Source organism: Oncorhynchus nerka, linkage group LG7 (assembly GCF_034236695.1).
Source record: "Oncorhynchus nerka isolate Pitt River linkage group LG7, Oner_Uvic_2.0, whole genome shotgun sequence".
In the NCBI taxonomy this organism is placed as follows: Eukaryota; Metazoa; Chordata; class Actinopteri; order Salmoniformes; family Salmonidae; genus Oncorhynchus; species Oncorhynchus nerka.
In genome coordinates, this window is record NC_088402.1 from 84659638 (window position 1) to 84731726 (window position 72089).

General features: G+C 41.5%; 2 protein-coding genes across 2 annotated transcripts; one reads left to right on the top strand and one right to left on the bottom strand.

Moving 5' to 3' along the window:
- Positions 1–3097: 3097 nt before the first annotated feature.
- Positions 3098–42730, top strand: LOC115132526 (mitogen-activated protein kinase 14A-like). Its single transcript, XM_065020907.1, has 12 exons — positions 3098–3367; positions 29365–29494; positions 29914–29972; positions 35348–35459; positions 35568–35597; positions 35699–35746; positions 35983–36097; positions 36252–36323; positions 37643–37722; positions 37854–37932; positions 38412–38585; positions 38779–42730. The coding sequence occupies exons 1-12, from the start codon at positions 3249–3251 to the stop codon at positions 38838–38840; spliced, it is 1080 nt and encodes a 359-aa protein (XP_064876979.1). The 5' UTR covers positions 3098–3248; the 3' UTR covers positions 38841–42730.
- Positions 42731–44366: 1636 nt separating this feature from the next.
- LOC115132525 (keratin, type II cytoskeletal cochleal-like) lies at positions 44367–50101 on the bottom strand. The gene is made up of 8 exons (XM_029665262.2): positions 49350–50101; positions 47088–47296; positions 46846–47002; positions 46581–46745; positions 46196–46321; positions 45854–46074; positions 45605–45684; positions 44367–45487 (listed from the first exon to the last, which is right to left on the bottom strand). The coding sequence occupies exons 1-8, from the start codon at positions 49977–49979 to the stop codon at positions 45213–45215; spliced, it is 1863 nt and encodes a 620-aa protein (XP_029521122.2). The 5' UTR covers positions 49980–50101; the 3' UTR covers positions 44367–45212.
- Positions 50102–72089: the final 21988 nt, after the last annotated feature.

Consider the following 72089-nt stretch of genomic DNA (forward strand, 5'->3'; position numbering starts at 1 on the left):
ATTCAGTCTGAACATTCAGATGAGAAAATCTGGGCTGGCTTTGAATCAATAACTTGTTCTATTTGTTTTGCTGCCAGGAGTGTCCATAGGATGCCCATATTCCACAAATGTTCATGTTAGAAGTCCCATAGTAAATCATTTAATGAGCTCAGACAAATGTCTTACAATAGCAATAAAGGCCTGAAGGGGTGTGGTATATGGCCAATATACCACGGCTAAGGGCTGTTATTTAAGCGCGACACACCACAGAGTGCCTGAACACAGCCCTTAGTCGTGGTATATTGGCGATATACCACAAATCCTGTGAAGCCTTATTGCTATTATAAACTGGTTACCAACATAATTAGAGCAGTAAAAATAACAGTTTTACCATACCCATGGTATACTGTCTGATATGGAGCAGCAGGTAGCCTAGTGGTTAGAGCGTTTGACTACTAACTGAAAGGTTACAAGAGCAAATCCCTGTGCTGACAAGGTAAGAATCTGTTGTTCTAAACAAGGCATTTAACCCACTGTTCCTAAGCTGTCAATGAAAATAAGAATTTGTTCTTAATTAACTGACTTGCCTAGTTAAAGAAAGGAAGAAAAAAATATGGCTTTCAGCCAATCAGTATTCAGGGCTTGAACTGTACAGTATGGATTTTACAGTAGCCTTTGAGTTGCAATACTCAATACATACTTGTAATGTCATTAGCTTTCTGTACAACCGACCATGGACCAATCAAAAAACTGTAACTGTCATCTGTGTGGATCTGTGTGACCTTAATAAGTGTGCAATCTGTGCATGACAGAGCTTTTACCAGGTACAAGAAGCATTCATACTTGATCTCACACACAAACACAAACCTTTTTCTTACACATCTGATTGAACAGAAGAGCAAGAGGAATTTGGCAGCCTTTGGTAGCATTTAGACTGATGCTACAAAAAGAGAGGAACATGAATAACTTCTTATGGCTGGGGGCAGTATTGAGTAGCTTGGATGAATAAGGTGCCCAGAGGTGCCCAGAGAAAACTGCCTGCTACTCAGTCCCAGTTGCTAATATATGCATATTATTACATTATATTTGGATATTATATTTGGGTAGGAAACACTCAGAAGTTTCTAAAACTGTTTGAATGATGTCTGTGAGTATAACAGAACTCATATGGCATGCAAAAACCTGAGAAAAAATCCAAGCAGGAAGTGGAAAATTTGAGGTTGGTCATTTTTCAACTCATTCCCTATTGACGATAGAGTGGGATACTGGTCATGTTGCACTTCCTAAGGCTTCCACTAGATGTCAACAGTCTTTAGAACCTTGTTTGATGCTTCTACTGTAAAGGAGGGGCTCATAAGGGCTCTTTGAGTCAGTGGTCTGGCAGATTGCCACAAGCTCGTGACGCTCGTTCACGTGAGAGGTAGCTCGCGTTCCATTGCATTTCTGAAGACAAAGGAATTCTCCGGTTGGAACATTACTGAAGATGTATGTTAAAAACATCCTAAAGATTAATTCTATACATCGTTTGACATGTTTCTACAGACTGTAACGGAACTTTTTGACATTTCGTCTGCTCCTAGTGAACGCGCTAGGAGTTTCGTGAGTTTGGATTTGTTTACAAAACGCGCTAACAAAAGTATCTATTTGGACATAAATGATGGACATTATTGAACAAAACAAACATTTATTGTGGAACGGGGATTCCTGGGAGTGCATTCTGATGAAGATCATCAAAGGTAAGTGAATATTTATAATGTTATTTCTGACTGCACAATATGGTGGATATCTTTTTGGCTTGTTTGTTCTTGTTTGGTCTCTGAGCGCCGTACTCAGAATATTGCATGGTGTGCTTTTTCCGTAAAGCTTTTTTGAAATCTGACACAGCGGTTGCATTAAGGGGAAGTGTATCTAAAGTTCCATGCATAACACTTGTATTTTCATCAACATTTATCATGAGTATTTCTGTAAATTGATGTGGCTCTCTGCAAAATCACCGGATGTTTTTGGAACTACTGAACATAACGCGCCAATGTATACTGAGATTTTTTTATATAAATATGAACTTTATCGAACAAAACATACATGTATTGTGTAACATGAAGTCCTATGAGTGTCATCTGATGACGATCATCAAAGGTTAGTGATTAATTTTATCTCTATTTCTGATTTTTGTGGAAAAAAAATGGCTGTGTTTTTCTGTGACTTGGCTCTGACCGAACATAATCGTTTGTGGTGCTTTCGCTGTAAAGCCTATTTGAAATCGGACACTGTGTTGGGATATACAAGAAGTATATCTTTAAAATGGTGTGAATTAATTCTATGTTTGAGGAATCTTAATTATGGGATTTCTGTTGTTTTGAATTTGGCGCCCTGCACTTTCACTGGCTGCTGTCATATCGATCCCAGCCATAAGAAGTTTTAAAGCCTATAGATGTGATGTTTGTGAGTATCATGAATGAGCACTGTTGAAATGCTTAAAAGAGATTCCTCCATTGTCCCCCCCCCCCCCCCAATTGTTTTACTTAGTGTTGCTTTAAAAGTATGGGTAATCAGAGATTAGTTAATGTTGATGATTCAAGGCGGTAGGAGGTATACAGAGCCTCTGACAGGTGACTGTTTACACATTGCAGTACAGCGGAAAGGACAAGATGTGGTGTGTTTATAAATTCAATCTGGAGTGCCAGAGTGTGCTCAGATTGCGCTCTGGGCATTCATAAATTCAGAGCATTGTCAGATTGTCTGTTCCTAAATTCAAAGCATTGCGTTCTCGAAGTGTTCAGAGCGCACATTGGACGCTCTGGCCTAGGAGTAGGGTTGATCAGAGCGTTCTGACCTTACAATGGCAGTCAAGCAACCAAGCTAAAAGGCTAACTTGGCTAGCATGCTAACTACTTCCAGACACAAATAAGAAAACACCTTACTTTGATCATTTTACTCCCCCTAGCAGAGATGATTAGGCTGGTTTCATGTTATCCAGCCTGTTGGTGACTGTAACTGTGCTGCTGGCAATAATTGAATTACGCTTTTTTGCCTACATTTACTGACACCGGCCATATTCATAAAGTCAGAAGTTATTCTGCACTCTGGCACAAACAGAGGAGAGCTCTGAAATCGTAGTAGATAACCAGAGTGAAATTACGAACGCACCCTCAGGGTGGGCGTCTCCCAGCTACCTTTGCTTACCTGTCATTTCCAAATCTTAAAGCGATTACAGATTTCCAATAGGTACCTCACTGGTTTGAACTAAAGGGACATTTTGTATTGACAAAATGGAATCGCCCGTGAAGAAAGGTTTCCTTAGACTGGAAATACAGAAAACAACATGGGAGGTTCCGGAGCAATATACCGCACTGAAAGCTGTTGGCTCAGGTGCTTACGGGACAGTATGGTGAGTTGACTTTGTGAACGGTCAGTGCATTCTGGGATTCTTGGAACATCACTACCCTAAACCCTAAACCCTAACCCTAACCTTAACCCTTACCCTAACCTTTACCCCTACCCTTACCCTAACCTTAACCATATCCCTTACCAAACCATATTCTTAACCCTTTCCTTCTCCATGTAAAATGTAAACTTCAATGGGGGTAGGGATATCCCAAGGATAGCACAAACCCTTTGGGTGAACGGGTAATTATTGGGAGGCCTTGCAGGAATAACTTTATGCCAAACCAGCATGTGTTTGTATTCTTTAGAATATACCTCTGTATAAATACAGTTGTTCTCAATCTCAGTCATGTCTCAAATATGTAGAAAATAAAAAATAATGGAAGGAACAACTTTCCCTTAGCCTATTATTGTTTATTTATTTTCAATAAAATCCAAAACTCTACATTATTGGATTTTGACCGTTTTTTTGTTGCATTTGTTCGATACTGAATAGACTGGTCATTGCTAACAGAGGCACTATTGTATTTCCTCAAGCAAATAAGCAAGTTGAAGCAGGTTTCGAGATAAGACAAGAATTTTGCTCTCCCAACCTGGAGCAAGCCCTGTAATATTGAAACCCAGTTATACCTCTGCCAGATATAGGTCATATGGAATGTCTGAAATCAAATGTTATTTGTAGGACTTCAGATGATAATTTGTCAAACTCTGACATAAAAGTCAATCAAAGATTTTGCAGTCTTTGATGACTTGGTATTGAGAGTAAACCACAGGAGGTTGGTGACACCTTAATTGGGGAGGATGGGCTCGTGGTAATGGCGGTAATGGCGGAATTAGTGGCATGGTATAAAATACATCAAACACATGCCATTCCATTTGCTCCGTTCCAGCCATTATTATTAGCCGTCCTCCCCTCAGCAGCCTCCACTGGAGTAAACCATTCTATCTATATCCCCCACAGTCTGTTGCTATTGAGAGTAAACCATTCTAACTATATCCCCCACAGTCTGTTGCTATTGAGAGTAAACCATTCTATCTATATCCCCCACAGTCTGTTGCTATTGAGAGTAAAGCATTCTATCTATATCCCCCACAGTCTGTTGCTATTGAGAGTGAACCATTCTATCTATATCCCCCACAGTCTGTTGCTATTGAGAGTGAACCATTCTATCTATATCCCCCACAGTCTGTTGCTATTGAGAGTGAACCATTCTATCTATATCCCCCACAGTATGTTGCTATTGAGAGTAAACCATTCTATCTATATCCCCCACAGTCTGTTGCTATTGAGAGTGAACCATTCTATCTACATCCTCCACAGTCTGTTTCTATTGAGAGTAAACCATTCTAACTATATCCCCCACAGTCTGTTGCTATTGAGAGTGAACCATTCTATCTATATCCCCCACAGTCTGTTTCAATTGAGAGTAAACCTATTCTATCTATATCCCCTATATCCCCCACAGTCTGTTGCTATTGAGAGTAAACCATTCTATCTATATCCCCACAGTCTGTTGCTATTGAGAGTAAACCATTCTATCTATATCCCCCACAGTCTGTTGCTATTGAGAGTGAACCATTCTATCTATATCTGTTGCTATTGAGGTGAACCATTCTATCTATATCCCCACAGTCTGTTGCTATTGAGAGTGAACCATTCTATCTATATCCCCACAGTCTGTTGCTATTGAGAGTAAACCATTCTATCTATATCCCCCACAGTCTGTTGCTATTGAGAGTAAACCATTCTATCTATATCCCCACAGTCTGTTGCTATTGAGAGTAAACCATTCTATCTATATCCCCCACAGTCTGTTGCTATTGAGAGTAAACCATTCTATCTATATCCCCACAGTCTGTTGCTATTGAGAGTAAACCATTCTATCTATATCCCCCACAGTCTGTTGCTATTGAGAGTAAACCATTCTATCTATATCCCCCACAGTCTGTTGCTATTGAGAGTAAACCATTCTATCTATATCCCCCACAGTCTGTTGCTATTGAGAGTAAACCATTCTATCTATATCCCCCACAGTCTGTTGCTAATTGAGAGTAAACCATTCTATCTATATCCCCCACAGTCTGTTGCTATTGAGAGTAAACCATTCTATCTATATCCCCCACAGTCTGTTGCTATTGAGAGTAAACCATTCTATCTATATCCCCCACAGTCTGTTGCTATTGAGAGTAAACCATTCTATCTATATCCCCCACAGTCTGTTGCTATTGAGAGTAAACCATTCTATCTATATCCCCACAGTCTGTTTCTATTGAGAGTAAACCATTCTATCTATATCCCCCACAGTCTGTTGCTATTGAGAAACCATTCTATCTATATCCCCACAGTCTGTTGCCATTCTATCTATATCCCCCACAGTCTGTTGCTATTGAGAGTAAACCATTCTATCTATATCCCCCACAGTCTGTTGCTATTGAGAGTAAACCATTCTATCTATATCCCCCACAGTCTGTTGCTATTGAGAGTAAACCATTCTATCTATATCCCCCACAGTCTGTTGCTATTGAGAGTAAACCATTCTATCTATATCCCCACAGTCTGTTGCTATTGAGAGTAAACCATTCTATCTATATCCCCCACAGTCTGTTGCTATTGAGAGTAAACCATTCTATCTATATCCCCCACAGTCTGTTGCTATTGAGAGTAAACCATTCTATCTATATCCCCCACAGTCTGTTGCTATTGAGAGTAAACCATTCTATCTATATCCCCACAGTCTGTTGCTATTGAGAGTAAACCATTCTATCTATATCCCCCACAGTCTGTTGCTATTGAGAGTAAACCATTCTATCTATATCCCCACAGTCTGTTGCTATTGAGAGTGAACCATTCTATCTATATCCCCCACAGTCTGTTGCTGTTGAGAGTGCTATTGATATCCCCCACAGTCTGTTGCTATTGTAAACCATTCTATCTATATCCCCCACAGTCTGTTGCTATTGAGAGTAAACCATTCTATCTATCCCCACAGTCTGTTGCTATTGAGTGAACCATTCTATCTATATCCCCACAGTCTGTTGCTATTGAGAGTGAACCATTCTATCTATATCCCCACAGTCTGTTGCTATTGAGAGTGAACCATTCTATCTATATCCCCCACAGTCTGTTTCTATTGAGAGTAAACCATTCTATCTATATCCCCCACAGTCTGTTTCTATTGAGAGTAAACCATTCTATCTATATCCCCCACAGTCTGTTGCTATTGAGAGTAAACCATTCTATCTATATCCCCCACAGTCTGTTGCTAATTGAGAGTAAACCATTCTATCTATATCCCCACAGTCTGTTGCTATTGAGAGTAAACCATTCTATCTATATCCCCCACAGTCTGTTGCTATTGAGAGTAAACCATTCTATCTATATCCCCCACAGTCTGTTGCTATTGAGAGTAAACCATTCTATCTATATCCCCCACAGTCTGTTGCTATTGAGAGTAAACCATTCTATCTATATCCCCCACAGTCTGTTGCTATTGAGAGTAAACCATTCTATCTATATCCCCCCACAGTCTGTTGCTATTGAGAGTAAACCATTCTATCTATATCCCCCACAGTCTGTTGCTATTGAGAGTAAACCATTCTATCTATATCCCCCACAGTCTGTTGCTATTGAGAGTAAACCATTCTATCTATATCCCCCACAGTCTGTTGCTATTGAGAGTAAACCATTCTATCTATATCCCCCACAGTCTGTTGCTATTGAGAGTGAACCATTCTATCTATATCCCCCACAGTCTGTTGCTATTGAGAGTAAACCATTCTATCTATATCCCCACAGTCTGTTTCTATTGAGAGTAAACCATTCTATCTATATCCCCACAGTCTGTTGCTATTGAGAGTAAACCATTCTATCTATATCCCCCACAGTCTGTTGCTATTGAGAGTAAACCATTCTATCTATATCCCCCACAGTCTGTTGCTTTGAGCTATTGAGAGTAAACCATTCTATCTATATCCCCACAGTCTGTTGCTATTGAGAGTAAACCATTCTATCTATATCCCCCACAGTCTGTTGCTATTGAGAGTAAACCATTCTATCTATATCCCCACAGTCTGTTGCTATTGAGAGTGAACCATTCTATCTATATCCCCACAGTCTGTTGCTATTGAGAGTGAACCATTCTATCTATATCCCCACAGTCTGTTGCTATTGAGAGTAAACCATTCTATCTATATCCCCACAGTCTGTTGCTATTGAGAGTAAACCATTCTATCTATATCCCCCACAGTCTGTTGCTATTGAGAGTAAACCATTCTATCTATATCCCCCACAGTCTGTTGCTATTGAGAGTAAACCATTCTATCTATATCCCCCCCCACAGTCTGTTGCTATTGAGAGTAAACCATTCTATCTATATCCCCACAGTCTGTTGCTATTGAGAGTAAACCATTCTATCTATATCCCCCACAGTCTGTTTCTATTGAGAGTAAACCATTCTATCTATATCCCCCACAGTCTGTTGCTATTGAGAGTAAACCATTCTATCTATATCCCCCACAGTCTGTTGCTATTGAGAGTAAACCATTCTATCTATATCCCCCACAGTCTGTTGCTAATTGAGAGTAAACCATCTGTTTCTAGAGTCTATTCTATCCCCCACAGTCTGTTGCTATTGAGAGTAAACCATTCTATCTATATCCCCCCCACAGTCTGTTGCTATTGAGAGTAAACCATTCTATCTATATCCCCACAGTCTGTTGCTATTGAGAGTAAACCATTCTATCTATATCCCCCACAGTCTGTTGCTATTGAGAGTAAACCATTCTATCTATATCAGTCTGTTGCTATTGAGAGTAAACCATTCTATCTATATCCCCACAGTCTGTTGCTATTGAGAGTAAACCATTCTATCTATATCCCCCACAGTCTGTTGCTATTGAGAGTAAACCATTCTATCTATATCCCCACAGTCTGTTGCTATTGAGAGTAAACCATTCTATCTATATCCCCACAGTCTGTTGCTATTGAGAGTAAACCATTCTATCTATATCCCCACAGTCTGTTTCTATTGAGAGTAAACCATTCTATCTATATCCCCACAGTCTGTTGCTATTGAGAGTAAACCATTCTATCTATATCCCCCACAGTCTGTTGCTATTGAGAGTAAACCATTCTATCTATATCCCCACAGTCTGTTGCTATTGAGAGTAAACCATTCTATCTATATCCCCCACAGTCTGTTGCTATTGAGAGTAAACCATTCTATCTATATCCCCCACAGTCTGTTGCTATTGAGAGTAAACCATTCTATCTATATCCCCACAGTCTGTTGCTAGAGTAAACCATTCTATCTATATCCCCACAGTCTGTTGCTATTGAGAGTAAACCATTCTATCTATATCCCCACAGTCTGTTGCTATTGAGAGTAAAAACATTCTATCTATATCCCCCACAGTCTGTTGCTATTGAGAGTAAACCATTCTATCTATATCCCCACAGTCTGTTTCTATTGAGAGTAAACCATTCTATCTATATCCCCACAGTCTGTTGCTATTGAGAGTAAACCATTCTATCTATATCCCCCACAGTCTGTTGCTATTGAGAGTAAACCATTCTATCTATATCCCCCACAGTCTGTTGCTATTGAGAGTAAACCATTCTATCTATATCCCCCACAGTCTGTTGCTATTGAGAGTAAACCATTCTAACTATATCCCCCACAGTCTGTTGCTATTGAGAGTAAACCATTCTATCTATATCCCCCACAGTCTGTTGCTATTGAGAGTAAACCATTCTATCTATATCCCCCACAGTCTGTTGCTATTGAGAGTGAACCATTCTATCTATATCCCCACAGTCTGTTGCTATTGAGAGTAAACCATTCTATCTATATCCCCCACAGTCTGTTGCTATTGAGAGTAAACCATTCTATCTATATCCCCCACAGTCTGTTGCTATTGAGAGTGAACCATTCTATCTATATCCCCCACAGTCTGTTGCTATTGAGAGTAAACCATTCTATCTATATCCCCACAGTCTGTTGCTATTGAGAGTGAACCATTCTATCTATATCCCCCACAGTCTGTTGCTATTGAGAGTAAACCATTCTATCTATATCCCCCACAGTCTGTTGCTATTGAGAGTAAACCATTCTATCTATATCCCCACAGTCTGTTGCTATTGAGAGTAAACCATTCTATCTATATCCCCCACAGTCTGTTGCTATTGAGAGTAAACCATTCTATCTATATCCCCACAGTCTGTTGCTATTGAGAGTAAACCATTCTATCTATATCCCCACAGTCTGTTGCTATTGAGAGTGAACCATTCTATCTATATCCCCCACAGTCTGTTGCTATTGAGAGTAAACCATTCTATCTATATCCCCACAGTCTGTTGCTATTGAGAGTAAACCATTCTATCTATATCCCCCACAGTCTGTTGCTATTGAGAGTGAACCATTCTATCTATATCCCCACAGTCTGTTGCTATTGAGAGTGAACCATTCTATCTATATCCCCACAGTCTGTTGCTATGAGAGTAAACCATTCTATCTATATCCCCACAGTCTGTTGCTATTGAGAGTAAACCATTCTATCTATATCCCCCACAGTCTGTTGCTATTGAGAGTAAACCATTCTATCTATATCCCTATATCCCCCACAGTCTGTTGCTATTGAGAGTAAACCATTCTATCTATATCCCCACAGTCTGTTGCTATTGAGAGTAAACCATTCTATCTATATCCCCCACAGTCTGTTGCTATTGAGAGTAAACCATTCTATCTATATCCCCCACAGTCTGTTGCTATTGAGAGTGAACCATTCTATCTATATCCCCCACAGTCTGTTGCTATTGAGAGTAACCATTCTATCTATATCCCCCACAGTCTGTTGCTATTGAGAGTAACCATTCTATCTATATCCCCCACAGTCTGTTGCTATTGAGAGTAAACCATTCTATCTATATCCCCCACAGTCTGTTGCTATTGAGAGTAAACCATTCTATCTATATCCCCACAGTCTGTTGCTATTGAGAGTAAATTCATTATACAGTCTGTTGCTATAGAGTAAACCATCCCCTATATCCCCCACAGTCTGTTGCTATTGAGAGTAAACCATTCTATCTATATCCCCACAGTCTGTTGCTATTGAGAGTAAACCATTCTATCTATATCCCCCACAGTCTGTTGCTATTGAGAGTAAACCATTATATATCCCCCACAGTCTGTTGCTAATAAACCATTCCCCCCCCAGTCTGTTGCTATTGAGAGTAAACCATTCTATCTATATCCCCACAGTCTGTTGCTATTGAGAGTAAACCATTCTATCTATATCCCCACAGTCTGTTGCTATTGAGAGTAAACCATTCTATCTATATCCCCCACAGTCTGTTGCTATTGAGAGTAAACCATTCTATCTATATCCCCCACAGTCTGTTGCTATTGAGAGTAAACCATTCTATCTATATCCCCCACAGTCTGTTGCTATTGAGAGTAAACCATTCTATCTATATCCCCCACAGTCTGTTGCTATTGAGAGTAAACCATTCTATCTATATCCCCCACAGTCTGTTGCTATTGAGAGTAAACCATTCTATCTATATCCCCACAGTCTGTTGCTATTGAGAGTAAACCATTCTATCTATATCCCCACAGTCTGTTGCTATTGAGTCTGTTGCTGGGGAGTAAACCATTCTATCTATATCCCCACAGTCTGTTGCTATTGAGAGTAAACCATTCTATCTATATCCCCCACAGTCTGTTGCTATTGAGAGTAAACCATTCTATCTATATCCCCACAGTCTGTTGCTATTGAGAGTAAACCATTCTATCTATATCCCCCACAGTCTGTTGCTATTGAGAGTTGCTAAAACCATTCTATCTATATCCCCCACAGTCTGTTGCTATTGAGAGTAAACCATTCTATCTATATCCCCCACAGTCTGTTGCTATTGAGAGTAAACCATTCTATCTATATCCCCCACAGTCTGTTGCTATTGAGAGTAAACCATTCTATCTATATCCCCCACAGTCTGTTGCTATTGAGAGTAAACCATTCTATCTATATCCCCACAGTCTGTTGCTATTGAGAGTAAACCATTCTATCTATATCCCCACAGTCTGTTGCTATTGAGAGTAAACCATTCTATCTATATCCCCACAGTCTGTTGCTATTGAGAGTAAACCATTCTATCTATATCCCCACAGTCTGTTGCTATTGAGAGTAAACCATTCTATCTATATCCCCCACAGTCTGTTTCTATTGAGAGTAAACCATTCTATCTATATCCCCCACAGTCTGTTGCTTCTATTGAGAGTAAACCATTCTATCTATATCCCCCACAGTCTGTTGCTATTGAGAGTAAACCATTCTATCTATATCCCCACAGTCTGTTGCTATTGAGAGTAAACCATTCTATCTATATCCCCACAGTCTGTTGCTATTGAGAGTAAACCATTCTATCTATATCCCCACAGTCTGTTGCTATTGAGAGTGAACCATTCTATCTATATCCCCCACAGTCTGTTGCTATTGAGAGTGAACCATTCTATCTATATCCCCCACAGTCTGTTGCTATTGAGAGTAAACCATTCTATCTATATCCCCCACAGACTGTTGCTATTGAGAGTGAACCATTCTATCTATATCCCCACAGTCTGTTGCTATTGAGAGTGAACCATTCTATCTATATCCCCACAGTCTGTTGCTATTGAGAGTAAACCATTCTATCTATATCCCCCACAGTCTGTTTCAATTGAGAGTAAACCATTCTATCTATATCCCCACAGTCTGTTGCTATTGAGAGTAAACCATTCTATCTATATCCCCCACAGTCTGTTGCTATTGAGAGTAAACCATTCTATCTATATCCCCCACAGTCTGTTGCTATTGAGAGTAAACCATTCTATCTATATCCCCACAGTCTGTTGCTATTGAGAGTAAACCATTCTATCTATATCCCCCACAGTCTGTTGCTATATGAGAGTAAACCATTCTATCTATATCCCCCACAGTCTGTTGCTATTGAGAGTAAACCATTCTATCTATATCCCCACAGTCTGTTGCTATTGAGAGTAAACCATTCTATCTATATCCCCCACAGTCTGTTGCTATTGAGAGTAAACCATTCTATCTATATCCCCACAGTCTGTTGCTATTGAGAGTAAACCATTCTATCTATATCCCCCACAGTCTGTTGCTATTGAGAGTAAACCATTCTATCTATATCCCCCACAGTCTGTTGCTATTGAGAGTAAACCATTCTATCTATATCCCCCACAGTCTGTTGCTATTGAGAGTAAACCATTCTATCTATATCCCCCACAGTCTGTTGCTATTGAGAGTAACCATTCTATCTATATCCCCACAGTCTGTTGCTATTGAGAGTAAACCATTCTATCTATATCCCCCACAGTCTGTTGCTATTGAGAGTAAACCATTCTATCTATATCCCCCACAGTCTGTTGCTATTGAGAGTAAACCATTCTATCTATATCCCCCACAGTCTGTTGCTATTGAGAGTAAACCATTCTATCTATATCCCCACAGTCTGTTGCTATTGAGAGTAAACCATTCTATCTATATCCCCCACAGTCTGTTGCTATTGAGAGTAAACCATTCTATCTATATCCCCACAGTCTGTTGCTATTGAGAGTAAAACCATTCTATCTATATCCCCACAGTCTGTTGCTATTGAGAGTAAACCATTCTATCTATATCCCCCACAGTCTGTTGCTATTGAGAGTAAACCATTCTATCTATATCCCCCACAGTCTGTTGCTATTGAGAGTAAACCATTCTATCTATATCCCCACAGTCTGTTGCTATTGAGAGTAAACCATTCTATCTATATCCCCCACAGTCTGTTGCTATTGAGAGTAAACCATTCTATCTATATCCCCCACAGTCTGTTGCTATTGAGAGTAAACCATTCTATCTATATCCCCCACAGTCTGTTGCTATTGAGAGTAAAACCATTCTATCTATATCCCCCACAGTCTGTTGCTATTGAGAGTAAACCATTCTATCTATATCCCCCACAGTCTGTTGCTATTGAGAGTAAACCATTCTATCTATATCCCCCACAGTCTGTTGCTATTGAGAGTAAACCATTCTATCTATATCCCCACAGTCTGTTGCTATTGAGAGTAAACCATTCTATCTATATCCCCCCCACAGTCTGTTGCTATTGAGAGTAAACCATTCTATCTATATCCCCCACAGTCTGTTGCTATTGAGAGTAAACCATTCTATCTATATCCCCCACAGTCTGTTGCTATTGAGAGTAAACCATTCTATCTATATCCCCACAGTCTGTTGCTATTGAGAGTGAACCATTCTATCTATATCCCCCACAGTCTGTTGCTATTGAGAGTAAACCATTCTATCTATATCCCCCACAGTCTGTTGCTATTGAGAGTAAACCATTCTATCTATATCCCCCACAGTCTGTTGCTATTGAGAGTAAACCATTCTATCTATATCCCCCACAGTCTGTTGCTATTGAGAGTAAACCATTCTATCTATATCCCCACAGTCTGTTGCTATTGAGAGTAAACCATTCTATCTATATCCCCCACAGTCTGTTGCTATTGAGAGTGAACCATTCTATCTATATCCCCCACAGTCTGTTGCTATTGAGAGTAAACCATTCTATCTATATCCCCCACAGTCTGTTGCTATTGAGAGTAAACCATTCTATCTATATCCCCCACAGTCTGTTGCTATTGAGAGTAAACCATTCTATCTATATCCCCCACAGTCTGTTGCTATTGAGAGTAAACCATTCTATCTATATCCCCCACAGTCTGTTGCTATTGAGAGTAAACCATTCTATCTATATCCCCCACAGTCTGTTGCTATTGAGAGTAAACCATTCTATCTATATCCCCCACAGTCTGTTGCTATTGAGAGTAAACCATTATATCTATATCCCCCACAGTCTGTTGCTATTGAGAGTAAACCATTCTATCTATATCCCCCACAGTCTGTTGCTATTGAGAGTAAACCATTCTATCTATATCCCCCACAGTCTGTTGCTATTGAGAGTAAACCATTCTATCTATATCCCCACAGTCTGTTGCTATTGAGAGTGAACCATTCTATCTATATCCCCACAGTCTGTTGCTATTGAGAGTAACCATTCTATCTATATCCCCACAGTCTGTTGCTATTGAGAGTAAACCATTCTATCTATATCCCCCCACAGTCTGTTGCTATTGAGAGTAAACCATTCTATCTATATCCCCACAGTCTGTTGCTATTGAGAGTAAACCATTCTATCTATATCCCCCACAGTCTGTTGCTATTGAGAGTAAACCATTCCATTCTATCTTCTATATATCCCCACAGTCTGTTTCTATTGAGAGTAAACCATTCTATCTATATCCCCACAGTCTGTTGCTATTGAGAGTGAACCATTCTATCTATATCCCCCACAGTCTGTTGCTATTGAGAGTAAACCATTCTATCTATATCCCCACAGTCTGTTGCTATTGAGAGTAAACCATTCTATCTATATCCCCCACAGTCTGTTGCTATTGAGAGTAAACCATTCTATCTATATCCCCACAGTCTGTTGCTATCTGTCTGTTGCTAGAGAGAACCATTCTATCTATATCCCCCACAGTCTGTTGCTATTGAGAGTAAACCATTCTATCTATATCCCCCACAGTCTGTTGCTATTGAGAGTAAACCATTCTATCTATATCCCCCAGTCTGTTGCTAATGAGTCTGTTGCTATTGAGAGTAAACCATTCTATCTATATCCCCACAGTCTGTTGCTATTGAGAGTGAACCATTCTATCTATATCCCCACAGTCTGTTGCTATTGAGAGTAAACCATTCTATCTATATCCCCACAGTCTGTTGCTATTGAGAGTAAACCATTCTATCTATATCCCCACAGTCTGTTGCTATTGAGAGTAAACCATTCTATCTATATCCCCCACAGTCTGTTGCTATTGAGAGTAAACCATTCTATCTATATCCCCACAGTCTGTTGCTATTGAGAGTAAACCATTCTATCTATATCCCCCACAGTCTGTTGCTTCTATTGAGAGTAAACCATTCTATCTATATCCCCCACAGTCTGTTGCTATTGAGAGTAAACCATTCTATCTATATCCCCCACAGTCTGTTGCTATTGAGAGTAAACCATTCTATCTATATCCCCCACAGTCTGTTGCTATTGAGAGTAAACCATTCTATCTATATCCCCCACAGTCTGTTGCTATTGAGAGTAAACCATTCTATCTATATCCCCACAGTCTGTTGCTATTGAGAGTAAACCATTCTATCTATATCCCCCACAGTCTGTTGCTATTGAGAGTAAACCATTCTATCTATATCCCCCACAGTCTGTTGCTATTGTAAACCATTCTATCTATATCTCTGTTTGCTATTGAGAGTAAACCATTCTATCTATATCCCCCACAGTCTGTTGCTATTGAGAGTAAACCATTCTATCTATATCCCCACAGTCTGTTGCTATTGAGAGTAAACCATTCTATCTATATCCCCCACAGTCTGTTGCTATTGAGAGTAAACCATTCTATCTATATCCCCCACAGTCTGTTGCTATTGAGAGTAAACCATTCTATCTATATCCCCCACAGTCTGTTGCTATTGAGAGTAAACCATTCTATCTATATCCCCCACAGTCTGTTGCTATTGAGAGTGAACCATTCTATCTATATCCCCCACAGTCTGTTGCTATTGAGAGTAAACCATTCTATCTATATCCCCCACAGTCTGTTGCTATTGAGAGTAAACCATTCTATCTATATCCCCACAGTCTGTTGCTATTGAGAGTAAACCATTCTATCTATATCCCCCACAGTCTGTTGCTATTGAGAGTAAACCATTCTATCTATATCCCCACAGTCTGTTGCTATTGAGAGTAACCATTCTATCTATATCCCCCACAGTCTGTTGCTATTGAGAGTAAACCATTCTATCTATATCCCCCACAGTCTGTTGCTATTGAGAGTAAACCATTCTATCTATATCCCCACAGTCTGTTGCTATTGAGAGTAAACCATTCTATCTATATCCCCCACAGTCTGTTGCTATTGAGAGTAAACCATTCCTATATCCCCCACAGTCTGTTGCTAGAGTAAACCATTCTATCTATATCCCCCACAGTCTGTTGCTATTGAGAGTAAACCATTCTATCTATATCCCCCACAGTCTGTTGCTATTGAGAGTGAACCATTCTATCTATATCCCCACAGTCTGTTGCTATTGAGAGTAAACCATTCTATCTATATCCCCCACAGTCTGTTGCTATTGAGAGTAAACCATTCTATCTATATCCCTATTGAGAGTACAGTCTGTTATCCCCCACAGTCTGTTGCTATTGAGAGTAAACCATTCTATCTATATCCCCCACAGTCTGTTGCTGTTGCTATTGAGAGTATTGAGAGTAAACCATTCTATCTAATCCCCCACAGTCTGTTGCATTGAGAGTAAATCTTCTATCTATATCCCCCACAGTTTCAATTGAGAGTAAACCATTCTATCTATATCCCCCACAGTCTGTTGCTATTGAGAGTGAACCATTCTATCTATATCCCCCACAGTCTGTTGCTATTGAGAGTAAACTTCTATCTATATCCCCCACAGTCTGTTGCTATTGAGTAAACAGTCTGTTCTATCTATATCCCCCACAGTCTGTTGCTATTGAGAGTAAACCATTCTATCTATATCCCCCACAGTCTGTTGCTATTGAGAGTAAACCATTCTATCTATATCCCCCACAGTCTGTTGCTATTGAGAGTAAACCATTCTATCTATATCCCCCACAGTCTGTTGCTATTCTATCTATATCCCCCACAGTCTGAGAGAGTAAACCATTCTATCTATATCCCCCACAGTCTGTTGCTATTGAGAGTAAACCATTCTATCTATATCCCCCACAGTCTGTTGCTATTGAGAGTAAACCATTCTATCTATATCCCCCCTGTTGCTACAGTCTATATCCCCCCACAGTCTGTTGCTATTGAGAGTAACCTATTCCCCACAGTCTGTTGCTATATCCATTCTATCTATATCCCCACAGTCTGTTGCTATTGAGAGTAAACCATTCTATCTATATCCCCACAGTCTGTTGCTATTGAGAGTGAACCATTCTATCTATATCCCCCACAGTCTGTTGCTATTGAGAGTAAACCATTCTATCTATATCCCCACAGTCTGTTGCTATTGAGAGTGAACCATTCTATCTATATCCCCCACAGTCTGTTGCTATTGAGAGTGAACCATTCTATCTCTATCCCCACAGTCTGTTGCTATTGAGAGTAAACCATTCTATCTATATCCCCCACAGTCTGTTGCTATTGAGAGTGAACCATTCTATCTATATCCCCCACAGTCTGTTGCTATTGAGAGTAAACCATTCTATCTATATCCCCCACAGTCTGTTGCTATTGAGAGTAAACCATTCTATCTATATCCCCCACAGTCTGTTGCTATTGAGAGTAAACCATTCTATCTATATCCCCCACAGTCTGTTGCTATTGAGAGTAAACCATTCTATCTATATCCCCACAGTCTGTTGCTATTGAGAGTAAACCATTCTATCTATATCCCCCACAGTCTGTTGCTATTGAGAGTAAACCATTCTATCTATATCCCCACAGTCTGTTGCTATTGAGAGTGAACCATTCTATCTATATCCCCACAGTCTGTTTCTATTGAGAGTAAACCATTCTATCTATATCTACTGAGAGTAAACCCCACAGTCTGTTGCTATTGAGAGTAAACCATTCTATCTATATCCCCCACAGTCTGTTGCTATTGAGAGTAAACCATTCTATCTATATCCCCCACAGTCTGTTGCTATTGAGAGTAAACCATTCTATCTATATCCCCCACAGTCTGTTGCTATTGAGAGTAAACCATTCTATCTATATCCCCCACAGTCTGTTGCTATTGAGAGTAAACCATTCTATCTATATCCCCCACAGTCTGTTGCTATTGAGAGTAAAACCATTCTATCTATATCCCCACAGTCTGTTGCTATTGAGAGTAAACCATTCTATCTATATCCCCACAGTCTGTTGCTATTGAGAGTGAAACCATTCTATCTATATCCCCCAGTCTGTTGCTATTGAGAGTGAACCATTCTATCTATATCCCCCACAGTCTGTTGCTATTGAGAGTAAACCATTCTATCTATATCCCCCACAGTCTGTTGCTATTGAGAGTAAACCATTCTATCTATATCCCCCACAGTCTGTTGCTATTGAGAGTAAACCATTCTATCTATATCCCCCACAGTCTGTTGCTATTGAGAGTAAACCATTCTATCTATATCCCCCACAGTCTGTTGCTATTGAGAGTAAACCATTCTATCTATATCCCCCACAGTCTGTTGCTATTGAGAGTAAACCATTCTATCTATATCCCCACAGTCTGTTGCTATTGAGAGTAAACCATTCTATCTATATCCCCACAGTCTGTTGCTATTGAGAGTAAACCATTCTATCTATATCCCCCACAGTCTGTTGCTATTGAGAGTAAACCATTCTATCTATATCCCCCACAGTCTGTTGCTATTGAGAGTAAACCATTCTATCTATATCCCCCACAGTCTGTTGCTATTGAGAGTAAACCATTCTATCTATATCCCCCACAGTCTGTTGCTATTGAGAGTAAACCATTCTATCTATATCCCCCACAGTCTGTTGCTATTGAGAGTAAACCATTCTATCTATATCCCCCACAGTCTGTTGCTATTGAGAGTAAACCATTCTATCTATATCCCCCACAGTCTGTTGCTATTGAGAGTAAACCATTCTATCTATATCCCCCACAGTCTGTTGCTATTGAGAGTAAACCATTCTATCTCTATCCCCCACAGTCTGTTGCTATTGAGAGTAAACCATTCTATCTATATCCCCCACAGTCTGTTGCTATTGAGAGTGAAACCATTCTATCTATATCCCCACAGTCTGTTGCTATTGAGAGTAAACCATTCTATCTATATCCCCCACAGTCTGTTTCTATTGAGAGTAAACCATTCTATCTATATCCCCCACAGTCTGTTGCTATTGAGAGTAAACCATTCTATCTATATCCCCCACAGTCTGTTGCTATTGAGAGTAAACCATTCTATCTATATCCCCACAGTCTGTTGCTATTGAGAGTGAACCATTCTATCTATATCCCCCACAGTCTGTTGCTATTGAGAGTAAACCATTCTATCTATATCCCCCACAGTCTGTTGCTATTGAGAGTAAACCATTCTATCTATATCCCCCACAGTCTGTTGCTATTGAGAGTAAACCATTCTATCTATATCCCCCACAGTCTGTTGCTATTGAGAGTAAACCATTCTATCTATATCCCCACAGTCTGTTGCTATTGAGAGTAAACCATTCTATCTATATCCCCCACAGTCTGTTGCTATTGAGAGTAAACCATTCTATCTATATCCCCCACAGTCTGTTGCTATTGAGAGTAAACCATTCTATCTATATCCCCCACAGTCTGTTGCTATTGAGAGTAAACCATTCTATCTATATCCCCACAGTCTGTTGCTATTGAGAGTAAACCATTCTATCTATATCCCCCACAGTCTGTTGCTATTGAGAGTAAACCATTCTATCTATATCCCCCACAGTCTGTTGCTATTGAGAGTAAACCATTCTATCTATATCCCCCACAGTCTGTTGCTATTGAGAGTAAACCATTCTATCTATATCCCCACAGTCTGTTGCTATTGAGAGTAAACCATTCTATCTATATCCCCCACAGTCTGTTGCTATTGAGAGTAAACCATTCTATCTATATCCCCCACAGTCTGTTGCTATTGAGAGTAAACCATTCTATCTATATCCCCACAGTCTGTTGCTATTGAGAGTAAACCATTCTATCTATATCCCCCACAGTCTGTTGCTATTGAGAGTAAACCATTCTATCTATATCCCCCACAGTCTGTTGCTATTGAGAGTAAACCATTCTATCTATATCCCCCACAGTCTGTTGCTATTGAGAGTAAACCATTCTATCTATATCCCCCACAGTCTGTTGCTATTGAGAGTAAACCATTCTATCTATATCCCCCACAGTCTGTTGCTATTGAGAGTAAACCATTCTATCTATATCCCCCACAGTCTGTTGCTATTGAGAGTAAACCATTCTATCTATATCCCCCACAGTCTGTTGCTATTGAGAGTAAACCATTCTATCTATATCCCCACAGTCTGTTGCTATTGAGAGTAAACCATTCTATCTATATCCCCCACAGTCTGTTGCTATTGAGAGTAAACCATTCTATCTATATCCCCCACAGTCTGTTGCTATTGAGAGTAAACCATTCTATCTATATCCCCCACAGTCTGTTGCTATTGAGAGTAAACCATTCTATCTATATCCCCCACAGTCTGTTGCTATTGAGAGTAACCATTCTATCTATATCCCCCACAGTCTGTTGCTATTGAGAGTAAACCATTCTATCTATATCCCCACAGTCTGTTGCTATTGAGAGTAAACCATTCTATCTATATCCCCACAGTCTGTTGCTATTGAGAGTGAACCATTCTATCTATATCCCCCACAGTCTGTTGCTATTGAGAGTAAACCATTCTATCTATATCCCCCACAGTATGTTGCTATTGAGAGTAAACCATTCTATCTATATCCCCACAGTCTGTTGCTATTGAGAGTGAAGCATTCTATCTATATCCCCCACAGTCTGTTGCTATTGAGAGTAAACCATTCTATCTATATCCCCCACAGTCTGTTGCTATTGAGAGTAAACCATTCTATCTATATCCCCCACAGTCTGTTTCAATTGAGAGCAAACCATTCTATCTATATCCCCACAGTCTGCTGCTATTGAGAGTAAACCATTCTATCTATATCCCCCACAGTCTGTTGCTATTGAGAGTAAAAACCATTCTATCTATATCCCCCACAGTCTGTTGCTATTGAGAGTAAACCATTCTATCTATATCCCCCACAGTCTGTTGCTATTGAGAGTAAACCATTCTATCTATATCCCCCACAGTCTGTTGCTAATGAGAGTAAACCATTATATCTATATCCCCCACAGTCTGTTTCAATTGAGAGTAAACCATTCTATCTATATCCCCCACAGTCTGTTGCTATTGAGAGTAAACCATTCTATCTATATCCCCCACAGTCTGTTGCTATTGAGAGTAAACCATTCTATCTATATCCCCCACAGTCTGTTGCTATTGAGAGTAAACCATCTATCTATATCCCCCACAGTCTGTTGCTATTGAGAGTAAACCATTCTATCTATATCCCCCACAGTCTGTTGCTATTGAGAGTAAACCATTCTATCTATATCCCCCACAGTCTGTTGCTATTGAGAGTAAACCATTCTATCTATATCCCCCACAGTCTGTTGCTATTGAGAGTGAACCATTCTATCTATATCCCCCACAGTCTGTTGCTATTGAGAGTGAACCATTCTATCTATATCCCCCACAGTCTGTTGCTATTGAGAGTGAACCATTCTATCTATATCCCCCACAGTCTGTTGCTATTGAGAGTGAACCATTCTATCTATATCCCCCACAGTATGTTGCTATTGAGAGTAAACCATTCTATCTATATCCCCCACAGACTGTTGCTATTGAGAGTGAACCATTCTATCTATATCCCCCACAGTCTGTTGCTATTGAGAGTGAACCATTCTATCTATATCCCCCACAGTCTGTTGCTATTGAGAGTAAACCATTCTATCTATATCCCCCACAGTCTGTTTCAATTGAGAGCAAACCATTCTATCTATATCCCCACAGTCTGCTGCTATTGAGAGTAAACCATTCTATCTCTATCCCCCACAGTCTGTTGCTATTGAGAGTAAACCATTCTATCTATATCCCCCACAGTCTGTTGCTATTGAGAGTAAACCATTCTATCTATATCCCCCACAGTCTGTTGCTATTGAGAAACCATTCTAAACCATTGTTGCTAATGAGAAAACCATATATCCCCCCACAGTCTGTTGCTAATTGAGAGTAAACCATTCTATCTATATCCCCCACAGTCTGTTGCTATTGAGAGTAAACCATTCTATCTATATCCCCACAGTCTGTTGCTATTGAGAGTAAACCATTCTATCTATATCCCCCACAGTCTGTTGCTATTGAGAGTAAACCATTCTATCTATATCCCCCACAGTCTGTTGCTATTGAGAGTAAACCATTCTATCTATATCCCCCACAGTCTGTTGCTATTGAGAGTAAACCATTCTATCTATATCCCCACAGTCTGTTGCTATTGAGAGTAAACCATTCTATCTATATCCCCACAGTCTGTTGCTATTGAGAGTAAACTATTCCCCACAGTCTGTTGCTATTGATCCATTCTACAGTCTGTTGCTATTGAGAGTAAACCATTCTATCTATATCCCCCACAGTCTGTTGCTATTGAGAGTAAACCATTCTATCTATATCCCCACAGTCTGTTGCTATTGAGAGTAAACCATTCTATCTATATCCCCCACAGTCTGTTGCCATTTGAGAGTGAACCATTCTATCTATATCCCCACAGTCTGTTGCTATTGAGAGTGAACCATTCTATCTATATCCCCCACAGTCTGTTGCTATTGAGAGTGAACCATTCTATCTATATCCCCCACAGTCTGTTGCTATTGAGAGTGAACCATTCTATCTATATCCCCACAGTCTGTTGCTATTGAGAGTAAACCATTCTATCTATATCCCCACAGTCTGTTGCTATTGAGAGTAAACCATTCTATCTATATCCCCCACAGTCTGTTCTATTGAGAGTAAACCATTCTATCTATATCCCCCACAGTCTGTTGCTATTGAGAGTAAACCATTCTATCTATATCCCCCACAGTCTGTTGCTATTGAGAGTAAACCATTCTATCTATATCCCCCTACAGTCTGTTGCTATTGAGAGTAAACCATTCTATCTATATCCCCACAGTCTGTTGCTATTGAGAGTAAACCATTCTATCTATATCCCCCACAGTCTGTTGCTATTGAGAGTAAACCATTCTATCTATATCCCCACAGTCTGTTGCTATTGAGAGTAAACCATTCTATCTATATCCCCCACAGTCTGTTGCTATTGAGAGTAAACCATTCTATCTATATCCCCACAGTCTGTTGCTAAAACCATTCTATCTATATCCCCCACAGTCTGTTGCTATTGAGAGTAAACCATTCTATCTATATCCCCCACAGTCTGTTGCTATTGAGAGTAAACCATTCTATCTATATCCCCCACAGTCTGTTGCTATTGAGAGTAAACCATTCTATCTATATCCCCCACAGTCTGTTGCTATTGAGAGTGAACCATTCTATCTATATCCCCCACAGTCTGTTGCTAATGAGAGTAAACCATTATATCTATATCCCCCACAGTCTGTTTCAATTGAGAGTAAACCATTCTATCTATATCCCCCACAGTCTGTTGCTATTGAGAGTAAACCATTCTATCTATATCCCCACAGTCTGTTGCTATTGAGAGTAAACCATTCTATCTATATCCCCCACAGTCTGTTGCTATTGAGAGTAAACCATTCTATCTATATCCCCCACAGTCTGTTGCTATTGAGAGTAAACCATTCTATCTATATCCCCCACAGTCTGTTGCTATTGAGAGTAAACCATTCTATCTATATCCCCACAGTCTGTTGCTATTGAGAGTAAACCATTCTATCTATATCCCCCACAGTCTGTTGCTATTGAGAGTAAACCATTATATCTATATCCCCCACAGTCTGTTGCTATTGAGAGTAAACCATTCTATCTATATCCCCCACAGTCTGTTGCTATTGAGAGTAAACCATTCTATCTATATCCCCCACAGTCTGTTGCTATTGAGAGTAAACCATTCTATCTATATCCCCCACAGTCTGTTGCTATTGAGAGTAAACCATTATATCTATATCCCCCACAGTCTGTTGCTATTGAGAGTAAACCATTCTAACCATATCCCCCACAGTCTGTTGCTATTGAGAGTGAACCATTCTATCTATATCCCCCACAGTCTGTTGCTATTGAGAGTGAACCATTCTATCTATATCCCCCACAGTCTGTTGCTATTGAGAGTGAACCATTCTATCTATACCCCCACAGTCTGTTGCTATTGAGAGTAAACCATTCTATCTATATCCCCCACAGTCTGTTGCTATTGAGAGTAAACCATTCTATCTATATCCCCCACAGTCTGTTGCTATTGAGAGTGAACCATTCTATCTATATCCCCCACAGTCTGTTGCTATTGAGAGTGAACCATTCTATCTATATCCCCCACAGTCTGTTGCTATTGAGAGTGAACCATTCTATCTATATCCCCCACAGTATGTTGCTATTGAGAGTAAACCATTCTATCTATATCCCCCACAGACTGTTGCTATTGAGAGTGAACCATTCTATCTATATCCCCCACAGTCTGTTGCTATTGAGAGTGAACCATTCTATCTATATCCCCCACAGTCTGTTGCTATTGAGAGTAAACCATTCTATCTATATCCCCCACAGTCTGTTTCAATTGAGAGCAAACCATTCTATCTATATCCCCACAGTCTGCTGCTATTGAGAGTAAACCATTCTATCTCTATCCCCCACAGTCTGTTGCTATTGAGAGTAAACCATTCTATCTATATCCCCCACAGTCTGTTGCTATTGAGAGTAAACCATTCTATCTATATCCCCCACAGTCTGTTGCTATTGAGAGTAAACCATTCTAACTATATCCCCCACAGTCTGTTGCTAATGAGAGTAAACCATTATATCTATATCCCCCACAGTCTGTTTCAATTGAGAGTAAACCATTCTATCTATATCCCCCACAGTCTGTTGCTATTGAGAGTAAACCATTCTATCTATATCCCCCACAGTCTGTTGCTATTGAGAGTAAACCATTATATCTATATCCCCCACAGTCTGTTTCAATTGAGAGTAAACCATTCTATCTATATCCCCCACAGTCTGTTGCTATTGAGAGTAAACCATTCTATCTATATCCCCCACAGTCTGTTGCTATTGAGAGTAAACCATTATATCTATATCCCCCACAGTCTGTTGCTATTGAGAGTAAACCATTCTATCTATATCCCCCACAGTCTGTTGCTATTGAGAGTAAACCATTATATCTATATCCCCACAGTCTGTTGCTATTGAGAGTAAACCATTCTATCTATATCCCCACAGTCTGTTGCTATTGAGAGTAAACCATTCTATCTCTATCCCCACAGTCTGTTGCTATTGAGAGTAAACCATTCTATCAGTCCCCCACAGTCTGTTGCTATTGAGAGTAAACCATTCTATCTATATCCCCCACAGTCTGTTGCTATTGAGAGTAAACCATTCTAACCATATCCCCCACAGTCTGTTGCTATTGAGAGTGAACCATTCTATCTATATCCCCCACAGTCTGTTGCTATTGAGAGTGAACCATTCTATCTATATCCCCCACAGTCTGTTGCTATTGAGAGTAAACCATTCTATCTATATCCCCCACAGTCTGTTGCTATTGAGAGTAAACCATTCTATCTCTATCCCCCACAGTCTGTTGCTATTGAGAGTAAACCATTCTATCTATATCCCCCACAGTCTGTTGCTATTGAGAGTAAACCATTATATCTATATCCCCCACAGTCTGTTTCAATTGAGAGTAAACCATTCTATCTTTATCCCCCACAGTCTGTTGCTATTGAGAGTAAACCATTATATCTATATCCCCCACAGTCTGTTGCTATTGAGAGTAAACCATTCTATCTATATCCCCCACAGTCTGTTGCTATTGAGAGTAAACCATTCTATCTCTATCCCCCACAGTCTGTTGCTATTGAGAGTAAACCATTCTATCTATATCCCCCACAGTCTGTTGCTATTGAGAGTAAACCATTATATCTATATCCCCCACAGTCTGTTGCTATTGAGAGTAAACCATTCTAACCATATCCCCCACAGTCTGTTGCTATTGAGAGTGAACCATTCTATCTATATCCCCCACAGTCTGTTGCTATTGAGAGTGAACCATTCTATCTATATCCCCCACAGTCTGTTGCTATTGAGAGTGAACCATTCTATCTATATCCCCCACAGTCTGTTGCTATTGAGAGTAAACCATTCTATCTATATCCCCACAGTCTGTTGCTATTGAGAGTAAACCATTCTATCTATATCCCCACAGTCTGCTGCTATTGAGAGTGAACCATTCTATCTATATCCCCCACAGTCTGTTGCTATTGAGAGTGAACCATTCTATCTATATCCCCCACAGTCTGTTGCTATTGAGAGTGAACCATTCTATCTATATCCCCCACAGTCTGTTGCTATTGAGAGTAAACCATTCTATCTATATCCCCCACAGACTGTTGCTATTGAGAGTAAACCATTCTATCTATATCCCCCACAGTCTGTTGCTATTGAGAGTGAACCATTCTATCTATATCCCCCACAGTCTGTTGCTATTGAGAGTAAACCATTCTATCTATATCCCCCACAGTCTGTTTCAATTGAGAGCAAACCATTCTATCTATATCCCCCACAGTCTGTTGCTATTGAGAGTGAACCATTCTATCTATATCCCCCACAGTCTGTTTCAATTGAGAGTAAACCATTCTATCTATATCCCCCACAGTCTGTTGCTATTGAGAGTAAACCATTCTATCTATATCCCCCACAGTCTGTTGCTATTGAGAGTAAACCATTCTATCTATATCCCCCACAGTCTGTTGCTATTGAGAGTGAACCATTCTATCTATATCCCCCACAGTCTGTTGCTATTGAGAGTAAACCATTCTATCTATATCCCCCACAGTCTGTTGCTATTGAGAGTAAACCATTCTATCTATATCCCCCACAGTCTGTTGCTATTGAGAGTAAACCATTCTAACTATATCCCCCACAGTCTGTTGCTAATGAGAGTAAACCATTATATCTATATCCCCCACAGTCTGTTTCAATTGAGAGTAAACCATTCTATCTATATCCCCCACAGTCTGTTGCTATTGAGAGTAAACCATTCTAACTATATCCCCCACAGTCTGTTGCTAATGAGAGTAAACCATTATATCTATATCCCCCACAGTCTGTTTCAATTGAGAGTAAACCATTCTATCTATATCCCCCACAGTCTGTTGCTATTGAGAGTAAACCATTATATCTATATCCCCCACAGTCTGTTGCTATTGAGAGTAAACCATTATATCTATATCCCCCACAGTCTGTTTCAATTGAGAGTAAACCATTCTATCTATATCCCCCACAGTCTGTTGCTATTGAGAGTAAAGCATTATATCTATATCCCCCACAGTCTGTTGCTATTGAGAGTAAACCATTCTATCTATATCCCCCACAGTCTGTTGCTATTGAGAGTAAACCATTCTATCTCTATCCCCCACAGTCTGTTGCTATTGAGAGTAAACCATTCTATCTATATCCCCCACAGTCTGTTGCTATTGAGAGTAAACCATTATATCTATATCCCCCACAGTCTGTTGCTATTGAGAGTAAACCATTCTAACCATATCCCCCACAGTCTGTTGCTATTGAGAGTGAACCATTCTATCTATATCCCCCACAGTCTGTTGCTATTGAGAGTGAACCATTCTATCTATATCCCCCACAGTCTGTTGCTAATGAGAGTAAACCATTATATCTATATCCCCCACAGTCTGTTTCAATTGAGAGTAAACCATTCTATCTATATCCCCCACAGTCTGTTGCTATTGAGAGTAAACCATTATATCTATATCCCCCACAGTCTGTTGCTATTGAGAGTAAACCATTCTATCTATATCCCCCACAGTCTGTTGCTATTGAGAGTAAACCATTCTATCTCTATCCCCCACAGTCTGTTGCTATTGAGAGTAAACCATTCTATCTATATCCCCCACAGTCTGTTGCTATTGAGAGTAAACCATTCTATCTCTATCCCCCACAGTCTGTTGCTATTGAGAGTAAACCATTCTATCTATATCCCCCACAGTCTGTTGCTATTGAGAGTAAACCATTCTATCTATATCCCCACAGTCTGTTTCTATTGAGAGTAAACCATTATATCTATATCCCCCACAGTCTGTTGCTATTGAGAGTAAACCATTCTATCTATATCCCCCACAGTCTGTTGCTATTGAGAGTAAACCATTCTATCTATATCCCCCACAGTCTGTTGCTATTGAGAGTAAACCATTCTATCTATATCCCCCACAGTCTGTTGCTATTGAGAGTAAAGCATTCTATCTATATCCCCCACAGTCTGTTGCTATTGAGAGTAAAGCATTCTATCTATATCCCCCACAGTCTGTTGCTATTGAGAGTGAACCATTCTATCTATATCCCCACAGTCTGTTGCTATTGAGAGTGAACCATTCTATCTATATCCCCACAGTCTGTTGCTATTGAGAGTAAACCATTCTATCTATATCCCCCACAGTCTGTTGCTATTGAGAGTAAACCATTCTATCTATATCCCCCACAGTCTGTTGCTATTGAGAGTGAACCATTCTATCTATATCCCCCACAGTCTGTTGCTATTGAGAGTGAACTATTCTATCTATATCCCCCACAGTCTGTTGCTATTGAGAGTAAACCATTCTATCTATATCCCCACAGTCTGTTTCTATTGAGAGTAAACCATTCTATCTATATCCCCCACAGTCTGTTGCTATTGAGAGTGAACCATTCTATCTATATCCCCCACAGTCTGTTTCAATTGAGAGTAAACCATTCTATCTATATCCCCCACAGTCTGTTGCTATTGAGAGTAAACCATTATATCTATATCCCCCACAGTCTGTTGCTATTGAGAGTAAACCATTCTATCTATATCCCCCACAGTCTGTTGCTATTGAGAGTGAACCATTCTATCTACATCCTCCACAGTCTGTTTCTATTGAGAGTAAACCATTATATCTATATCCCCCACAGTCTGTTGCTATTGAGAATAAAGCATTCTATCTATATCCCCCACAGTCTGTTGTTATTGAGAGTAAACCAGTCTATCTAGTCTGAGACATAATTGTTATATCCAGCACTAATGTACTTTGTCTTCTGACCTTGTCTCATTTATTAGTTCTGCTATTGACCAGCAGACCAAGGAGAAGGTGGCCATTAAGAAGCTCTATCGTCCATTTCAGTCCCTGATCCATGCTAAACGGGCCTACCGGGAACTACGACTGTTGCGCCACATCCAGCATGACAATGTAAGTACTTGTTACCTACTATTATAGTTGGATATCTGAGATGCGCTCCCCTAGACAGAGATTCCAGTCACTCAAAAATGTAGAGGCTTTTCATTACAATGCAGTAATTGTCATTCTACAGTACTTCACATCAGAATAATTTGCAGTCCAATGGACACTATTCAGCATCCAGTTGTATTGCTTTGCCTCTTTCCTATGTGTTTATTTATGTTTAGGGGAAAGGAGTAGCGGCCGTTATGGGCCAGTGTTTTCACTCAACACTTCACAGTGCACATATTCCTAGAGAACTGTTCATCAGGCCCACTTATTCTGTTACGGGCGATGAATAAGTCTCACTGCAATGTATAATGTGCGTGTGCTCACTTATCGTGGGAATAAACCCTTCCATTCCTCTTCTACTCCCTGTTGTTTTCCTAAAGGTGATCTGCCTCCTTAATGTCTTCACACCTGATTTCTCCCTGGAGAAATTTCAGACATTGTGAGTGGTGAGCTGTGAATAGCATTCCTCTGCCAGTTGTCTCAGCTTGTTGAGACAGGCTGCTCAGAGTGTATCTTGGACTTTTAATTTCATAGTGTGTGTTTTCTGTTTGTGTTTGTGTGTGTCTGTATCTGTGTGTGTGTGTGTGTGTGTGTGTGTGTGTGTGTGTGTGTGTGTGTGTGTGTGTGTGTGTGTGTGTGTGTGTGTGTGTGTGTGTGTGTGTGTGTGTGTGTGTGTGTGTGCTTGCTTGCAGGCGTGCAGGTTTGTTCATGTTTGTTGGGTATGTGATATGTTCTCATATCTGAGAAAAAACATAGATTTGATGTCTGGTTTAGGATTCTTACCACGAGACACAGTATATGATGTACCCTGCATTATTTTGTCATGTTATTATACACCTGCAGCACTTTTAGTTGTAGGTGGTAGAATTAGTACATTATGTTTTGTATCATTCCATATCCCTGCTTGTATTCTCTGCCACAGTTACATGGTGATACTGTTTGTATGTGGCTACTGCTCCCCCCCACACCACCCCTCTATCTCCTTCATGTCACAGTTACATGGTGATACTGTTTGTATCTGGCTACTGCCCTCCCCCCCCACCCCACCCCTCTATCTCTTTCATGTCACAGTTACATGGTGATACTCTTTGTATGTGGCTACTGCCCCCCCTCTCTCTCCTTCATGTCACAGTTACATGGTGATACTGTTTGTATCTGGCTACTGCCCCCCCACCCCACCCCTCTATCTCTTTCATGTCACAGTTACATGGTGATACTCTTTGTATCTGGCTACTGCCCCCCCCTCTCTATCTCCTTCATGTCACAGTAACATGGTGATACTGTTTGTATCTGGCTACTGCCCCCCCCTCTCTATCTCTTTCATGTCACAGTTACATGGTGATACTGTTTGTATCTGGCTACTGCCCCCCCCCCACCCCACCCCTCTATCTCTTTCATGTCACAGTTACATGGTGATACTGTTTGTATCTGGCTACTGCCCCCCCCCCTCTCTATCTCCTTCATGTCACAGTAACATGGTGATACTGTTTGTATCTGGCTACTGCCCCCCCCCTCTTTCATGTCTCAGTTACATGGTGATACTGTTTGTATCTGGCTACTGCCCCCCTCCTCTCTCCTTCATGTGACAGTAACATGGTGATACTGTTTGTATCTGGCTACTGCCCCCCCTCTCTCTCTCTCCTTCATGTCACAGTTACATGGTGATACTGTTTGTATCTGGCTACTTCCCCCCCCTCTCTCTCTCCTTCATGTCACAGTTACATGGTGATACTGTTTGTATCTGGCTACTCCCCCCCTCCTCTCTCTCCTTCATGTCACAGTTACATGGTGATACTGTTTGTATCTGGCTACTTCCCCCCTCCTCTCTCTCTCCTTCATGTCACAGTTACATGGTGATACTGTTTGTATCTTGCTACTTCCCCCCCCCCCTCCTCTCTCTCTCCTTCATGTCACAGTTACATGGTGATACTGTTTGTATCTGGCTACTGCCCCCCCCCTCTCTCTCTCCTTCATGTCACAGTTACATGGTGATACTGTTTGTATCTGGCTACTGCCCCCCCCTCTCTATCTCTTTCATGTCTCAGTTACATGGTGATACTGTTTGTATCTGGCTACTGCCCCCCTCCTCTCTCCTTCATGTGACAGTAACATGGTGATACTGTTTGTATCTGGCTACTGCCCCCCTCTCTCTCTCTCTTCATGTCACAGTTACATGGTGATACTGTTTGTATCTGGCTACTTCCCCCCCCTCCTCTCTCTCTCCTTCATGTCACAGTTACATGGTGATACTGTTTGTATCTGGCTACTCCCCCCCCTCTCTCTCTCTCCTTCATGTCACAGTTACATGGTGATACTGTTTGTATCTGGCTACTTCCCCCCCCTCCTCTCTCTCTCCTTCATGTCACAGTTACATGGTGATACTGTTTGTATCTTGCTACTTCCCCCTCCCCCCTCCTCTCTCTCTCTCTTCATGTCACAGTTACATGGTGATACTGTTTGTATCTTGCTACTTCCCCCTCCCCCCTCCTCTCTCTCCCTTCATGTCACAGTTACATGGTGATACTGTTTGTATCTGGCCACTGCCCCCCTCCTCTCTCTCTCCTTCATGTCACAGTTACATGGTGATACTGTTTGTATCTGGCTACTGCCCCCCTCTCTCTATCTCTTTCATGTCACAGTTACATGGTGATACTGTTTGTATCTGGCTACTGCCCCCCCCCCACCCCTCTATCTCTTTCATGTCACAGTTACATGGTGATACTCTTTGTATCTGGCTACTGCCCCCCTCTCTATCTCCTTCATGTCACAGTAACATGGTGATACTGTTTGTATCTGGCTACTGCCCCCCCCCTCTCTATCTCTTTCATGTCTCAGTTACATGGTGATACTGTTTGTATCTGGCTACTGCCCCCCCTCCTCTCTCCTTCATGTGACAGTAACATGGTGATACTGTTTGTATCTGGCTACTGCCCCCCTCTCTCTCTCTCCTTCATGTCACAGTTACATGGTGATACTGTTTGTATCTGGCTACTTCCCCCCTCCTCTCTCTCTCCTTCATGTCACAGTTACATGGTGATACTGTTTGTATCTGGCTACTCCCCCCTCTCTCTCTCTCTCCTTCATGTCACAGTTACATGGTGATACTGTTTGTATCTGGCTACTTCCCCCCCTCCTCTCTCTCTCCTTCATGTCACAGTTACATGGTGATACTGTTTGTATCTTGCTACTTCCCCCCCCCCCCCTCCTCTCTCTCTCCTTCATGTCACAGTTACATGGTGATACTGTTTGTATCTGGCCACTGCCCCCCCCCTCTCTCTCTCCTTCATGTCACAGTTACATGGTGATACTGTTTGTATCTGGCTACTTCCCCCCTCTCTCTCTCTCTCCTTCATGTCACAGTTACATGGTGATACTGTTTGTATCTGGCTACTGCCCCCCCTCTCTCTCCTTCATGTCACAGTTACATGGTGATACTGTTTGTATCTGGCTACTGCCCCCCTCTCTCTCTCTTCATGTCACAGTTACATGGTGATACTGTTTGTATCTGGCTACTGCCCCCCTCTCTCTCTCCTTCATGTCACAGTTACATGGTGATACTGTTTGTATCTGGCTACTGCCCCCCCCCTCTCTCTCTCTCCTTCATGTCACAGTTACATGGTGATACTGTTTGTACCTGGCTACTGTCCCCCCTCTCTCTCTCTTCATGTCACAGTTACATGGTGATACTGTTTGTATCTGGCTACTGCCCCCCCCTCTCTCCTCCTTCATGTCACAGTTACATGGTGATACTGTTTGTATCTGGCTACTGCCCCCCTCTCTTTATCTCCTTCATGTCACAGTTACATGGTGATACTGTTTGTATCTGGCTACTGCCCCCCCTCTCTTTATCTCCTTCATGTCACAGTTACATGGTGATACTGTTTGTATCTGGCTACTTCCCCCCTCTCTCTCTCTCCTTCATGTCACAGTTACATGGTGATACTGTTTGTATCTGGCTACTGCCCCCCCTCTCTCTCCTTCATGTCACAGTTACATGGTGATACTGTTTGTATCTGGCTACTGCCCCCCCCTCTCTCTCTCCTTCATGTCACAGTAACATGGTGATACTGTTTGTATCTGGCTACTGACCCCCCCTCTCTCCTTCATGTCACAGTAACATGGTGATACTGTTTGTATCTGGCTACTGCCCCCCCTCTCTCTCTCTCTCCTTCATGTCACAGTAACATGGTGATACTGTTTGTATCTGGCTACTGCCCCCCTCTCTTTATCTCCTTCATGTCACAGTTACATGGTGATACTGTTTGTATCTGGCTACTGCCCCCCCTCTCTCTATCTCTTTCATGTCACAGTTACATGGTGATACTGTTTGTATCTGGCTACTGCCCCCCCCTCTCTCTCTCTCCTTCATGTCACAGTTACATGGTGATACTGTTTGTATCTGGCTACTGCCCCCCCCCCCCCCCTCTCTCTCTCTCCTTCATGTCACAGTTACATGGTGATACTGTTTGTATCTGGCTACTGCCCCCTCTCTCCTTCATGTCACAGTAACATGGTGATACTGTTTGTATCTGGCTACTGCCCCCCCCTCTCTTTATCTCATTTACATTTACATTTAAGTCATTTAGCAGACGCTCTTATCCAGAGCGACTTACAAATCTCCTTCATGTCACAGTTACATGGTGATACTGTTTGTATTTTGCTACTTCCCCCTCCTCTCTCTCCTTCATGTCACAGTTACATGGTGATACTGTTTGTATCTGGCTACTTCCCCCCTCCCCTCTCTCTCCTTCATGTCACAGTTACATGGTGATACTGTTTGTATCTGGCTACTTCCCCCCCTCTCTCTCTCCTTCATGTCACAGTAACATGGTGATACTGTTTGTATCTGGCTACTGCCCCCCCTCTCTCTCTCCTTCATGTCACAGTTACATGGTGATACTGTTTGTATCTGGCTACTGCCCCCCTCTCTCTCTTCATGTCACAGTTACATGGTGATACTGTTTGTATCTGGCTACTGCCCCCCCCCTCTCTCTCTTCATGTCACAGTTACATGGTGATACTGTTTGTATCTGGCTACTGCCCCCCCCCCCCCTCTCTCCTTCATGTCACAGTTACATGGTGATACTGTTTGTATCTGGCTACTGCCCCCCTCCCCCTCTCTTCATGTCACAGTTACATGGTGATACTGTTTGTATCTGGCTACTGCCCCCCCTCTCTCCTTCATGTCACAGTTACATGGTGATACTGTTTGTATCTGGCTACTGCCCCCCTCTCTCCTTCATGTCACAGTTACATGGTGATACTGTTTGTATCTGGCTACTGCCCCCCCCTCTCTCCTTCATGTCACAGTTACATGGTGATACTGTTTGTATCTGGCTACTGCCCCCCTTCTCTCCTTCATGTCACAGTTACATGGTGATACTGTTTGTATCTGGCTACTGCCCCCCTCCTCTCTCTCCTTCATGTCACAGTTACATGGTGATACTGTTTGTATCTGGCTACTGCCCCCCCCTCTCTCTCTCCTTCATGTCACAGTTACATGGTGATACTGTTTGTATCTGGCTACTGCCCCCCCTCTCTCTCTCTCTCCTTCATGTCACAGTTACATGGTGATACTGTTTGTATCTGGCTACTGCCCCCCCTCTCTCTCTCTCTTCATGTCACAGTTACATGGTGATACTGTTTGTATCTGGCTACTGCCCCCCTCCTCTCTCCTTCATGTCACAGTTACATGGTGATACTGTTTGTATCTGGCTACTGCCCCCCCTCTCTCTCTCTCCTTCATGTCACAGTTACATGGTGATACTGTTTGTATCTGGCTACTGCCCCCCTCCTCTCTCCTTCATGTCACAGTTACATGGTGATGCCCTTCGTTGCTGAGGATCTCGGTAACATCATGAAGAGGAGGAGATTGACTGATCGCGTCATCGTTTACCTCTTCTACCAGCTTCTATGTGGCCTCAAGGTGTTTACTACCACTCATTAAGTGTATACACAGGCCTTTAAATAATGCTATTACCAATGTGAAAATGATTCATCAAAAATGTATATTTTTCTATTTTTCTACCCTTAGTATATCCATTCTGCAGGGATCATCCATCGGGTTTGTATTAGGCTCTTATCAATATACATGAAACACATTTCTAAGTACATTTGAGTGACCAGATCGTATAACATCCTACAATACTTTGCTTTATTCTTTAGGACCTAAAACCTGGCAACCTCGCCGTGAACGATAACTGTGAATTGAAGGTAAATAAGAATTTGGCAACAACCTGCATGTCCATGTATTTATAATACTGTACTTTTCATTTTATAACCTTCAGACAGTGAGAGAAATGTAATTTACTTGATTTAGAAAGATGCCACACGGGTGTTTAAAGACTACACTTTATTGTTTGATTGTTGTGATTAAATATAAGCCTCTCTTTTAATAACCTTTACCTCACTTTTCCTTCACATTCCCTCGCTTTCTCTTTCTATCTCAGATTCTGGACTTTGGTCTAGCGAGACATGCAGAGAGTGAGATGACGGGCTATGTGGTGACACGCTGGTACAGGTCACCAGAGGTCATCTTCAACTGGATGCACTATAGCCAGTCAGGTGACCTATCGCCAACACACAATGAAAACCATGTCATGTATTTTGGGCTTCACTTTCCTTGCATTGCAACACTTCTAGGGTTATCTTACTCTTGTACTATTGGCTCATTGGTATCTCATGTGTTATATATTGTGTGTGTCTGTCTCCCTCTCAGTGGACTTGTGGTCAGCAGGCTGCATTTTGGCTGAGATGATCACAGGCCAGGTTCTGTTCCCAGGCAAAGACAGTATCCTCTAATGTTCCCTCTGACACTTCCACTGTAAAACTCACTCATTATACATCAACACAAACACATATGTTCTGTACCCCATCCAGTGCATATTAATGATGTACTTATCATTTAGTTATCTGATGAACTTATCATTTAGTTATCTGATGTACTTATCATTTAGTTGTCTGATGTACTTATCATTTAGTTGTCTGATGTACTTATCATCTAGTTATCTGATGTACTTATCATCTAGTTATCTGATGTACTTATCATCTAGTTATCTGATGTACTTATCATCTAGTTATCTGATCTACTTATCTTATCATCTAGTTATCTGATGTACTTATCATCTAGTTATCTGATGTACTTATCATCTAGTTATCTGATGTACTTATCATTTAGTTGTCTGATGTACTTATCTTGTAGGTATCTGGTGTTGTTAGCATGTAGTTATCTGGTGTAGTTATCATGACGTTATATGGTGTAGTTATCATGCAGTTATCTGATGTAGTTTTCATGAAGTTATCTGGTGTAGTTATAGTGTAGTTATCTGATGTAGTTATCATGCAGGTATGATGAAGTTATGTGATGTAGTTATCATGAAGTTATCTGGTGTAGTTATCTGGTGTGGTTATCAGGAAGTTATCTGAAGTAGTTATATGGTGTAATTATCATGTAGTTATCTGGTGTAGTTATCATGCAGTTATCATGAAGTTATCTGGTGTAGTTATCAGAAAGTTATCTGGTGTAGTTATCATGTAGTTATCTGAAGTAGTTATCTGGTGTAATTATCATGTAGTTATCTGATGTAGTTATCATGCAGTTATCTGATGTAGTTATCATGCAGTTATATGGTGTAGTTATCAGGAAGTTATCTGGTGTAGTTATTATGCAGTTATCTGGTGTAGTTATCTGATGTAGTTATCTGATGTAGTTACCATGCAGTTATCAGTTGTAGTTATCTGGTGTAGTTACCTGGTGTAGTTATCTGGTGTAGTTACCATGCAGTTATCTGTTGTAGTTATCTGGTGTAGTTAGTTATCTGGTGAAGTTATCTGATGTTGTTTTCTGATGTAGTTATCATATGTAGCTAGTATACAGTTATCTGGTGTAGTTATATTGTGGTTATCTGATGTAGTTATCGTGTAGTTATCTGGTAGTTATCAGGTGTAGTTATCATGTAGTTATCTGATGTAGTTATAGTAGTGCACAAAGTACAACACCAATCATGCAATCAGACTGTTCACTGATCATTACTGTAACTATTTTGCTTGAAACTGTTTCCACTGTCTGCCTTTGTGTGTCTCTACCCCCTCCTTGACCATCCTGTTCAGGCATTGACCAGTTGAAGAAGATCCTCCACGTAACAGGAACACCACCGTCCTCCCTGCTGCAGAAGATGCAGAGCAAAGATGTAGGCCTACTGTCATCTCAGTCTAATGGCAACTATTCAGCTTGCAATGATTCAATGTAGCTTGGTGTTGAAGTCACAAGTTATGGTCAGTATGGGATTGACAGTTGAACATTGTTGGTATTGTCTTGTAGGCTCGTTCATATGTGCAGGGTCTCCCTATCCAAAAGAAGAAAAACTTTAAGGAAGTCTTTCCCTCCTTGGATGTAAATGGTGAGTTGGTCTATCTATCATTATTTTGCTAAATGGAACATTCTGCATGGTGGTTATGAATATCCAGTTCTTCAGTGATGTTTTTCTGCTTTGTATTGAGAACAGTTGAGGGCTGTGATGACTCTACTTCATGCTCTATTTCTTAATATATACTGGGTCGTTTGAGCCCTGAATGCTGATTGGTTGACAGCCGTGGTATATCAGACCGTATACCACGGGTATGACTAAACATTTATTTTTACTGCTCTAATTACATTGGTAACCAGTTTAAAATAGCAAGAAGGCACATTGGGGGTTTGTGGTATATGGCCAACATACCACGGGCTAAGGCCTGTATCCAGACACTCCGTGTTGCGTCGTATGTTAGAACAGCCCTTAGCCGTGGTATATTGGTCATATACCACACCACCTTGGGCCTTACTGCTTAAATGCCTACCTCTCTCTCTCTCTCTTCATGTCCTGTGTGTACCTCTGTCCAGCGGTGGATCTGCTGGACAGCATACTGCTGCTGGACCCAGACACCAGGATGACAGCTAAAGAGGGCCTCTCACACCCCTACCTCTCTGAGTTCCATGATCCAGAATCTGAACCCGACTCCCCACCGTACGACGACTCCTTTGAAAGCATGGAGCTTGACGTGGGAGAGTGGAGTAGTGAGTATATCTTACCTATGACTGATTACCTTGTTGTACATGTTGATGGGATTTATCCTGAATTAACCACTGCGTTTAGAGCCCTACACTTACAGTTCTGCAAAGTTTCCCTTTTAGGAAATTCAATTCTAAAATACTGTATGGTGTGCTTCATGTGGTAAAATTAAAAAAATATTGACTCTTTTCCTGTTAGGTCTGATCCACATGGAGATTATGACTTTTGACCCCAGAAACCCCAGTGCCACTGCAATGTAGCGGACAGACACAACAGAACACTGGCTCCCCCATGGCTCCCCCATGGCTCCCCCATGGCTCCCTCATGGCTCCCCATGGCTCCCCCATGGCTCCCCCATGGCTCCCACATGGCTCCCCCATGGCTCCCCCATGGCTCCCCCATGGCTCCCTCATGGCTCCCCCATGGCTCCCCCATGGCTCCCCCATGGCTCCCTCATGGCTCCCTCATGGCTCCCCCATGGCTCCCACATGGCTCCCCCATGGCTCCCCCATGGCTCCCTCATGGCTCCCCCATGGCTCCCTCATGGCTCCCTCATGGCTCCCCCATGGCTCCCCCATGGCTCCCCCATGGCTCCCTCATGGCTCCCCCATGGCTCCCCCATGGCTCCCCCATGGCTCCCCCATGGCTCCCTCATGGCTCCCTCATGGCTCCCCCATGGCTCCCCCATGGCTCCCCCATGGCTCCCCCATGGCTCCATCTTATAAAAAGCATCACATTTCACAACATGGTTTCATGACTTCATGAAACATGATACTGGAAAAAGTGGCGCCGAAGGAGATGGCTGTCTTTTTACGATCCCGTAACTAATTGTGCGATTGTTTAAAAGCATTGTTGGTTAAGGGCTTGTAAGTAAGCATTTCACAGTGTTGTATTCGGCGCATGTGACAAATACAATTTGATTTGATTTGGTATGTCATCATTTTTATGGATCCCTCATGTTTTAAGGGTAGGTAATGGTTTTAACTTGTTTTAAGGTATACATTTTCAGAATGCTTCGTAAAAATGAATATGAATGATGTACAACCTTTGAATATATTAGTAGTATTATCATATTAAATATAGTAACGTGGTAATCAAACACACCATTTGCATGTTTATCCAATCTATGTATGAACAATGTTTTTATCATGACTGAGTAAAACCTCATACCTCAAATCAATCTCATCTATGAACACATTTTCATCTCTGACTCAATTAGCATTTTCCAAAATTAAGCATGTTTTGGTATCTTAACTGAAAATGTATGTTTGATGCCAGAAAACTACATCTCAATCAATAAATCCACATAGTGTACAGTAGACGGCACATGTTCAGTGTAATGTATAATGTTCTTATGCTGCCCTTTTTGTTGTTTTGTGAACGGGTTAGATAGGTCATCATTTCAGTTCTGTTACAGCAATGGTGTTAAGGTAATAAGTAAAAAATACTTTAAAGTACTACTTAAGTCATTTTTTGGGGTATCTGTACTTCGCTATTTATATTTTTGACAACTTTTACCTTCACTACACTACATTCCGAAAGAAAATAATGTACCTTTTATTCCATACATTTTCCCTGACACCCAAAAGTACTTGTTACATTTTGAATTTTCAGGCAGGACAGCAATATGGTCCAATTCACGCGTCTATCAATATAACGCATTGTCATCCCTAATGCCTCTGATCTTACAGACTCACTGCAAATACTGCATTTGTAAATTATGTCTGAGTGTTGGAGTGCATCCCCTGGCTGTCCGTCAATAAAAAAAACAAGACAATTGTGCCATCTGGTCTGCTTAATGCAAGTATGATAATTGAGTACTTTTTTCACCATTGTGTTACAGTAGATGTATGCGTGTGTTACGTTAATTAAAGTTGTCTGCCTGTATCCCACCTGCTGAAATTGAAGTAGATTAAATACATTTAAATTGAATCAGATTTAATTACATTTGAATTAATACAGTACTACTGCTTTTGTCTGTAACGATTCACTAGCATTCCAAAAAGAGGGCAATATGAATGTTTGATTGCATTGTTTTGGGTGCTATGAATGCTATCCCAATTTCCTCAGAAAACATCAATACATGGTTGATATTTCTTTTATAGTAAAGAGAAGTAACACATGTTCACACTATCTAATACTGTCAGATTCATTGTAAATCCCATTTAAAGGGACAGTTCATCCAAATTACAAAATTATATTGTTTTCCTTACCCTGTCAGCAGTTAATGGACAAGGTATGACAGCAATCATGCTTTGTTAATTTCTTTACCTGGTCACTGTTTCAAATGCTAAGTTTTTTGCATTTTTGGCTCAAATCCAATGTAAGTCATTGGTACCTATATTATAATTGTTGCTCTTTATGAACATATCATCTATAAGAAACTTCAATGAGTTGCGATACATTTTTACATGATTCGGACATGAAGAGTAAAAATGTTAATATAGGTACCATTAACTTGCATTTCATTTGTGCTACAAATGCTAAAAAGATATATTTTGAAACAGTGGCCAGGTAAACAAAACCAATGCATGGAGTGCGGTCATACCTTGTCCATAGACTGCTTACACAGGGTAAGAAAACAGTGCCATTTTGTAATTTGGATGAACTAATCCCTTTAATAACTTAGTGGTTAACTAGATTATAGTGAGGATAAATTCCTCAATGTTGTGTTACAGGCCTTGACGATGTGTCATTACATTTGGCTATTTTGTGGTTTGAAATCGAATTCTTCACAAGTCAGCTCACACTTTGACATTGCAAAGAGCCGTTCGCGTCTGATTGCATCTTGTTTTCCTGGTGGCTAAAAATTCTAATAGTTCCTTCATTTCAGTTTATGTGGCAAAACAAGAAAGAATCGTCTGGAGAATCATTGTACCATATAAACCAATGAAATATATTTTCCATAAACAAATATGTTGTATTTTCAGCTGGTGTACAAAACTGAATGTAAAAGATACAAAAACAAAACTTAGATCTATCGCTTTTTAGACTTGCTTTCAATGAGAATGACAGATCTGTAGCATGTACGCTGGGAGTCAGAAAGCAAGTGCAGGTGATGAGTTTAATAATAAACAGACCATTTGCCACAATAACAGCCACGAGTCACGTATAGACATGACACACATAGTCAAATACTGCCTGGGGACTGGAACTAAGGGAGTGACAGATATAGGGGAGGTAATCAGTGAAGTGATGGAGTCCAGGTGTGCCTAATGATGAAGCGCAGGTGTGCGTGATGATGAATGCCAGGTGTGCATAATGATGAATGCCAGGTGCGCGTAATGATGAATGCCAGGTGTGCGTAACGATGAAAGCCAGAGGTTGTAATCTGAATATAGGGGAAAAGGCCATTTCTAAACACGGCATGAGCCATTCTTACTAATCCGTTGGAAAACCAGTTAGGATTTAAGTACAACTTTTGTATTACTGAATCCTTAAGTGAGAGGGTCAATGATTTCTTATTTAATAATTTCAGCCCTCCGAAATCATATTCATTATATAAATTGTCCCGTTTAATTTTTGGTCTGTCTTGCTGTTCCAAATCAAATGTAATATTTTTTGTTCATATATTTTAAAAACAAGTTGTTTGGTATAGTCCGGGCCATAAGTACATAGGTAAACTGCGATATGACTAAAGAATTAATCAGGGTGATTTTTCAACAAATAGACAGGTGTTTACCTTTCCATGGTAGCAAGATCCTATCTATTTTTGATAACTTTCTGTAAAAATGTATTGCAGTTGGATCGTTTCTTTCGGATATGTCACGCCATGACCTTAGTATTCTTTGTTTTCTTTATTATTTTGGTTAGGTCAGGGTGTGACATGGGTGATATGTGTGTTTTTGTCTCATCTAGGGTGTTTGTACTGTCTAGGGGTTTTGTAGATTTATGGGGTTGTTTCCATCTAGGTGTTTATGTAGGTCTATGGGTGCCTAGATTGGTTCTCAATTAGAGGCTGGTGTTTATCGTTGTCTCTGATTGGGAACCATATTTAGGCAGCCATCTTCTTTGGGTATTTCGTGGGTTATTTTCTATGTGTAGTTGCCTGTGTCAGCACTCTTTAGCATAGCATCACGGTCATTTTGTTGTTTTTGTTTAAGTGTTATTTGTCTTTTTCGTCATTCAATAAAAGAATGGATTCACACCACGCTGCACTTTGGTCCGCTTCTTACGACGATCGTGACAGAATATAAATAGCGAGTATGTCCACTTCACCGTCGGGCCTTTTTATTGGTAAACTACACGGTAATGACAAATGTAAAAAAAAAATGCGATCCAATATGTAATATGGTACACTTAGGTTGGAGTCAATAAAACTAATTTTTCAACCACTCCACAAATTTGTTAACAAACTATATATTTGGCAAGTTGGTTAGGACATCTACTTTGTGCATGACACGTCATTTTTCCAACATTTGTTTAGACAGATTATTTCACTTATAATTCACTGTATCACAATTCCAGTGGGTCAGAAGTTTCCATACTTTAAATTGACTGCCTTTAAACAGCTTGTGAAATTCCACAAAATGATGTCAAGGATTTAGAAGCTTGTGATAGGCTAGTTGACATCATTTGAGTCAATTGGAGGTGTACCTGTGGATGTATTTCAAGGCCTACCTTCAAACTCAGTGCCTCTTTGCTTGTCATCATGGGAAAATCAAAAGAAATCAGGCAAGACCTCAGAAACAAAATTCTAGACCTCAACATGTTTGGTTCATCCTTGGGCACAATTTCAAAACACCTGAAGGTGAAGGAAAAAGAAAACCGCACACTGCTCTTTCCTTCACCTTCAACTGTTGCCATGCACCTTCAAAAAAGATTGCTCAGATGTGCAAGTGACTTTTTAATTTCAAACACCTGAAGGTACCATCGTTATGTTTGGAGGAAAAGGGAGAGGCTTGCAAGCCGATGAACACCATCCCAACCGTGAAGCACGGGGGTGGCAGCATCATGTTGTGGGGGTGCTTTGCTGCAAGAGGGACTGGTGCACTTCACAAAATAGATGGCTTCATGAGGTGGGAAAATTATGTGGATATATTGAAGGAACATCTCAAGACATCAGTCAGGAAGTTAAAGCTTGGTCACAAATGGGTCTTCCAAATGGACAATGACCCCAAGCATAACTGAAAAATTGTGTGTGAGGAAGGAGGCCTACAAACCTGAATCAGTTACACCAGCGCTGTCAGTAACCGAAAGCTTGATAGATCGAATCCCTGAGCTGACAAGGTAAAAATCTGTTGTTCTAACCCTTAACAAGGCAGTTAGTTACCCACTGTTCCTAGGCCATCATTGAAAATAAGAATTTGTTTTTAACTGACTTGCAAAGTAAAATAAAAAAGCCCTGGATTTCTAGCCCATTGATATTACTGTTGGATCTCATTTTAATAGCTAGCATTTCGATGGTCATAATAAACACATATGCCGATAATGGACAACCTTGTTTCACTCCTCTTGACCTTTTAATACTTTCTGACAAGTAGCCATTATTTACTATTTTACACCTAGGGTTACTATACATAACTTTAACCCATTTTATAAGAGATTCTCCAAAATTGAAATAGTCCAGGCATTTATATATCAATTCTAGTCATGCTTTATCAATGGCCTTTTCAAAATCAGCTGTGAATACCAATGCAAATACAAAGAGTTAATTTACAAGTAAGTTAACTCTTTGTGAACTTTAAAAGTGTGGTTGCTTTTAGTAACCCTATCAGCCCTGTCAATAATGTCATTGTGTCTATGTAGAACAGATATAGTAAGAAGAGAAAGAGTGAACACAAGTATTTAATAGAACTCCGATTTATTCACAATGTTTTGGTTGTACATGATCAATAACATTCAATAAATCTGGGTGTACCATTCAGAATGACAAGAAAAACACTGTTTGCAAACATCAGTGGAGAACCCATTGTCCCTATGATAGGGAGAGTTAAGAGTTAATGCTAGATTATTTACCTCAGAGCAAAGGGCGACACTTTAGTATGGCTGCTTATGTTGATCTCCTGGCAGTCCCCACAATGCATAGCAATATGGGGGCAGCGAAGCAGTGGGGATGGGGGGTTGGGAGGGGGGGTGTACTCTGTACTTGTCAGCTGTTTCAACATTGAGTGAACAGCATGGCACGTCTCTGCCAGGCCCATTTGGAGGCTACGTGTGCAAAGGGAACCTACTGTTACCTTATGAAATGCACTGTCACAGCACTGTCAACCAATATTGTGTCTCCATGACAGGCACCATCCAGCAACTAAAGACAGCCAGGCTGAATGTAGAGTGAGCAGACTCACTTCTCTGCTGCAGGTTCTCACTATCTCTCTGCCTCCATCTTTGTTGGTGTATGTTCTGAATCTGTGAGGGACAGGATACTCAGTGCAGGAATAAATCACATGAAATATTGGTCTGGAAAAGATCTGTCAGCTGCATTCAAAGTGCATCCAGTATTTCCTATCAGCCAGTAACTATGGGGCATATGCAGCTAAGGAGGTCAAACCACCCTGGGTTATAATGTAGATCAATAGATGCTCTGTGCCTGCATGTGACAGGAGGAGTTTGTAACTTGCTTTGGTTGTCGAGGAAGAGAGGGAGAGGAGGAGGTGAGGGGGAGGTGGGGACAGCCAGACAGACTTCTGTGTTTAGAAGCGTCTGGATGTGGAGGTCATGGAGGAACGGGACATGGAGACACCACCACCACCGCCGCTCATGCCGAAGCCACTGCCACCACCGCCGCTCATGCCGAAGCCACTGCCGCCGCCACCGCCGCTCATGCCGAAGCCACTGCCGCCGCCGCCACCGCCGCTCATGCCGAAGCCACTGCTGCTTTTCATGGACATGCCACTGCCACCTCCATATCCGAAACCACCACCTCCACCGCCTCCACCACCACCCATGCCGTATCCACCGCCGGAGCCTGGGAGAGGAAGATGGAAGGGGCGAAGTCAGTACTTGGACTAATCAGACCGATTGTCTTCACTGTTATCATTTTCTTGTCTAACTGAATTTGAATGCACATGTATGAGGTTCTTACCGCCGCCACCACCACCACCACTGCTGGAGGTCTGTACGTGGATGGTTGCAATTCCACCTCCAGTTCCACCTCCGGTAATCCTTTGAAGAGATTCATAGATTAGTTGACATGATCACTAAGCATATACTACAGTGAAAGAGCTGACTTCATTTAAAAGATTTTCAATTACTTGTGTTGAGCCTTTACCTTTCCTATCCATGCATTTGGTACGTTTTGTTTGACTATCTATTTATTTGATTGTGTAATTACCTGCTCTCCTCTCCTTCCAGTAGTTTCCTGTAGGTGGCGATCTCAATGTCCAGGGCAAGTTTGACGTTCATCAGCTCCTGGTACTCGCGCACCTGCCGGGCCATGTCCTGCTTGGCTCTCTGGAGGGCTTCCTCCAGGTCCTTGATGCGGAGCTTGGCGTCCTTCACCGCCATCTCCCCGCGCTCCTCAGCCTCGGCGATCTGGTTCTCCAGGTTGGCACGCTACAAGGTAAAAGAAAGACAAGATCAGAAATCAGATTGATATTTTCACTTAATGGAATATTAGTGTCGTGCCAGGCCTGATACTATTTTGTATTGGCCGTCTTTTGACAAACTACTGTACCTGTCCTTTGACGTTTTCGATCTCGTTTTGGAGACGGCTGATCATGCGGTTCAGCTCGGCCATCTCTGCCTTGGTGTTGCGCAGATCATCCCCATGTTGTCCTGCAGAGGACTGCATCTCTTCAAACTGGAGGAATAGAGGCCCAGGCATGAGTCAGTGTGAAGCCTATATGTTATTATGTACTGTACCTAATTAAAGGATATCTATAAAAATCAGTGGAGGCTGCTGAGGGGAACGGAGCGAATGGAATGGCATCTAACCATGTGTTTGATGTATTTGATACCATTCCACTCATTCCGCTCCTGCCATTACTACACACCCATCCTCCCCAATAAATGTTGCCATCAACCTCCTGTGATAGAAATATACTAAAGTCTCCTCATACCTTCTGCTTGTACCATGACTCGGCCTCGGCTCTGCTGCGGTTGGCGATGTCCTCATACTGGGCGCGCACTTCAGCCACGATGGAGTCCATGTCCAGGTTACGGCTGTTGTCCATCTCCACCACCACTGAGGTGTCCTTGATCTGGCCCTGCAGCTCACTCAGCTCCTGGAGAGAGAGAAGGAGATAGGAGGAAGTCAGGAAAGCCGTAATGTGGATAAAAATAAAAATAAATGCAAAGCTTATTGTATTTTGACATGGTCCTCACTGCTTCATAGATGGCCCTGAGGAAGTTGATCTCATCCTGAAGGGAGTCGACCCTGGCCTCCAGCTCAACCTTGTTCATGTAGGCGCCATCAACATCCTTCTTGAGGAGGACAAACTCATTCTCCACTGAGGCACGCTTGTTGATTTCATCTTCATATCTACAAAAACACATTGCATATAGTTATATGGGGCCAGTATTTAGGACAGTTAGAGCATCCATGCAACGTCTGGTGTCGAACTCACTTGTTCTTGAAGTCCTCCACCAGACCCTGCATGTTCATCAGCTCTCCTTCCAGCTTGACCTTCTCTCCTCCCAGGCCGTCCAGCTGTCTGCGCAGGTTGGCAATATAGGCCTCGAACATTGCATCGATGTTGGAGCGTGTGGTGGTCTGGTCCTGCAGGAGGCTCCACTTGGTCTCCAGCATCTTGTTCTGCTGTTCCAGGAAGCGTACCTGTGTGTTGTGATGCAAATGGAACAGTTACTATCAGGTGTCATATTTACAACTACAACCAGGGTTGCACACATCTTCCACTACAGAATACCAATCCGGGTTACGTAATATTTTATCACCTTGTATCATGTGATGTAGAAGCCACCGTGCTTCTACATCTGCATTGCTTGCTGTTTGGGGTTTTAGGCTGGGTTTCTGTATAGCACTTTGTGACATCAGGTGATATAAAAAGGGCTTTATAAATACATTTAATTGATTGATTTGATTTACATGCAATGCCATATGAGTTGCCTTGGTAACATCTCCCTGGCAACGTTAACTTGTGTATTTATTTAGTGTCTCAAGACTTGCATTCACTAAGTTAATGAAGACGGTATGCCTGTAGTTGTTTATTGGGTCTCAGACAAAGCTGCTGTTCTCCTACACCTCTGTATAAAAGGACTGACTTGCACACGCAGCCCTCTGTGGGCCCTTGTTAACAGGTACTGAGCTGAGCTCTTCCCTCAGGGCTGGGGCGGACAGGAAGACATCCATCCACTTTATATCTCTCTGTACTATGTGTGTTCTGTTCTAGTGAGGTGATGTTGCCTTGACTTGCCATAACCTGAACAAGTTTCAACAGTTTCCTGCTTACAGAAGATTCCTTCCATGTGAGGTACATGGGCGAGGCTGAACATCCCTGAGGAGGGAGGGAGTCTTAGCCTGCCACACCCGAGCCAATCCTCCCTTATTATCACCAATGGCAAGCCCCAGCAGATATCGCTGGGTTGCCCCGCCATAGCCTGAGGTGGAATGGCCTAGTGAATGAACTTGCCTGCTGCCACACCCTGTAATTATAAGACATTATTCTACAGAATCTGAGAAATACCTGCCTGAGGGCATTTACTGTGCTGTTTTGGTAAAACAAGTCTTCATTGATTTACATTTGGTTGAGTTAGGGAATTAAGGGTTTATTAAATACAAATGTTTTGCAGAAGAAAGACAAATGAGATAACTGAATTTGATCTGTTCGACCATCCAGAAAAAAAACAGGTCCGTGTCTGTGAAGAGATAAAAATATGCATTTTCCCTAACAGGGTGAGGCTAGGTGATTTCTATCTCTCCCTTGAGAAGATGTCTGATCACTATTGTCCATACCATCGTAGTCTGAAATATTAAAGTATTTAGGAACAACCTCTAACACAACTTGCTATTGATTGATAAAGTATAAGACAGATTGATAAAGTATTATTTTAGCCATATTAACTTCAAACTCTTGCAGGTGGGTCTCTGCCAGTTGTGAGGGAGAGATGGGAGAGAGGAGAAACTCTCAGGTGCACCATCAGAGACAGAGCATTCTATTGAAAGCCAGCGAGTCCCTTGCTGCTGCCATGGGAATGGGGCTATAACCTGATCCCGTCCCTCACTCCACTCAGAGTGGGCCCGTGGTTATAGGATCTGCCTGGGCTAGGGTTTCCAAACTCACCCCCCTCTAACTCACAGAGCCAGGGCAATTACAGTCTAACAAAACTACTCAAGCAGTGATGCACTTTCAGTTTCAATGCAACAGTCTGCACATTGGAACTATGACCACATGTGACAAGGTGATATGCTCCTGTTTATACATTAAAGGATACACCCTTGTTTTTACTTTAAGGCAAAGGATGCAGCCACTACATCATTCAGTGTATTTGTTTTCACAGCCAGTCCTAACTGGTTCCTATATGGTTAGGATTTCCGGGTGTTGCATAATGAGTGGCTGTGAAATATTTAATGAGCCCTACAATAGCGTACAACAGACACAGTCTTGCAGCTAGTCAAGCGTGCTATTTGCAACCTGTACCATAAAACAGTATCCCAGCCATCAATTGCTATTGCAGATACTTTGCAGTATCTCTTTGCAGTGTCTGATTTGTAGTATACTGTATCTGCATCCTGTCTATGCTGGCATATGGTAGATGATGATCAATGCAGTATATTTCATTTACTTGGACAGGCCCATAGTTATGGCATACTTAATACTTTTAACATCCTGTTAGATGGAAGGGCTTTCAGAGAATAGAACACTACTGACCTTATCAATGAAGGAGGCGAAGCGGTTGTTGAGACCCTTGATCTGTTCTTTCTCTTGGGTACGGACGGTCTGGATGTTGGGGTCGATGGCCAGGTTGAGGGGGGCTAGCAGACTTGTGTTGACTGTGACAGCTGTGATTGGGGCGAAGCCACCGCCGCCGCCGCCACCCATGCCGAAGCCTCCACCGCCGCCACCCATACCGAAGCCTCCACCACCGCCACCCATGCCGAAGCCTCCACCACCGCCACCCAGGCCGAAGCCTCCACCACCACCGCCCAGGCCGAAGCTTCCACCGCCGCCGCCCATGCTGAAGCCTCCACCTCCACCGCCCATGCCGCCGCCACCGCCACCGCCCATGCCTCCACCACCGCTCATGTAGCTGTAGCTGGAGATTCCTCCACCACCACCACCACCACCCAGGCCGAAGCCTCCTCCACCACCGCCGCCTACAGAGCGTCTAACCGACGAGCTGCTCATACGGCTGGAGCCCATGGGAACTGCTGAAGAGGAGAAGCTGGAGAAGCTTTTCCTCACACTACCGCCGCCGCCGCCACCACCGCCGGAGCTGAATCCTCTGCTGGAGCCGAAGCCTCCGCTCATGCTGCCACTGCTCTTGTAACTGATGCTCATGGCTGCAGCTCTTCTGGTCCTCTGAGGGGGGTAGTAGAAATGGAGTGAGACAGAGAGGATTGGTGGTGCAGGTGATCTCACTAAGAGGAAAGTCAAGTCCCTCTGAGTGACTGCTCTCTAGAGGCGGCTGGCTTATATTTCCCTCTCAAGGGGTGGGTCTGCATGGCACGGGGCTCCTCCCCAGCATCTGCCTGCCTCCTAGTTCTCTCACCTGCAGGCTGAGGGGTTGGAGAGACCCAGCTCGTCAGACGGGTAGCCGCTGTAAACTAATCAGGCTTCCGGCACACCCAGGTGCACACACAGAGGAATGGCAAACCCATTCAGTTATTTCTCAGAGACATGACTTTCTCATGCATATTGAAGACTAAATGTTCATCACATAATTTAATCTGGGGTTTTGTGCATGGTGATATCCAAAAAGTCAGCTACTCTTTGCATGATTGAGCAAAGACTAATATCTGCATGGACTGTATAGGATAGGATAATATATCCTGCCGGTTGTGTTGGAATTGTTGAATGTGTAACGTTTGCTGAAGAGACTGTACCATGCTTCCTAATCTCTCATCAGAAGAGGCTATCATCTCACTCATCCCCACTGAAACAGAGACTACAACTGTCTGGAAAACACAAACACTGCTCTGTTCCCTCTACTCAATGCCTCACTCACGGATACACAGACTGGATTGGTCGTCCGGGAGACTGGTCGTATCAAAATACCTGAGAATAGTTCAATGTTTTGTTCACATCCATCAGTGTTTGTTAGGATCTGTGACATTTTTATATAGAGGTTGATAAATCCCTAACTACAATGTAGGTTTCATCTCTGCAGCATGACCCTAAGGGTTATTCTTACACCGTAGTGGGGTGACAAATGTATGGCACTACATTCTGTAGGTGGTGTTGCTGTGCTGGGAGGAATGTAACTGCCTGACTCTGTCTCAGCCTGTCTCTTGTATGTTTAATGTCTTGGTTACAGGGAGTTGTTCTGGAGTTACTCTTGATCTTGGTCGAGGGAATGACAAAAGTTTGAAAAAGAGCTGAACTGTTGGAGGGCAATGGAGATAAGGAGGGGATGCAGAAAAGGCATAGAAGAAGACTAACTTTATCGTAGGCTTAGACAATATAAGAGTTATGTATTTATAATTGTAGTCTGTGTGTTGCTATAGTCAAAACACTGTAAGCTCAGTGCTATGGGGACACACACAGGTGTAGGATCTTTAATTTGATCACAAATTTTGTTCCTGAACATTTTTCTGCACCGCATGAAATGCAAACTTGTATTCAAGGTTAAAAAGGTTTCTAAAGTTAAAAAAATATATAAAAAATATTTAAAAAAATGTTTCATTGAAATTTCCACTTTAAAATGCCAGACTTGATTTGCCCTAAAGAAAAATGTATTAACCCCTACAAAAATTGTCCATTAATTATAATCCACATAATGATATACATTTCCTGTTGCTGCAGGATTATTTTCCTGCTGTAGCAAACATGCTCAAATTAAGATTCTACAGCCGTACTGTAAGTAATTTGATCCGCTGAGAGAACCAGAGAAATAAAGCACAGAGAAAAATATTTACTCTGAGGGAGTGATTGAGTTGTCGGTGTTCTGAATACATTTTTATGAAGTAAGGAAGGTGCTTTTGGCACAGTTTACTGGAACTTATTATGATAAAGATAATAACAACAAGGCTATGATTCGTTTTTTATTCTGACAATTACCGTACTATTAGACATCTGATTTATTTATTGGCTCATATTCTCCTGGTGAAGGCATAGGAGAGAAGCTAGCATGATAAGGTGAGCTGGTAGCATGCCCCAAGCCTTCCAGTCATCATCTATGCAGGGGTGGTAAACTCTTTCCCTACTAGGTCCGGAACCTTCTGGTTTTCTGTTCTACCTGATAATTCATTGGACACACCTGGTGTCCCAGTTCTAAGTCAGTCCCTGATTAGAGGGGAACAATAAAACATGTAGTGGAACTGGCTTTGAGGTACAGAGTTGAGTTTGAAGGGATCTATGGCATTGGCATTGGCTGTCTTTGGTGTCTAGCCCTGCTACTGTATGGGCTGCAATGGGAAAGCATACCACCTACCGCTTAGTTGCCAAAAGACACTAACATCTTGAAAGGTTTTTTAGGGAGTCACACTATTTGCAACATTTAGCGGTTTGTTATTTTATTGTAAATGGTCCTATACCGTAAACTGTCTATTTCTGGGTTACTAAATGCACTTTAAGTTGGTTTATTGTGCAAAAAAAACGGGAAGCTTAAACATGGCAGAGTGTCACATTGACAGTTTAGAAGAAAAGACAGCGGTAGTGAAAATGAGAAGGAAATACTTGTTCAGACTTATTAAGCCATAGGTGGAGACATCCCTTTCTCCGTAGTACACCTAGAATGTCCGCAGGGTGCAAGTGAACTATGGGCGGGACACACCCTTCATGCCGTCACGCACACAGGGCTTACACAGACATTTTTCTCCCAAGCATGGTACTGTCAGAAAAGTGCAACATGATATCAGAGACACTGTCAATGTCATATCAGTGTCAATGCCATGTCAATTTAAAAGGTCTGCATGGTCTTTACAGTATGCTTGCATGCAAATGTACCTGTTTATGCAAATGTACCTGTTTATTATTTGATTTGATTTGAATGCTTGTTTACCCTCTCAATGTCTAATGACTGTAGGATCGTAATCTGTAGTGGAGGCACTAGCTTTGGCACCATGGTTGTCACAATCAGGTCACACCATTTTATTTCATTGTATTCATAATCTCTGTGCACCTATTGTTGTTAACCTTCTTCAAAGATAGTAGATGGGAATCAGCCAGTCACAGGATCTTAGAAGATCTTCTCAGCTATGACATGTGACAAGTTAGGTTGCCTTTTGGTATGGTATGTTGCTCTTGTTTCATTGAGAGCACAGCTCAAATTCAGTTTATCTCAAGATACTTGGCAGGTTTTACTGAGAAAAGCTAGTGATTACTTGAGCAAAATATGAACTATTAAAATGGAGGAACTGTTTTGTTGCGGTCTGAATGAATCATTGCATCTCACAACTCCACCATCATTTTGAAATTGTACCGTTAACTGAACATTCTAAAGCATAGGCCCTACTGTACACACATGGTGTTCAGGTCTGATAAGTAACACTGCTTGTCACTTTCGATAAAAGCGTTCACTAAATGGTATTTATTTGTGTATATTTTATACTCATAGTCAAGGGCATACTTCCACTACAAGACCATGGTACTTCCCTACGGAGGAACTGCCCCTCCCTACCTTCAGGCTATGCTCAAACCCTACACCCTAACTGTAGCACTCCTTTCTGACACCTACGGTGTCTTGGCCCTCCCGCCCCTACGGGAGGACAGCGCCCACTCAGCCCAGTCCAAGCTATTCTCTGACCTGGCACCGCAATGGTGGAACCTAGATTCCCCCTGAGGTCCCTATCCATCTTCATAAAACATCTGAAACTTAAATAATCTCCCAGCAACCCCTATTTTGTGAACTAATATTCACACTTAACTTTTTCCCCTCTGGCTAGCTCTGACTTTGCTGATTGCTACTATGGAGGAAAACATATATTTACTATGACTGTGATATGTGGTTGTACCAGCTAGCTATCTTAAGATGAGTTTACTAACTGTAAGTTGCTCTGGATAAGAGCATATGCTAAATGACTAAAATGTACATGTAAATGTTGTACAGATACTTTACAGGCTTCAACATGAGATATTGTGTCTAATGTGGATGAATGTAAATAATCTTAAAATACTTCCTAATGTTCCTGTATACCCTCTCAATGTCTAATGACTGTAGTATCTGGGGCGGCAGGGTAGCCTAGTGGTTAGAGCGTTGGACTAGTAACCGGAAGGTTGCAAGTTCAAACCCCTGAGCTGACAAGGTACAAATCTGTCATTCTGCCCCTGAACAAGCAGTTAACCCACTGTTCCAAGGCCGTCATTGAAAATAAGAATTTGTTCTTAACTGACTTGCTTAGTTAAATAAAGGTAAAATAAAAAATGTCCCTGTTTACCTTCTCAATGTCTAATGACTGTCTAATGACTTACCTGCACTCTCATGAACAAGAGTAATCCCAGATCAGCTCTACATTGCATCTGGGTTCAGAACCACAATTACAACTCTAGTGAAGGAGACATTCTGATCAGATTGACTTCATTTCACCACCCTGTCTCCAAATTATGGGAGACTTCCGTTGGACAAAGCACATCAAAATACTGTAAAGGGATTTGTATGGTCTCAGACCTTGGACACCTGTGGTACTACATCTCTGCAGAGCATTGTGCATGTTCACGTGAGAGTAAGTCCACTACTTTATGTCTCCTGCATGTTTCTTCCTATCAGCCTCTGTAAGGGCTAAAATACCCCTCTCAGTCAGGCAGCTATAGCTCTTGTAACTGTGGATGGGCGTTGTCTTTCCAGAGTCGTTAAAGTGACTTACTGCTGAGATAGAAGTGTCTTGTCAATCTCACCACAGAGACGAAAACAAGTATGTTATCATCGTTAATAGATCTTGCAGGCAATCAAACACAGGTGAAGCCACTCCCTATAGAAGTGATAAAAAACATTTTAAATGGTTGCTTTTTATTGTCATACTATGGCATGTGCTTTCCCCCTAGGAGTTAGGCCTTAGGGGTTTATAAATATGAAATATTAAAATGATAATGGATGTAAGAACGGTACAGCTAAAGGAGAAGCAGCCCTCGTTAAATGTGGGAAGTGAGACATACTGTTTTGACATCAGAGAGAGCAGTACGGGATAGGTTCAGAATACCTTCCTCGTGGTGCTAAGGTTCAGAATACCTTCCTCATGCTGCAAAGGTTCAGAATACCTTCCTCGTGCTGCTAGAGTTCAGAATACCTTCCTCGTGCTGCTAGAGTTCAGAATACCTTCCTCGTGCTGCTAGAGTTCAGAATACCTTCCTTGTGCTGCTAAGATTCAAAATGACTTCCTCATGCTAAAAAGGTTCAGAATACCTTCCTGATGCTGAAAAGGTTCAGAATACCTTCCTGATGCTGAAAAGGTTCAGAATACCTTCCTCGTGCTGCTACGGCTCAGAATACCTTCCTCTTGCTGGTAGAGTTCAGAATACCTTCCTCGTGCTGCTACGGCTCAGAATACCTTCCTCTTGCTGGTAGAGTTCAGAATACCTTCCTCTTGCTGCTAGAGATCAGAATACCTTCCTCTTGCTGCTAGAGTTCAGAATACCTTCATCTTGCTGCTAAGTTTCAAGATACCTTCCTCTTGCTGCTAGAGTTCAGAATACCTTCCTCGTGCTGCTAAGGTTCAGAATACCTTCCTCGTGCTGCTAGAGTTCAGAATACCTTCCTCTTGCTGGTAGAGTTCAGAATACCTTCCTCGTGCTGCTAGAGTTCAGAATACCTTCCTCTTGCTGCTAAGTTTCAAGATACCTTCCTCTTGCTGCTAGAGTTCAGAATACCTTCCTCGTGCTGCTAAGGTTCAGAATACCTTCCTCGTGCTGCTAAGGTTCAGAATACCTTCCTCCTGCTGCTAACGTCTCATTTATGACACTGCATTGTTTCTGCCCTAACAGTGGACATTTGGGTGCAGAGACCCCAGTAGATGTAAAGACTAGGTACTTCAGACCCCAGTAGATGTAAAGACTAGGTACTTCAGACCCCAGTAGATGTAAAGACTAGGTACTTCAGACCCCAGTAGATGTAAAGACTAGGTACTTCAGATGAAATATAACCACTTCAAGACAACACCCTTCAAGGCAGTTCACTTTCTCATTGAAATTAGCTTTGATATACATTTCATTATAGAATGATTAAGGAGTGGGGTGGTTGGAGGTATCCTCCCTAGGGGAACTCTAGACTGTAAAGGATTGAACAAAAGATAACATACATTCAGTATTCATAATGTAACGTGTAGAGAGATGAATGGGGCAAGATTGACTCTTATTTGTCATAAGGGGAGAGGTTGACTGGTCATACAACCATTTCTTTGGTATTACAATGAGTCTGTGTAAAACAAAATCACCTTGATGATGTCCCATTACCTGTGCCAAGGGACCACACCCACTCATACCCACCCAGCAGTTGGCATGGAGCAGACAAAGCTGTGCCTGGGACTGGCACAGGATCAGTGTCCCACAAATTAATGATGAAAGCCGGCAGTGCCCTGCCACACCCTGGCGGTGTTCTCTACAATTATGTGCATTAATACTGGCAGGTGTGTGTGCGTGTGCAATTCACACTGTATAACAACCACACTTCTGAAAGCGCTATCCTGAAATCCAGAATCTGCAATTGATTGAATACCGGCATTTTAGTATTCTGAGATTCATCAATAAAACATCTGTGAAAGCTGTCTCCTTTGTGTATTTGCATTCCCTATGAGGTTCGAATGGCAGGTCCTTAGTTCAGTAGCTAGTTATATAATTATAGAACACGTTTTCCCATCAGCACCCGCTTCACATTTTTTATGGGTAGAATGTAAGACCATGTCGTGACGTATTATCGTTAACGTGATGGCATGCTATTATTTGAATAATTAACTATGTTTACAATTACGTGATTAAATGAATTCGCTAACCATTAACTCAGTAACCTGGGGCACCACGGGAAAGGTTTGTTTAATGAGTAACCAGTCATGACAACCATCAGCCTGAGGGTGGCCTTGCGGTCAAGTCGCCTTTGGCACATTATGCGTATCCCCTCAAGGTCTGGTTCATGTGTTTGATAAGCCAGAGAGTCCATTCACCTGGGTGTATCCCAAGCTGTGTCTATTGTAAGTTTACCACAACAAAAACTGCATTCCAAAAGCAAATGCTGACAGATCACCTGGGGATTCCAAATTGAGGCAAATTAGCATAACCTAACTTGCTCCAGACTGTTGGTTGTTTGTGTGTGTCTGGTTAAATCAAATGAAAGTGTAATAGTCATGTACACAGTTTAGCAGGTGTTATATCGGTGCAGGAAAGGCTTATGTTCAACCTGGACTCGGGGGTAGAGGTAAGATAGTAAACGAAAATCCAGGACACTCCAGTTTGTATGATATGTTACAAATTGTATGGTATGTATTCATTTGTTGATGTCATCCATTTCGTACGATATGTTATGAATTTCAATCCGTACAATGTTACAAATTTGCAAAACATATGATGAATATGAATTCCAATTGTTGTGGCTAACGTTAGCTAGGCTAGGGGTTAGGGGTTAGGGTTCAGGTTAGGGTTAAGGTTCGGAGTTAGGTTAAATGGTTAAGGTTTAGGTTAGGGGAAGGGTTAGCTAACCTGCTAAGTACACTGAACAAAAATATAAATGCAACATGCAACAATTTTAAAGATTTGACTGAGTCATAGTTACAGTTGTGTAGATAAAAAAATACAAGAAATAAAAAAATCTATCAGAGTTACCTATCTAATAGAACACAGAGTTACCTATCTAATAGAACACAGAGTTACCTATCTAATAGAACACAGAGTTACCTATCTAATACAATGCAGAGGGTTTTCATTAATGGAAGCCTCTCTCATGTAAATTCAGTTGAATGTAGTGTACCGCAGGGCAGCCTGCCAGAGATATTTGTTTCTTCTGATTTTACAAATGACCTTCCACTGATCTTGAATAAGAGTCTGTGTGTCTATGTATGCTGACGACTCAACAGTATACACGTCGGCTACAACAGTATACACGTCGGCTGCAACAGTATACACGTCGGCTGCAACAGTATACACGTCGGCTGCAACAGTATAAACGTCGGCTGCAACAGTATACACGTCGGCTACAACAGTATACACGTCGGCTGCAACAGTATACACGTCGGCTGCAACAGTATAAACGTCGGCTGCAACAGTATACACGTCGGCTGCAACAGTATACACGTCGGCTGCAACAGTATACACGTCGGCTGCAACAGTATACACGTCGGCTGCAACAGTATAAACGCCGGCTGCAACAGTATACACGTCGGCTACAACAGTATACACGTCGGCTGCAACAGTATACACGTCGGCTGCAACAGTATACACGTCGGCTGCAACAGTATACACGTCGGCTGCAACAGTATAAACGCCGGCTGCAACAGTATACACGTCGGCTACAACAGTATACACGCCGGCTGCAACAGTATAAACGCCGGCTGCAACAGTATACACGCCGGCTGCAACAGTATACACGCCGGCTGCAACAGTATAAACGCCGGCTGCAACAGTATACACGCGGCTGCAACAGTATACACGTCGGCTGCAACAGTATACACGCCGGCTGCAACAGTATAAACGTCGGCTGCAACAGTATACACGTCGGCTGCAACAGTATACACGTCGGCTGCAACAGTATACACGTCGGCTGCAACAGTATACACGTCGGCTGCAACAGTATACACGTCGGCTGCAACAGTATACACGTCAGCTGCAACAGTATATGCAACAGTATACACGTCGGCTGCAACAGTATACACGTTGGCTGCAACAGTATACACGTCGGCTGCAACAGTATACACGTCGGCTGGCTGCAACAGTATACACGTCGGCTGCAACAGTATACACGTCGGCTGGCTGCAACAGTATACACGTCGGCTGCAACAGTATACACGTCGGCTGGCTGCAACAGTATACACGTCGGCTGCAACAGTATACACGTCGGCTGCAACAGTATACACGTCGGCTGGCTGCAACAGTATACACGTCGGCTGCAACAGTATACACGTCGGCTGCAACAGTATACACGTCGGCTGGCTGCAACAGTATACACGTCGGCTGGCTGCAACAGTATACACGTCGGCTGCAACAGTATACACGTCGGCTGCAACAGTATACACGTCGGCTGCAACAGTATACACGTCGGCTGCAACAGTATACACGTCGGCTGCAACAGTATACACGTCGGCTGCAACAGTATACACGTCGGCTGCAACAGTATACACGTCGGCTGCAACAGTATACACGTCGGCTACAACAGTATACACGTCGGCTGCAACAGTATACACGTCGGCTGCAACAGTATACACGTCGGCTGCAACAGTATAAACGTCGGCTGCAACAGTATACACGTCGGCTGCAACAGTATACACGTCGGCTGCAACAGTATACACGTCGGCTGCAACAGTATACACGTCGGCTACAACATTAAAACAAATAACTGACACCTTTATTAACATAGCGCTCCAGTCAGTTTTAGAATGGGTCATTAGCAATAGGCTGGTGTTAAATATCTCAAAAACTAAAAGCATAATTTTTGGGACAAATCACTCGCTCAATGTTAAACCTCGTTTAGATCTATTATTGAAAAATGTGGCTATTGAGCAAGTTGAAGAGACTAAACTGCATGGGGTAACCCTAGATATCAAGCTTTCATGGTCAAAACATATAGACTCAATGGCAGCTAAAATGCAAAGAGATCTGTCCATGATAGGATGTTGCTGCCTTCTTGACATCTCAGTTGACTAGGCAGGTCCTACAGACCCTAGTTTTGCTGCACCTGAACTACTGGCCAACTGTGTGGTCATGTGTGGAAAAGAAGGACATAGGTAAATTGTAGTTGGTCCGGAACAGTAGCATGTATCGCACTTAAATGTAAACAGAGGGAAAGTGTCAGTAACATGCATGTAAGTCTCTCCTGGCTCAAAGTTGAGGAGAGATTGACGGCATCACTATTGGTCTTTGTGCAAGGTGTTGAAGGTACCAAGCTGTCTATTGAAGCAGTTGACACACAGTTCGGACACTCACCTGTACAACACACAACATGCAATCAGAGGTCTCTGCACAGTCTCCAGGTTCTCAAGGAACTCTTCCATCCCAAGTAACTCAAGCTAACAATAAGACTAGTCATTCAGAACAGAGGCTGTCTTAAGGTCGCTCCACAGAAATGCACCAAGTCACTTAAATAGAGCCATAACTACAAGGAACTCTCTTCCATCCCAAGTAACTCAAGCTAACAATAAAAACAGTTTCAAAAAACAGATAAAAGAACACCCTACTGCACAAAGGGGACTGTGAAGAGACAGACATTTAATATATATTGTGGAGTGATTTTTACAGTAATATGTACAGTACCAGTCAAAAGTTTGGACACACCTACTCATTCAAGGGTTTTCTTTATTTGTACTTTTTTCTACATTGAAGAATAAATGTGAAGACATCTATGAAATACTGTAACGGCCATCGTCATTGGAAGAAGGTGAGGACCAAGGTGCAGCGTGGTAAGTGTTCATGATTTTTAATATAATCAAACTGAACACTAAACAAAATAACAACTAGGAAGAACGAACAAACGAAACAGTCCTGTCTAGTGATGACACACAAAACAGAAAATAAACACCCACGAAACACAGGTGGAAAAAGGCTACCTAAGTATGATTCTCAATCAGAGACAACTAACGACACCTGCCTCTGATTGAGAACCATACCAGGCCAAACTCAAAAACCAACATAGAAAAACAAACATAGACTGCCCACCCCAACTCACGCCCTGACCATACTAAAACTAAAACAAAACAAAGGAACTAAGGTCAGAACATGACAAATACAAAACTATAAAATAACACATATGGAATCATGTAGTAACAAAGAAAGTGTTAAACAAATCAAAATATATTTTAGATTTTAGATTCTTCAACCTAGTCACCCTTTGCCTTGATGGCAGCTTTTTTGCACACTCTTGGCATTCTCTCAGCCAGATTCATGAGGAATGCCTTTACAACAGTATTGAAGGAGTTCCCTCATATGCTGAGCACGTGTTGGGTTGAGGTCGGGTGATTGGGGAGCCTGGTCATCTGATGCAGCAGTCCATCACTCTCCTTGGTCAAATAACCCTTATACAGCCTGAAGGTGTGTTTTGGTTGATTGTCCTGTTGAAAAGCAAATAATAGAAGCTAAAGCTGTATATGTGCCCATTGAAAGTAGTATATCTATATCCAGGAAAGTCAAAGTTCCAAAATCTGGGCCTAAAATAGTGTATAAGAGATCATATAAAAGATTTTGCTGTGAATCTTATGTGGATGATATAAAAGATATTTGTTGGTGTGATGTGAGTAATTAATAACGCTGCACTTGATTAATTTATTAATTTGCTTCTTCCAATTATTGATTAACATGCAGCTGTTAAGAAACTGTTAGAACTGTTAAGGCTCCATTGATTGATGAGAAAGTATTGTTATAGATCAATAATGACAAACCTCTTGGCATTGACAACTTAAATGGAACGCTACTGAGGATGATAGCAGACTCTAAAGCCACACCTATCTGTCATACCTTTAATCTACATCTAGAAGAAAGTCTTTGTCCTCAGGCCTGGAGGGCCTCGCTACGCAAGATTGGAAAAGCGGCCTTCACTGGTTCTAACAGCAGACCTATCAGCTTGATGCCAGCTCTTAGTAAACTGTTTGAAAAATTGTGTTTGACTATTTCTCTGTAAACAACTTTAACAACCGATTTTCAGCATGCTTATAGAGAATGGCACTCAACATGTACTCCACTGACGCAAATTACTGATGATTGGTTGAAATAAATTGATAATAAGAAGATTGTGGGAGCTGTGAAACTGACGCCCACAAGTCCTCAACTGACAGCTTCATTAAATAGTACCCGCAACACCAGTCTCAACGCCAACAGTGAAGAGGCGACTCCAGGATGCTGGCCTTCTAGGCAGAGTTCCTCTGTCCAGTGTCTGTATTCTTTTGCCCATCTTAATCTTTTATTTTTATTGGCCAGTCCAATATATGGCTTTTTCTTTGCAACTCTGCCTAGAAGGCCAGCATCCCGGAGTCGCCTCTTCACTGTTGACGTTGAGACTGGTGTTTTGCGGGTACTATTTAATGAAGCTTCCAGTTGAGGACTTGTGAGGCGACTCCGGGGCCTCCCACTCCTCTTTCTATTCTGGTTAGATCCAGTTTGCGCTTTTCTGTGATGGGAGTAGTACACAGCATTGTACGAGATCTTCCGTTTCTTGGCAATCTCTTGTATGAAATAGCCTTCATTTCTCAGAACAAGAATAGACTGACGAGTTTCAGAAGAAAGTGCTTTGTTTCTGGTCATTTTGAACCTGTAATCGAAGCCACAAATGCTGATGCTCCAAATACTCAAATAATATAAAGAATGCCAGTTTTATTGTTTCTTTAATCAGGACAACAGTTTTCAGCTGTGCTAACATAATTGCAAAAGGGTTTTCTAATGATCCAATAGCCTTTTAAAATGATGCTAACACAACCTACCATTGGAACACAGGAGTAATGGTTGCTGATAATGGGCCTCTGTACGCCTATGTAGATATTCCATAAACAAATCTGCCTTTTCCTGCTACAATAGTGATTTAAACATTAAACACAGTCTACACTGTATTTCAGATCAATTTAATGTTATTTTAATAGACAAAAATGTGATTTTCTTTAAAAAACAAGAACATTTCTAAGTGACCCCAAACTTTTGAACAGTGGTGCTACAAGACCATGGTGCTTGCCTACGGAGCTGTGAGGGGAACGGCACCTCAGTACCTCCAGGCTCTGATCAGGCCCTACACCCAAACAAGGGCACTGCGTTCATCCACCTCTGGCCTGCTCGCCTCCCTACCACTGAGGAAGTACAGTTCCCGCTCAGCCCAGTCAAAACTGTTCACTGCTCTGGCCCCCCAATGGTGGAACAAACTCCCTCACGACGCCAGGACAGCGGAGTCAATCACCACCTTCCGGAGACACCTGAAACCCCACCTCTTTAAGGAATACCAAGGATAGGATAAAGTAATCCTTCTCACCCCCCTTAAAAGATTTAGATGCACTATTGTAAAGTGGCTGCTCCACTGGATGTCATAAGGTGAATGCACCAATTTGTAAGTCGCTCTGGATAAGAGCGTCTGCTAAATGACTTAAATGTAAATGTAATGTAAATGTTATGGCTTTTCAATCTTTGCCATAATGTGGATTCAGAGCTATATATCTAATTGAACTCGGAGGGTTTTGTTTAATGGAAGCTTCTCTAATGTCAAACTGGTTCTCTAGGCCCTCTACTCTTTTCTATTTTTACCAATGACCTGCCACTGGCATGTGTGTCCATGTACACTGATTATTCAGCCATATATGCACTGAAACCCTTAACAAAGAGTGGCAGTCTTTTTTGGAATGGCTGGCCATTAATGAACTAGTCCTGAACATCTCTAAAACTAAGAGCTTTTTATTTGGTACAAATCCTTCCCTAAGTTCTAGACCTCAGCTGAATCTGCCACAATGGTGTGGTTGTTGAAAAAGCTGAGGAAACTAAATCACTTGGTGTTACCTTAGAATGTAAACGGTCATGCTCAAAACATATACAGCACCAGTCAAGAGTTTGGACACGCCTACTCATGCACGAGTTTTTCTTTATTTGTACTATTTTCTACATTGAGAACAATAGTGAAGACATCAAAACTATGAAATAACACATATGCAATCATGTAGCAACCAAAAAAGTGTTAAACAAATCTAAATATATTTGAGATTTGAGATTCTTCAAAGTAGCCACCCTTGATGACAGCTTTGCACATTCTTGACATTCTCTACAGTAATAGATCTGTTCTTTCATGGAACTCCCTTCCATTTCGTATTGCTCAAATAAACAGCAAAAGTGTATCAAAAATCAGATAAAGCAATGCCTCATGGCACAAACCCTCTCCCCTATTTGACCTAGATAGTTTTTGTGTATCTATTGATATCTAGGCTACGTGTGCCTTTTTAAAATTGATTTAGTTCTATTGTTGTGTATTAAGGTTCTGTATTATGTCATGTTTCATGTTTTTTGTGTGTGACAGGAAAGTAGCTGCTACTTTTGCAACAGCTAATGGTGATCTTAAGAATACACCAAATACCCTCTGCGCGCTGCTTCTATTCTGCAGCTTTTTGGCAGTGACAACATGCATGGAGGTATTTTGCCAACATCTATTTAGACATATTAAAACACATTTACGAATACGTATATGATTGCAAATATGAGTATGGCCATGTCGGGACACCCCTAATGTGTCCAGTAGTTGCAAAATAGCTAATTAACTAAAATGCTAAAGTTGTCTGTGATGAGATCCCAACACACAGCCTTTGGTTTGCTAGATGTTCAACCACCCATCCACCCTGACCAATCACCCTACTTCTTTTATTTTTAGTTTATTTTGCCTTAAGTAGTCTTCTGTCTTAAGTAACCATGCCAGACGTAACATGCCATGCTAATTTGAATGTCATGTATTTACATTTACTATGTTACGTTTAGTCAATGAGACTAGGCTGTTATGTTACTAGCGCCTAACAATGCAGTCAAATGTCAAACAAGACAAGAAATCAAGAACGACAGGACGAATCCAAGTAGAGAAGATAATTTACCTTGTACATTCTCAAAGTGGTTCTCACACTTCTCTCTGCATAGTTCAACCGTCACTGAAACGGTATGTGTCTTTATGACCTCTTTGTGTCATTTATATCAGTGTGGTTTGAAAATGTGGATTGTCTTTTAACTCAAAGAGCTCAAGATACAAACATACTTCCCCTAAAAAGGACAATATAGTGATCTGAACTAAAATTGATGTTATATGTATTATCACTCAGGGTTGGGTATGTTTCTTTCTAAATGTAATCTGTACAGTTTCTAGTAACCTGTCCAAAATTGTAATCAGTAACGTACCTTTTGGATCACCCAAACTCAGTAATTTAATCAGATTTTTCCCCCTTAAAGAAGAATAAGACAGTTACTTTTGGATACCCATCCCCTTAAGAGAAACTACAAGAAAACAAAAAGGATCCATCCAAGGCATTTGGTGTTTCATCATAGTGGTCTCTGACTTGAGGTCAGACCGCTCAGGTGGAAAACAAACGTACATTTGAGCCCTTTTTTCAATGCTGAACTGAATGTCATTGAGAAAACAAAAAGGTGTCTTAATGTATTTTTTTCTGAATGTAAAAGTAATCATAGAAGTAATCATCTAGTTTTTCACAAGTATCTGTCATCTGATTACACTATTTAACATATAATATGGTAACATAACTGATTACAGTTATCATTTTGTTTGTAATCCTATTACATGTAACTGATTATATCACTCCATTTTTACATGTTTTATTGGTTTCAAGGAGCTGGCATAGCCTACCTAGTGACTGAAAAACTACAACTGTGTTTATAGTTTTTAATTATTGGAAGCTCTACCTTGTTTTATTATTAGAAGCTCTACCTTATTTTATTATTGGAAGCTCTACCTTGTTTTATTATTAGAAGCTCTACCTTATTTTATTATTGGAAGCTCTACCTTGTTTTATTATTAGAAGCTCTACCTTATTTTATTATTAGAAGCTCTACCTTGTTTTATTATTAGAAGCTCTACCTTATTTTATTATTAGAAGCTCTACCTTGTTTTATTATTAGAAGCTCTACCTTGTTTTATTATTAGAAGCTCTACCTTGTTTTATTATTAGAAGCTCTACCTTATTTTATTATTAGAAGCTCTACCTTGTTTTATTATTAGAAGCTCTACCTTGTTTTATTATTGGAAGCTCTACCTTGTTTTATTATTAGAAGCTCTACCTTATTTTATTATTGGAAGCTCTACCTTGTTTTATTATTAGAAGCTCTACCTTATTTTATTATTAGAAGCTCTACCTTGTTTTATTATTAGAAGCTCTACCTTGTTTTATTATTAGAAGCTCTACCTTGTTTTATTATTAGAAGCTCTACCTTGTTTTATTATTAGAAGCTCTACCTTATTTTATTATTAGAAGCTCTACCTTGTTTTATTATTAGAAGCTCTACCTTGTTTTATTATTAGAAGCTCTACCTTATTTTATTATTAGAAGCTCTACCTTATTTTATTATTGGAAGCTCTACCTTATTTGTATTTTACACAGAACAATCCTCAGCCACTCTCACCTTCTGCTCCACACCCCTCCACTGACAGGCTCCCCTGGGGTCATACTCTGTGATGTAACTCCCCTGGGGTCATACTCTGTGCAGTAACTCCCTTGGGGTTCTACTCTGTGATGTAACTCCCCTGGGGTCATACTCTGTGCTGTAACTCCCCTGGGGTCATATTATGTGCTGTAACTCCCCTGGGGTCATACTCTGTGCAGTAACTCCCCTGGGATCATATTATGTGCTGTAACTCCCCTGGGGTCATACTCTGTGATGTAACTCCCAGGGGGTCATATTATGTGCTGTAACAAACAGGTCACTGACCATCTCGAATCCCACCGTACCTTCTCCGCTATGCAATCTGGTTTCCGAGCCGGTCACGGGTGCACCTCAGCCACACTCAAGGTACTAAACGACATCATAACCGCCATCGATAAAACAGTACTGTGCAGCCGTCTTCATCGACCTTGCCAAGGCTTTCGACTCTGTCAATCACCATATTCTTATCGGCAGACTCAGTAGCCTCGGTTTTTCGGATGACTGCCTTGCCTGGTTCACCAATTACTTTGCAGACAGAGTTCAGTGTGTCAAATCGGAGGGCATGTTGTCCGGTCCTCTGGCAGTCTCTATGGGGGTGCCACAGGGTTCATTTCTCAGGCCGACTCTTTTCTCTGTGTATATCAATGATGTTGCTCTTGCTGCGGGCGATTCCCTGATCCACCTCTACGCAGACGATACCATTCTATACACTTTCGGCCCGTCATTGGACACTGTGCTATCTAACCTCCAATCGAGCTTCAATGCCATACAACACTCCTTCCGTGGCCTCCAACTGCTCTTAAACGCTAGTAAAACCAAATGCATGCTTTTCAACCGATCGCTGCCTGCACCCGCTTGCCCGACTAGCATCACCACACTGGATGGTTCCGACCTTGAATATGTGGACACCTATAAGTACCTAGGTGTCTGGCTAGACTGCAAACTCTCCTTCCAGACCCATATCAAACATCTCCAATCGAAAATCAAATCAAGAGTCGGCTTTCTATTCCGCAACAAAGCCTCCTTCACTCACGCTGCCAAGCTTACCCTAGTAAAACTGACTATCCTACCGATCCTCGACTTCGGCGATGTCATCTACAAAATTGCTTCCAACACTCTTCTCAGCAAACTGGATGCAGTTTATCACAGTGCCATCCGTTTTGTCACTATAGCACCTTATACTACCCACAACTGCGACTTGTATGCTCTAGTCGGCTGGCGCTCGCTACATATTCGTCGCCAGATCCACTGGCTCCAGGTCATCTACAAGGCCATGCTAGGCAAAGCTCCGCCTTATCTCAGCTCACTGGTCACGATGGCAACACCCATCCGTAGCACGCGCTCCAGCAGGTGTATCTCATTGATCATCCCTAAAGCCAACACCTCATTCGGCCGCCTTTCGTTCCAGTACTCTGCTGCCTGTGACTGGAACGAATTGCAAAAATCGCTGAAGTTGGAGACTTTTATCTCCCTCACCAACTTCAAACATCAGCTATCTGAGCAGCTAACCGATCACTGCAGCTGTACATAATCTATTGGTAAATAGTCCACCCATTTTCACCTACCTCATCCCCACAGTTTTTATTTATTTACTTTTCTGCTCTTTTGCACACCAATATCTCTACCTGTACATGATCATCTGATCATTTATCACTCCAGTGTTAATCTGCAATATTGTAATTATTCACCTACCTCCTCATGCCTTTTGCACACATTGTATATAGACTCCCCTTTTTTCTCTACTGTGTTATTGACTTGTTAATTGTTTACTACATGTGTAACTCTGTGTTGTCTGTTCACACTGCTATGCTTTATCTTGGCCTGTTCTCAACTAGCCTACCTGGTTAAATAAAGGTGAAATAAAAAATAAATAAAAAAACTCCCCTGGGGTCATATTATGTGCTGTAACTCCCCTGCGGTCATACTCTGTGCACTAACTCCCCTGGGGTCATACTCTGTGCTGTAACTCCCCTGGGGTCATACTCTGTGCAGTAACTCCCATGGGGTCATATTATGTGCATTAACTCCCCTGGGGTCATATTATGTGCTGTAACTCCCCTGCGGTCATACTCTGTGCAGTAACTCCCCTGGGGTCATACTCTGTGCTGTAACTCCCCTGGGGTCATACTCTGTGCAGTAACTCCCATGGGGTCATATTATGTGCATTAACTCCCCAGGGGTCATATTATGTGCTGTAACTCCCCAGTTTTTCTTAAACTCTGTAACTATTTTTAAGTCACCGTTGGCCTCATGTTTGAAATCCATGAGCTGTTTCCTTCTTTTGCGGCAACTAAGTTAAGAAGGACGCCAGTATCTTTGTATTGACTGGGTGTATTGATACACCCATCTACCAATAGGTGCCCTTCTTTGCGAAGCATTGGTCGACTTAGGGACCTCATAGGTAATTGTAAATGTTAGGTACAGAGATGAGGTAGTCATTCAGAAATAATGTTAGACAGTGTTATTGTACACAGAGTGAGTCCATGCAACCTATTATGTGACTTGTTAAGCAAATTTTTACACCTGATCTTATTTCGGCTTGCCATAACAAAGGGATTGAATACTTGATTACTCAAGACATTTCAGCTTTACATTTTTTAAATTAATTTGTAAAAAATGTCTAAACATCCTTCCACTTTGATATTATCGGGTGTTGTGTGTAGGGCAGTGAAACAAAATCTGAATGTAATCCATTTTAAATTCAGGCTGTAACACAACCAAATGTGGAAAATGTCAAGGGGTGTGAATACATTCTGAAGGTATTGTAAGTCAAAAACACAAATGCCTGTCGGCTAGAGCCACACCTCCAGTGTGGAGTCCTTCCAGAGGCGTTATGTGACAGGTATTCACCACATACTCTCAACCTGCTTCAGTCTCTCCTCTGTACAGTTGGAGTCCTGCATTGCCAGGCTCATGGAGAAGCTGTTGGTACAAGCCCAGTAGACAGTGTCATCCCATTGGTTGGCTTTAGTGTGGTAGAGATGCCGGCGCCTGGTAAAATGGGTGTGGACTAGATGAGTCGCTCTCGATCACACCACTGTCGCATGACTCACACAGCTAAGCCATGAGTAAGATGATCTAGTTGGCTGCAGCCTGGCATCCCAGTGGCTAGTGTTGCTGATTTCCCAGGCCTTGTTGGCTGGATGACAATGTGGATGACAAAGATGTCATGTGGATGACAAAGTCCATCAATATGTCTGTGGACCGATCAGAACTCGCGCTGTTGTTTTGACTGTAAAGGACAGCTCTTATGTAAAATCATAATACACTGATGTCTATTGAGAGGAAGCAATCCATAAACCTCATTTGTGCCACTGTGAGGAGTTGGTGGAGTCAATATTGGACAGAATCGATGACGATTAATACCATGATTACTGTAGTACAAGAGTAGGATGGAAAGGAAGATGGAGAATTGTACATGAAGCTGACTGATATTGTTGCTCACTTTTTTTCTGCAATTGACCTCATTCCACACCAGGTTGAGCTGTTACATAAAGTATATACTGTACTATTTAGAGTCTTAATTTTTTTAACTAAAAGCAGAAAAATGCCTTTGGCTTCTTCCACAACATACTGTATATCAACAAGGTTGTTAAGGGTTTTTACAGTGTGATGTGAGGGAGGTGGAATTAGGCTATCTCCCTGGTAGCAGACAGATTTATGACTTACTGTAAACTCTGTGTGTGGAGTAAATAGTATCTCATTGATTGGCCTACACCACCTCCTGCACCAAATCGAGTATTCTTCCTGGAAGGCAGGCCCCAACAGGTGGGAACGCCCATCCTGGAACCTTTTGTAGAAAAATGTGATATTTCTAAAGGTTGAAGGAGATTGGTGCGCCTTGTCCCAGCCTGCATTGTGCTGGGGGTATCAACAAGCGGCCTGCCGTATGTTCTTTGTATGGAGTCCGGTCTATCTGCTCTTAGCTGACAACCAGAACAATCCAGTACAGAAGCAGTTCTAACACACATTTCTTAGAGACATGCTCCATAAATGTCTTAGAGACATGCTCCGTACATTTCTTAAAGACATGCTCCATACATTTCTTAAAGACATGCTCCGTACATTTCTTAAAGACATGCTCCATACATTTCTTAGAGACATGCTCCATACATTTCTTAAAGACATGCGCAGATACATTTCTTAAAGACATGCTCAGATACATTTCTTAAAGACATGCTCCATACATTTCTTAAAGACATACTCAGATACATTTCTTAAAGACATGCTCAGATACATTTCTTAAAGACATGCTCCATACATTTCTTAAAGACATGCTCAGATACATTTCTTAAAGACATGCTCAGATACATTTCTTAAAGACATGCTCCATACATTTCTTAAAGACATGCTCAGATACATTTCTTAAAGACATGCTCAGATACATTTCTTAAAGACATGCTCAGATACATTTCTTAAAGACATGCTCAAATACATTTCTTAAAGACATGCTCAGATACATTTCTTAAAGACATGCTCCAGTACATTTCTTAAAGACATGCTCCATACATTTCTTAAAGACATGCTCAGATACATTTCTTAACCTCTTGCCTCTACTTGGGACGCTTGCGTCCCAACTAGAGCTCTGGAAATGCAAATGTGCTACGCTAAATGCTAATAGTATTAGTTAAAACTCAAAAGTTCATTAAAATACACATGCAGGGTATCAAATTAAAGCTACACTCGTTGTGAATCCAGGCAACAAGTCCGATTTTTAAAATGCTTTTCGGCGACAGCATGAGAAGCTATTATCTGATAGCATGCACCAATACACTACAACAGAAAAGCACAGCAGGGGACGTAAACAAAATAATTAGCATTTCGGCGTTACACAAACCGCACAATAAAATAGAAAACAGTCATTACCTTTCACCATCTTCTTTGTTGGCACTCCTAGATGTCCCATAAACACTATTGGGTCTTTATTTCGATTAAATCGGGCCATATAAAGCCAAGATATCGTTATATGTAGACTGTGTGATAAACGAAAAACAGCGATTTCACAACGTAACGTCATTTTTTAAAATTCAAAAAGTAGACGATAAACTTTCACAAAACACTTCGAAATACGTTTGTAATGCTACTTTAGGTATTAGTAAACGTTAATAAGCGATAAAAATCATCCGTAGGCGATGTAAATATCATTAGCTGTCGTCTTGGAAAAAATTTCAGGAGAGAGCTCTTCCGGAATGATCTGGGCGGAGACCGGAGGTAAGTCGTGCCCCTCTTTCGGTTCAACCAAGAATCAAAGATGATTCAATTCACAAGACTCTAGACAACATGGGGATGCTGTGGGAGTTGAATGCTCGGTCTTATCTAATTCGGCTCACTGTTAACAATTGCTGGAAGTGGCGCAAGGATATTTATTTCCATTTTCTGTGATCAGGTTTTCCTGCGCTTTCCGATGTAACGCACGTTATGTAATAGCCACAGTCGTGATTTAACCAGTTTTAAAAACGTCCGAGGGTTTCCTATCCACACATTCTAACCATATGAACGTACTATATTCCTGGCATGAGTAGCAGGGCGCTGAAATGTTGCGCGATTTTTAACAAAATGTTCAAAAAAGTAGAGGGTCGACTGAAGAGGTTAAAGACATGCTCAGATACATTTCTTAAAGACATGCTCAGATACATTTCTTAAAGACATGCTCAGATACATTTCTTAAAGACATGCTCAGATACATTTCTTAAAGACATGCTCCAGTACATTTCTTAAAGACATGCTCCATACATTTCTTAAAGACATGCTCCATACATTTCTTAAAGACATGCTCCATACATTTCTTAACCTGTTGCAATGAGCAATCCCGTATCCGGGAGCGTAATTATAGCCTCAAGCTCATTACCATAACACAACGTTAACTATTCATGAAAATCGCAAATGAAATGAAATAAATATATTGGCTCACAAGCTTAGCCTTTTGTTAACAACACTGTCATCTCAGATTTTCAAAAAATACATATACATATACAACCATAGCTACACAAGCATTTGTGTAAGAGTATTGATAGCTAGCATAGCATTAAGCCTAGCATTCAACAGGCAACATTTTCACAAAAACAAGAAAAGCATTCAAATAAAATCATTTACCTTTGAAGAACTTCAGAATTTTTCAATGAGGAGACTCTCAGTTAGATAGCAAATGTTCAGTTTTTCCAAAAAGATGATTTGTGTAGGAGAAATCGCTCCGTTTTGTTCATCACGTTTGGCTAAGAAAAAACCCAG

Bases quoted from the DNA above. Each gene is read 5' to 3' on its own strand.
- LOC115132526 (XM_065020907.1), top strand. From the start codon at position 3,249: ATGGAATCGCCCGTGAAGAAAGGTTTCCTTAGACTGGAAATACAGAAA. The intron at 3,368-29,364 runs GTGAGTTGACTT...CTCATTTATTAG, and splicing joins GGTGCTTACGGGACAGTATG to TTCTGCTATTGACCAGCAGA. The intron at 35,747-35,982 runs GTAAATAAGAAT...TTTCTATCTCAG, and splicing joins ACGATAACTGTGAATTGAAG to ATTCTGGACTTTGGTCTAGC.
- LOC115132525 (XM_029665262.2), bottom strand. From the start codon at position 49,979: ATGAGCATCAGTTACAAGAGCAGTGGCAGCATGAGCGGAGGCTTCGGC. The intron at 46,322-46,580 runs GTATGAGGAGAC...CTATTCCTCCAG, and splicing joins AGTCATGGTACAAGCAGAAG to TTTGAAGAGATGCAGTCCTC. The intron at 46,075-46,195 runs GTACAGTAGTTT...TTTACCTTGTAG, and splicing joins TCGAAAACGTCAAAGGACAG to CGTGCCAACCTGGAGAACCA.